The following is a 72,089-nucleotide window of genomic DNA, read 5'->3' as shown; positions in this document are numbered from 1 at the left end:
ACTTTGTGAAGTTCTCATAGATATGGAATTCATGTACAAGATTGCTGAAATGCAATGTATGTCACCTCATGCTTTGTTCCTTGGAGTGTGAATAAATGAACTGGCCAGTGTCCAAATTGAGTCCTGACTCTTTTGGATGAAACAATGTGACTTGTTAGCTCCTCGTCAATACATTGTTTCTAACTTATTCACAAGCGACAAAGGAGTTGAGGAAATAACAGCTAGAAGGGTAAAATAGTAATTTAGTAAATCCCGACTAGCTGATGACATTCATGAAGGGTAGCATAGATAATATTCAGTGGATCCGCTCATTATAATTAGGTGAATTCTTGAGTATAAAATAAATTCATTTGAACCGAGAGATTTTCAGTGTCAGCTCTTTAGTGGAGTCACTTGGCATTAAGCTAAACTTGGAAAAGGTTTGTGAACTTTTGAGTCCAAGTGTTTAGCTCAAGCTTTGTTCATTTGGATCCATGAGGTCACTGTCACGAATCACATCGATAGGAATAGTTAAACTGGAAGCTAAGTCAAAACGAGAACGAAAATTGTCAAAAGGGTATTCTTGTCTTTTGAGACATAGGATGAAATGGATGTCAATAAATTTTGACAAGTTCATTTGATGACTTAATGTCACTCGGCCATAATATGATTAATTGGGCCTTGTGGATTAATTTCATTTCATAAGAATTTTATGGAAAATTCTTAATGGGCCTTTCTCATGTTGTCATGAACAAATGAAGAAGCTTCTAGAAGCTCCTTCTAGAGATGAAATGGGCGCCCAACCCTAAGATAGAAAGATAGATTATTTTGTGCATAAATGTATCAAGATACTTGCCAAAAGAAAAAGAGGAAACAAATTTCCTATGCATGCCATAAGGAAATTCGGCCAACTAAGCCAAAGAGGGAGAAGATAAATGAGGAAACAAATCCATGTGGCATAGGTAATGCCTTGCACGCCCAAAGTGAAAAAGGGAAACAAGGGATTTGTTCACGAATATGTGATATTCAATATAGAAGAGGAAACTACCTTATTGAAGGTAAAGCCTCTCCTATAAATAGGAGCCTCATTCTTCTCATTTTTCTCATTCCACATAAGTTAGAGATTGAGAGCTTCTCTCTCTAGAACTTGTGGTTGCCGCCCCTCTTCTCTCTCTCTCTAGTTTATTTTCGATTTTTCTTGTTTTGGCACCTAGGTCCTCACTCGACCTAGTGTTTAGCTCTGCGACTTCAAGACTCATTCTTAAGTCGTAGTGTTTAAAAGTGCCCACTCACTAATTCCTTTATTTCGAGTGATTTAGTGATAGAAACTTTCGTGGTTGCTCGAGGTGCCGAGGAAAGAAAGAGAGACGTGCTGCGAGGGGAGACGAGCGTTGCAAACTTTCCAAAAGCTTCTTCAAAGTTCAAGCTTCAAGAAAGGTTAGTAAACTTCTAGCTCATATTAGTTTTTAATTACATGTACTTGCTCTTTGTCTAGGTTAGTAAAAACTGTTTTTACTTGTAAAGAAATTTTTTAAAATTCCGCCGCTTCTCGAAGCGTTTAATCTTTTTCTTAAACCCTAGATCAATTCCAACAAGTTGTGCATCCGCACAATGACGCGATCGTGCTCAAGGCCCAAGTGGCCAATAACTTGGTTAAAAGGGTTCTCATCGGTAACGGCAGCGCTGCCGACATAATTTTCAAGTCCACCCTAGAGCGCATGAAGCTTGGAGGGCTGCGCCCGACTCCGACCCAAACGCCATTGTTTGGGTTTATTGGGGAAAAGGTTATGACCGAGGGCATCATCGACCTGCCGGTCACCTTTGGGACCCCTGGAGGAATCGAAGCCGTTCACATGGTCCCATTCCTAGTGGTCGATCAGGAGTCGCCTTATAACTTAATCATCGGGCGACCCACGTTGAACCGGCTAAGGACAATCACTTCCACGTATCACCTACTGGTGAAGTTCCCCACCGAAGGGGGAATTGGCATTATGGCTGGAGACCAATCCCAAGCCAGGATATGCTACGTGCAAGGAGTTGATGGCAAATCCGCGGGAAAAGCGGTCAACACAATCTTCCAACTGGAAGACGATTTCCCATGCAACCCAAGGGATACAAGGAAGTTCGGAGAACTTGACCCCCGGGATGAAATCGAAAGACTCAAGGTGGAAACCTCCGATGATCTTGTGCCAATCGTCCTGGACGAATCTAAGCCTGATCAGGTTGTAAAAGTCGGCACCCGACTTCCACTCGCCATCAAATCGTCCTGGAGTTCAAGGATGTTTTTGCATGGACTCATGCGGACATGCCCGGAATCGATCCAGAGGTAATAGGTCACCGATTGAACGACGACCCAAAGGTCGCCGAAAAAGTGCAGGCTAGACGAACGTTCAACCCAGAACGATACCTGGCCATAAATGAAGAGGTCGAGAAACTCCTCACCGCAAACTTCATTCGAGAGGCTAAGTACCCCAAGTGGGTCGCCAACGTGGTAATGGTAAAAAAGCCCAACGGGAAGTGGCGAATTTGTATAGACTACAAAGATCTTAACAAAGCCTGCCCTAACGATTGCTTTCCACTCCCGCACATTGAACAACTGGTGGACGCCACGGCCGGCCATGAACTTCTAAGCTTCATGGACGCCTATTCAGGCTACAACCAAATTCGAATGCACGAGCCCGATCAAATTAAGACGACCTTTGTCACCGATCGAGGCCTCTACTATTACAAGGTCATGCCTTTCGGCCTTAACAACGCGGGAGCAACGTACCAACGCTTGGTAAATCGGATCTTCGCCGATCAAATCGGCAAGACGATGGAAGTATACGTGGACGACATGCTCGTTAAAAGCCTACTGGCAACCAATCACGTACGCGACCTAAGGGAGATGTTCACAATCCTCCGCCGATATAAAATGAAGCTCAACCCCAATAAATGCGTATTCGGGGTTGAATCCGGGAAGTTCCTCGGTTACATCGTCAGCCGACGAGGCATAGAGGCGAACCCGGAAAAAATCAAGGCACTCCTTGAAATGAAGTAGCCAAGACGAGTCAAAGAGGTACAAAGCCTGACCGGTCGGATTGCCGCTCTGACACGCTTCGTGTCTAAAGCCACCGACAAGTGTCAACCGTTCTTCAAAGCTCTGAAGAAGACGAACGGCTTTGAGTGGACGGACGAATGCGAAAGTGCCTTCCAAGAAATGAAGGCATACTTTGGGTCCCCACCATTCTTCTCTAAACCGAGGGAGGGCGAGACGCTATACGTGTATCTCGCCGTCTCTAAACCGAGAGAGGGTGCGGTGCGACTCTGCCCGGGCGCGGCGCGTGGAGTGGCGGGCGCGGCGCGCGCTGGGCAGCTCCTTCGTGGGCTTTTCGCGATCGTCTTGCCTCCGGGCATGTTAAGCTATTGTGGGCTTTGCATTTTGGGTTGGTGACACGAATGTAGCTATTTGACGGGTAGAACTTGAGTCGAGCCTCGACTCGAGGAGCGAAACTCGACTCGAGGAACCGACTCAAGGCTCGACTCGAGGAGCGAAGCTCGACTTGAGGAGACCGACTCAAGGCTCGACTCGAGGAGACTAACTGAAGGCTCGATTCGAGGAGACTGACTCGAGGCTCGACTCGAGCAGCGAATGCTCGACTCGAGGAACCGACTCAAGGGGCTAGGCTCGACTCAAGGAGTCAAGAGTTTGGGCAAGGTCTTGAAGGCTCGCCGCTCTTCAGGACCTCCGGCCGGACCACCAACATTAGCCCCCCAAGTTCGTCGCTCGGGAGGTTCCCGGCGATGAACTTTCTGTCTTTCCCGTTGGGTGTTTGAGGAAAATATTTTCCAAGTCCCATCGCCCTGGGGAAATTTCCCTTCTTTTTTTTTTTTTTTTGCGGCCGCTCGGCGCGCGGTTGGTGCAGCGCGACTCGTGCGGCGCGCGGGCTTGGGGCGCGGCGCGCCCCGTGCGCGGGGCTGGTTCGCTGCGTGCGGGGAAATCCGACTTTTTCCTCCGTTTTTCCCCTTGTGGGAGTAGGATTTTGACTCCTACCCCCCTAGGAGTCTATAAATAGACCCCACTCTCTCCTATTCCTCCACTTTATTTTTTCTCTCTTTCTCTACACTTGTTTCTTTTCTACGCTTGCATTATGGCTGTCCCTTCCCTTTTCTCAACTGAGAGTCCCGAGATTGATTTCTCTCTCTTGTTTCAGGATTCTGAACATGTAGAGGATGATCTCTTCATGGGATTAGGGGAAGTTCCTCTGCACGTGGAAGAGAATCCAAGCGGAGTAGAGCAGTGGCTCGAAGAAGGCGAGCTGGGCGCGACTGTGCCCGTTGCTCAGCCTCGAGAGCGGTGCGCGCCAACTGGGCGCGGAGCAGGTGGGGGGGTCGATCATCCCGCGTCCGGGGATTCCGCTCCTCACCTCGTGATCAACTTGGTCGGCGAGGGGGCTCACGAAAAGTCCTGCCCTGACATGCCAAAGTCCGGCTTGGGCTCTCATGGCACGTCGGAAGATGTCGTGGTCGCGGATGAAGTGACTCCGCTAGAGTCGGTCCTCGACGAGATTGACTGCGTGGACGATTTTTGTCCCGAGTCTGAAGATCCCGGAGGCAATTTAGAGACATGTCCGGGGACCGAAGACCTCGCACCGGAGCATCCCGAAGGGCCGTCGGCGGCTGCCGCGGCTGTGCCAGAGGGCGGAGGCCCTCCCGTGGAGCCAGGGGGTTCTCAGCCCGAGACCCCTGATGCAGAGGCGATAGTTGTTGTCGCACGAAAATGAACAACTATTCAAAACCTCGGGCGGTTCGATCCAAGGCCGGACCAAGTGATCGCACCCGGGCCAAGAATGTGAACTCGATAGTCTCGAGCTAGGGTTTCTCTGATCAACCCGCCTTTCGGGAGAGGTAGGGGGTGAGGAGGAGGAGTGACCGTGCCTTGGGTGTCGGCTGCCTACGTACCCGTGTGTGGGATCAGGTCAGAACGTAGTTCAAGCGTGTGTAACGCAGTATGAGGCGCGGAGCCTTGGTGGAGAGGCATGCTCAACGAAGGAGACGAGGCGCGGAGGAGTCCTCGGCCATGTCTCAGAACTTCGGAGATCGCGTATGCGAGAGAGAATGTGTGTTTTCTCTCTTTTGGAGACGTGGAAGACTCTAAGTCAAGAGTTCTTTGTTGTGGCGGAGATTCCGGACACGTAGGCGATTCCTTGTTGGAAATGCCGGACGCGTAGGCTATTTTCAGTCGAAAACTGTTAGAGCACGCGTGGGCTCAAGATTAATCGTTCGATCAAGAGAGGCGGAACTCGAAGTCCCCGGAAAGCGCTTCAGAATCTCCGAGAACGAGAAATCGAGGAGAATCTGCTTCTGGCCAAGGATGGCATCCAGTGAACCAGAGAGAAGTCTCAAGTTCCTTGAGAAAATAATGGGATGGCTTTCCCCTCAATGAGAGGGGGTATTTATAGGTGTTTGAGGGCCTTAGAAGGGTCCTTTGGCGTCCATGTGGGACTAGGAACGCGCGCGGCATCAATTGGAGGCGCACGGAGCGCGCGCGGCGCGCGGCGCAGGGGGCGCGACGCGCGATGTGCGGCGCAGGACGCGCGGCGCAGGATGCGCGGCGCAGGATGCGCGGCGCATGGAGCGCGCGGCACGGGCGCGTCTTGGCGCGGCGCGCGCCTGCCTGGCGCGGCGCGCTGCTTGCTGCACGGCTGGCTGGCGTAGCGTGCTGTGCGCGCGGTGAATGGCTCGTCTTGCCGGACTCTTGCGGGCCTTTAGGGGTCTTCGAATACCATTCTTGCCACGCAAAATATAGAGAAGACGAGAGTGGCTCGACTCGAGGAGCGAAGCTCGACTCGAGGAGACTGACTCATGGCTCGACTCGAGGAGCGAAGCTCGACTCGAGGAGACTGACTCAAGGCTCAACTCGAGGAGCGAAGCTCGACTCGGGGAGCCGGCTCAAGTCTCAACTCGAGGGGCTAGGCTCGACTCAAGGAGTCAAGAGTTTGGGCGAGGGCTTGAAGACTTGCCGCTCTTCAAGACCTCCGGCCTGACCATCGGTCCTTTGAGCGACGTGCCTTCTTGGTGTCTCCGATTTTCCAAAAACGACCGACAACATTAGCCCCCCAAGTTCATTGCTCGGGAGGCCCCGGGCGGTGAACTTTTAGTTGTTTCCGCCGGGTGTTTGACGAAAATAGACTTGCTAGAGCTTCACTGTCACGAAGCTTTTGTGGTTATGAAGGATATTCTCACAATTGCTAGTGCTCTCTCTCACTTTTCCGTCTCTCTCGACACGCGTGTGTGATCGACACCTGGAGGAGGATCCAAGCGGATAGGAGACGTAGCTTGACATGGGCGAGGCAGACGTGTTTGCGTCCATCGCTCTAGCCCCAGATCAAAGGGGACATGCGTGGGCAAGCAGGACACGCATTTTTGTAGAGGCGTACCGGCTTGTCGCAGCTCGTTGATATTTTGGCGAAGTCATGCCCAAGTCTTTCTTCGATGGCATTTTGCTTGATAATATCATCAATCCGGAGTCCATGGGACTCGACGGTGACTAGCAGGGCGACGATTGTGTAATCGTGACCTATTAGGGGAAGATCATGGCTTTCGTCTCGGCCAGCTTGGAAGGCGACTGCACTTTTGCATTTTGCAAAGGCGTGCTCATTCCGAGGTCTCGAAGATGGAGGTTGATGCTGCGGGCTGATGCTTCGAGAAGACGGAGTGGCACCTGGCGGACGGCTCTGCCGCACCGGAGGGCTTCGACTGCTCGGGGATAAATGCCAAAAGTTTGACCACGCATCAAGCATAAGTAGGTCTCACGGGGCATCCGCCATTCCCGCCTTGGTGACGCTTCTTCGTCTGCGTTAGGAAGATCGGCCCTTATTCCCCAGGCGCGAGCGCGGGTCTCTGCTTTGGCTAACCTGTTCTTCATGTCGCTCCAGGTGCTTGCTTGAGGAGCGGGACTCGACTCGAGGAGACTGACTCAAGGCTCGATTCGAGGAGCGAAGCTCGACTCGAGGAGACTGACTCAAGGCTCGATTCGAGGAGCGAAGCTCGACTCGAGGAAACTGACTCAAGGCTCGACTCGTGGAGCGAAACTCGACTCGAGGAGACTGAATCAAGTCTCAACTCGAGGAGCGAAGCTCAACTCGGGGAGCCGACTCAAGTCTCAACTCGAGGGGCTAGGCTCGACTCGGGGAGCCGACTCAAGTCTCAACTCGAGGGGCTAGGCTCGACTCGGGGAGCCGACTCAAGTCTCAACTCGAGGGGCTAGGCTCGACTCAAGGAGATTGGCTGGACTTTTAGGAATATGACTCTACTCGAGGAGCGATGCTCGACTCGAGGAGTATGACTCGATTCGAGGAGCAAGACTCGACTCGGAGAGAATGACTTGATGAGTGATGCTCGACTCAAGGGGGATGACTCGAGGAGAGTGACTCGACTCGAGGAGCATGGCTTGATTCGAGGAGCAAGACTCAACTCGGGGAGAATGACTTGACTCGAGGAGCAAGGCTCAACTCAAGGAGAGCGACTCGACTTAAGGAGCGATGCTCGACTCGGGGAGAATGATTTGACTCAAGGAGCAAGACTCGACTCAAGGAGAGCGACTCGACTTTGAGGAGCGATGCTCGACTTGAGGAGAATGACTCGACTCAAGGGGCAAGGCTCGACCCAAGGAGGGCGACTCGACTTAAGGGGCGATGCTCGACTTGAGGAGACTGGCTTGGTGAGGGTGACCCAACTTGAGGAGCAAGGCTCAGCTCGAGGATAATGACTTGACTCAAGCAGCAAGGCTTGACTTAAGGAGAGCGTGCCTCGACTCGAGGAGCGAAGCTTGACTTGAGGAGAATGACTCGACTCGAGGAGCGGGTCTCGACTCGAGGAAATTGACTCGTTTCAAGGAGCGAGATTCGACTCGGAGAGAATGACTCGACTTGAGGAGGTTCTACACGACCTCATTTGTTGCCTGAGACTCTTCCAGGAGGAGCTTGCTCGAGTGAAGTCTCAGCTAGCTCAGGCTGAGCGAGGTTCTCGCTCAGAGGCGGAATTTGCGAGTTTTTACGAGAAGCTTTGATTAGTTCGCACGGAATGGAGAGTCTCCCAAGGCGGGTGTGATCGTGCTCAGTCGGCGGTGGCGGAGATAGCATGAACTGTGCCTAGTGTGGCGGTTTAGGTGCGTTGTGGTTAGTCATCATATGCAATGCCTTGTGGTGACTTAGAGCGCGTCGTTAGAGATGGCTCTGTACATTGTTTTAGGCATCGTAGGCACGTCGTGAGGGATGGCCTAGATGCGGCATGTGTTGTCAATGGTGCCCACAAGAAGAGTAGTAGTGTCTATTTGTGTACATTTGATGTAATATAGTCTTACGAAGACTCTTGCTTGTAATTGCTTATTCATTAATAAAAAGTTGAAACGTTCATTCAATCTTCCTTGTCTGAAGCTTTATGATAAAACCTTAGTCTTTTAGTCCATAAACAAACTTAACAACTTACGAAGAGACAAATGTAGATTTGCATGAACAAACTCTTCGTAGTTTGCTTAAAACGATATATTCGCAATCTTAGGGTCAAAGGACTATTGACCTCAGTATGATTGTTAGAAGAATCTATGATGTCTGGTTATGAGGCATTGAGAGTTGGGGACTCTATAGTTCTTCTAGGTATCTTCCGAAGGTACTGAATTGACCAGTGCACTTCTAGAGACAATATAAGAACAAACCATTTAACCTCTTATGTCTCGAATGTTGGAATTGATCTAGGGTTTAAGAAGAAGATTAAACGCTTCGGGAAGCGGCGGAATTTTAAAAAATTTCTTTTCAAGTAAAAACAGTTTTTACTAACCTAGACAAAGAGCAAGTACATGTAATTAAAACCTATTATGAGTATAGAAGTTTACTAACCTTTCTTGAAGCTTGAACTTTGTAGAAGCTTTTGGAAAGTTTGCAACGCTCGTCTCCTCGCAGCACGTCTCTCTTTCTTTCCTCGGCACCTCGAGCAACCACGATAGTTTCTATCACTAAATCACTCGAAATAAAAGGAATCAGTGAGTGCGCACTTTTAAACACTACGACTTAAGAACGAGTCTTGAAGTCGCAGAGCTGAACTCTAGGTCAAATGAGGACCTAGGTGCCAAAACAAAATCGAAAATAAACTAGAGAGAGAGAGAGGAGTTCGGCCAAAGTTCTAGAGAGAGAGTCTCTCAAATCTCTTAAACTTGGATGAATGAAATGTGAGGAATGAGGCTCCTATTTATAGGAGGAGGATTACCTTCAAAAGGTAGTTTCCTCTTTTCCTATTGCCTTGCACGTCCAACATGACTCATGAAGGCTTAGGATTTGTTTCCTCATTTGATTTCCTCTTAGTTGGCCGAAAATGCACTTTCCTTCTTAAGGAAATTTGTTTCCCCTTTTTCTTTTGGCAAGTATCTTCATACATCAATGCACAAAATAAACTCTCTTTCCCACTATGGCATGAACGAAATTCAGCCTTATTTTCCTTGGGTTGGACGAAATTTGAGCTTCTAGAAGGAGCTTCTAGATGTTTCTTCATTTGTTCATGACAACATAAGAAAAGCCCATTAAGAATTTTCAAGTAAAATTCTATGAAATGAAATTAATCCTCAAGGCCCAATTACACTAATATGGCTGAGTAATATTTATTTCATTTGTCATCATATGACAATGTCAAAAAAAAAAAAAAAAATTTATTGACATTCTTTTCGTCCTATGTCCAAAAAGACAAAAATACCCTTTTGACAATTTTCGTAAAACTGTCTCGTTCTTGTTTTGACTTAGCTTCCAGTTTAACTATTCCTATCGATGTGATTCGTGACAGTGACCTCATGGACCCAAATGAACAAAGCTTGAGCTAAACACTTGGACTCAAAAGTTCACAAACCTTTTCCAAGTTTAGCTTAATGCCAACTGACTCCACTAAAGAGCTGACACTGAAAATCTCTCGGTTCAAATGAATTTATTTTCTACTTAAGAATTCGACTTAATTATGATGAGCGGATCCACTGAATATTATCTATGTTTACCCTTCATGAATGTCATCAGCTAGTCGGGATTTACTAAATTACCATTTTACCCTTCTAGCTGTTATTTCCTCAACTCCTTTGTCGCTTGTGAATAAGTTAGAAACAATGTATTGACGAGGAGCTAACAAGTCACATTGTTTCATCCAAAAGAGTCAGGACTCAATTTGGACACTGGCCAGTTCATTTATTCACACTCCAAGGAACAAAGCATGAGGTGACATACATTGCATTTCAGCAATCTTGTACATGAATTCCATATCTATGAGAACTTCACAAAGTTACTCATGACAGACTCACAACTTAGTACTTCACCAATAGGCCTTGTTCGGAATCAGATAGTGAGTCCGAACTTTGACTTTCTCAAATGAGAATACTAAGGTGTGAAATGGCATGTCTCATTTCAGGATTAAGGTAAGCATGATGCAATTCATACATAGTGACTTCGAGACATAAGAGGTTAAATGGTTTGTTCTTATATTGTCTCTAGAAGTGCACTGGTCAATTCAGTACCTTCGGAAGATACCTAGAAGAACTATAGAGTCCCCAACTCTCAATGCCTCATAACCAGACATCATAGATTCTTCTAACAATCATACTGAGGTCAATAGTCCTTTGACCCTAAGATTGCGAATATATCGTTTTAAGGAAACTACGAAGAGTTTGTTCATGCAAATCTACATTTGTCTCTTCGTAAGTTGTTAAGTTTGTTTATGGACTAAAAGACTAAGGTTTTATCATAAAGCTTCAAACAAAGAAAGAATGAATGAACGTTTCAACTTTATTAATGAATAGATAGGCAATTACAAGCAAGAGTCTTCATGAGACTTTATTACATCAAATGTACAAAATAAAGACTACAACTCTTCTTGTGGGCACCATTGACAACAAACTCCCACTTGACTCAAAGAAGGTGTGTGTAGTTCTTCATGCCTAATCCCTCACGATGTTGGTCTAAGACCTTGTTCGCTAGGGCCTTGGTGAATGGATCTGCGAGGTTGTCCACCGTTGAGATCTTCTTCACTTCCACGTCTCCGCGCTGCACGATCTCTCGAATCAAATGGTATTTCCTCTCAATATGCTTAGAGCGCTTATGGCTTCTAGGTTCCTTTGAGTTAGCGACAGCCCCACTATTATCACAATAAAGGGTCATGGGCTCGTCGACGTTTGGAACAACTTCCAAATACTTAAGGAACTTTTTAAGCCATACAGCCTCTTTGGATGCTTCACAAGAAGCCACATATTCTGCTTCCATTGTGGAGTCAGCAATGCAAGATTGCTTAATACTTCTCCACACAACAGCTCCACCATAAAGGATGAACACAGATCCCGAAGTGGATTTCCTGGAATCCTTATCCGCTTGAAAATCGGAGTCGGTATATCCCGTCATAGTCAGGTCAATACCTGAGTATGTAAGCATCAAGTTCCTAGTTCTTCGAAGATACTTAAGAACATGCTTAACAACAATCCAGTGCTCGGGTCCAGGGTTGGATTGGAAACGGCTAACTACGCCAACGACGAAACATATATCAGGTCTAGTGCAAAGCATAGCATACATGAGGCTTCCTACGGCAGAGGCGTAAGGAATCTTCCTCATGTCTTCAATCTCTTGTGCAGTCTTGGGAGACTGGTCCTTAGAGAGTGAAACTCCATGCCTAAAGGGTGTTTGACCCCTCTTGCAGTCTTGCATCGAGAAGCGATCCATCACCTTATCAATATAAGATGCTTGAGAGAGTGACAGGGTCTGGTTTTTCCTATCTCGAAAGATTTGGATTCCCAGAATGTATGCGGCTTCTCCTAGATCCTTCATATCGAATTGCTTTGCCAGCCAGACCTTAACCTCAGATAACTTACCCACGTCATTACCAATGAGTAGTATATCATCGACATATAGTACCAGAAACACAACTTTGCCTTCGTGTATTAACTTGTAAACACAAGGCTCATCTATTGACTGTTCAAAGCCGAAGCTCTTTACAGTTTCATCGAATCTAATATTCCATGACCTAGATGCTTGCTTTAGTCCATAAATGGATTTAAGCAACTCACAAACCTTGGTCTCTTGACCTTTATCCACGAAACCGTCTGGTTGAGCCATGTAAATGCGCTCGTCAAGATTTCCATTCAGAAAGGCTGTCTTGACATCCATTTGCCAGATCTCATAGTCGAGAGCTACAGCTATGGATAGGAGTATGCGGATGGATTTAAGCATCGCGACTGGCGAGAAGGTTTCTTCATAGTCAATCCCTTCTTGTTGGGTATAACCCTTCGTCACAAGTCGTGCTTTGAACGTCTCGACGTTCCCATCAGGACCCCTTTTCTTCTTGTATATCCACTTACACCCTACGGGTTTAATCCCTTCAGGAAGGTCTACAAGTTTCCAGACTTTGTTGACATACATCGAGTGCATTTCAACTTTCATGGCATCAAGCCAAAGGTTTGATTCAGAACAAGCCATCGCTTGGCTATAGGAAACAGGGACATCCATGTCGGAGACGGCTACAAGAGAGTCTCCATAAGACATGTACCTGTCAGGCTTTTGAGTAGCCCTCCCACTACGTCGAAGTACTACTTGACGAGATTCTGATGAGTTAGGTTGTGTTTTAGTTGGGGTAAGAACAGTTCTTACAGATGAGGTAGAAGCTTCCTCACCCAATTATTCTTCAAGCACAATTTTGCTTCTAGGTTTCGCATCCTTCATGAAGTCCTCCTCAAGGAAACGAGCATTCGTGCTAACGAAAGTCTTATCGTCCTCGGGACTATAGAAAATGAAACCTTTGGTTTCCTTTGGATATCCCACAAACAGGCACAATTCTGACCTACTAGCCAACTTTCTAGTCTTTTGCCTTAGCACATGTGCAGGGCAACCCCAAATTCGGATGTGGCCCAAACTTACTTTACGGCCAGTCCATCTTTCATAAGGAGTACCAGGAACCGTTTTAGACGGAACTTGGTTCAGAATGTAAGCGGCTGTTTCGAGGGCATATCCCCAAAAGGAAAGCGGGAGTGATGAGTAACTCATCATCGATCTAACCATCTCCATAAGAGTTCGGTTTCTTCTCTCTGACACTCCGTTTTGTTGAGGTGTGCCAGGTGCGGTAAGCTGAGAAGCGATACCTTCTTCTTTAAGAAAGTCATCGAACTCTCCAGACATATACTCACCACCTCGATCAGATCGAAGGGTTTTGATCACTTTGCCAGTTTGCTTTTCCACTAAAGCCCTAAAGACCTTAAATACGTTAAAGGTCTCGGATTTGTGTTTGAGCAAATAGACAAACCCATATCGTGAGTAATCATCAGTGAAGGTAACGAAGTATTCGTATCCTCCACGTGCCTGTTGGATGAGCGGACCACATACATCAGAATGTATTAGTTCCAGCAACTCAGTGGCTCTTCGACCTTTATCAGAGAAAGGTCGCTTAGTCATTTTTCCTTCTATGCAGGATTCACAAGTAGGTAGTGAACCTATTGCAGAGGCTTGGAGTGGACCTTCCCTCACAAGTCTCTTAATCCTTTCTAGACTGATATGACCAAGTCTTAAGTGCCATAGGTATGTTGATTTTGTTAGATCGGAGGATTCAGAAAGTTTGATCCTCTTTGGCTCCCTAATTAGATCATTATCTATTTCGGTGTCTAAAAGAGAAGGTTGGGTGGGATAGATGTAGAAAAGAGCATTCTTCATACATGCATCAGTGAAAAAAGAATTATCAGGAAACGAAATACGAATTCCATTCTTAATGAACTTTAAACAATAATCTTGCTCACGAAGACGAGCAACGGATATTAAGTTCTTCCCAAAGGTAGGAACAAAATATAAATTATTCAAGTTTAAAGTGCGGTCTTCAAAAGACAGCGTCACGGATCCCACAGCCTTTGCAGACACCAGGCTCCCATCACCCCATTTGAAACAGAACTCGCCTTCCTCTAAGCTTTTGGTTTTCTTGAAACCATTCAAGGAACAACAAATTTGGTTAGTAGCAGTGGAGTCAAGAATCCACGTTGATACATTATCAGCTACTAAGCATGCTTCGGTAACTAGTACAATACTATGTTCCTTTGCTTTGAGATTGGCATGACAGTTCTTTTTATCGGCCTTGTGAGGTCTCTTCTTAGTTCCAGAGGCGGAGGCTCTTTGCTCAGTAGCATGTGCCTCTCCTTGATTCCTCTTTCTCTTAGTGAGACCTTCAGCAGTGTGAAACTCCTTCATAAGCTTGGTAACAGTGTACTCTAGCTTGTTTATGGAGTAGTTCATCTTGGCGGTATCAAGAGATGCGGGGAGAGTTTCTAAGATCATATCTATGATATTCTTCCCATCAATCTCAGATCCTAGGATTTCCATTTTATTCAGAAAACTAATGATCAGTATCATGAAGTCTCCAACAGGAGTCCTAGCCTGCATATGACAGTTCATAAACTGTCGGACTGCTTGTAGCCTTGTTTGACGCCTTTGCCCTTCAAACATCTCAAGGAGATTGTAGAGCATGTCAGCGGCAGTCTCGAAGTCACGATGTTGCTCTTTCAGCATATTGTTCATAGATGCCAAGATATAGCACCTCACAATCTCATCGGATCGAAGCCAGGCCGCTAAGGCGTCATTGTCCTCTTGAGTTGAATCATCATTCGTCAGAGGAGGACACGGGGTGGTGAGTACCCATTTGTGCTTGTTAACGGTAGGTATTATGTCGAGGTTACGTTTCGAGTCTATGTAGTTTTCGTTTTCGAGTTTGTTCGAGGAAAGAATGAAAGAGAGAGAGAGTTGGGAGACATATTGCCTATAAAAGTTGAAACAAGTTTATGATTAGTCTTTGGTTTAGGATTTAAGTTTGTTTAAGACTTTATAAAATCCAAAGGTGTTATGAACGAAATGACACTCTACTCCTTCGAGGGAAGGCCGCAACGAGTCTCCTTTCATAAGTAAATGACTCATCATTAATGCATAGCCAAGATGTTAATACATCAATTTTGACTAGCCACCTTGTAAATTGGTTTGATCACTCACATCCTTTCGCAGGGCCTCGAGGGAGGATTACTAGGGATTGAGTCTAAGTGCGTAACCAACCACTTAGTCCAAAAGATTGACTTTGAAAAACAATCCGCCGAGGGGAGGTCTTGTCATCATCGTGTCACTCTCGGACGTAGCTCATTGAGCAATGATCAGAGCAAAGCGCCCTTGAGTACTCTCATTTAAGAGAGGGCCACGAGGGTGACTCTTAGTCTGACGACACTTGCACTTTTCATTAGTGTTGGGGATCGTGGGTTACAAACAACAAGTATAACCCTCCCACTTAGTTTTTGGAGTTGGTTCATCGACTCTTATAAGTTCGGAAACAAATTTCCTAGTTAGAGAGCGACAGAGCGGACAACTAGAAGAGAATCCTAGATCGACATGTTCAGAGCAGTATTAGTGCATAAAGGCACAAGGTACATACTCGATCTTTTCCTATTTTCTATTTCGGGAAAGTGCGTGAGGGAAGTGTGAACTTCAACTCACTCGAACACTTGAAAGTTTGAGATTACACATCTTTTTATTTTTCGGCTTGTCTACAAGGAGACCTCCCACTCAAATTTTCAAGAGTATATAGATTTTGAACATATGTGATATAGATATAGTTTTGAAAACATTTTGAAAATTTATTTGATTTGGATGACAAAATATTTTCAAGTTTGAAAGTGAAAACGGTTTTTCAAAATTCAAACTAGTTTTGTAAAAATTTGATTTCAATTAAACTTTCAAAAATCAAAACATTTTAATCTTACACATCATGTTTATAATCATATGAAAAACATTTTTGCTCAAGAAAATTTTCTCATTAGAGTTCTATAACTCATGGTAGTGGGGTTTGAAAATCCGGATTTCTAAAAAACTGGAGTTTCAGACAGCCGCGCACCTCGGAGTAAAATCGCCATATCTGGCGGCTCCGATGTCCTTTTGAGCCGAAACCAGTGGCATTGGATAGAGGACAGACAGAGCTTTAATTTGATTTAAGAATCATTAAATTTCGATTTCTGAGCAGAGAGTTATGCCACTTTTAATGCGGGTTTACTCCAGCTCGAAGAAAAAGAAATAAATTAAAGGTTGGTCCTTTTTAGGTGCGAAAAAGAATCGAGTGTAACGGAACGTTTTAAGATGTTGTTTAAAGCTTTTATTTGTGTTTTATTAGCAGGGTAATAACATAGAATAAAATAAATAACAACATGCATAAAACGATTCAAGTAAATAAACGAAACTAGCAAGACAATATAACTAGTCACAAAATTTTACTCGAAATTTCTCAAACCTTTAAAACACGTTTTTCAATATAAAAAATTAAAAACTTTTAGAACTGATTCTAATGTGTTTTAAAACCATCCCAAGCTCATAGAAAATCAACATGCTTTTTAATTTAAAGACAAGAGCATTAAATTAAAAAAAAATCTAAGATTACAATTCTAACTTGTCACAAAATTAGTAAACTTTCGAAAACGATTTTCAAGCTCATAAGTTTAAAAACATGTACATGCATCTCTTTGACCATAGCTCTGATACCATTTGTTGGAATTGATCTAGGGTTTAAGAAGAAGATTAAACGCTTCGGGAAGCGGCGGAATTTTAAAAAATTTCTTTTCAAGTAAAAACAGTTTTTACTAACCTAGACAAAGAGCAAGTACATGTAATTAAAACCTATTATGAGTATAGAAGTTTACTAACCTTTCTTGAAGCTTGAACTTTGTAGAAGCTTTTGGAAAGTTTGCAACGCTCGTCTCCTCGCAGCACGTCTCTCTTTCTTTCCTCGGCACCTCGAGCAACCACGATAGTTTCTATCACTAAATCACTCGAAATAAAAGGAATCAGTGAGTGAGCACTTTTAAACACTACGACTTAAGAACGAGTCTTGAAGTCGCAGAGCTGAACTCTAGGTCAAATGAGGACCTAGGTGCCAAAACAAAATCGAAAATAAACTAGAGAGAGAGAGAGGAGTTTGGCCAAAGTTCTAGAGAGAGAGTCTCTCAAATCTCTTAAACTTGGATGAATGAAATGTGAGGAATGAGGCTCCTATTTATAGGAGGAGGATTACCTTCAAAAGGTAGTTTCCTCTTTTCCTATTGCCTTGCACGTCCAACATGACTCATGAAGGCTTAGGATTTGTTTCCTCATTTGATTTCCTCTTAGTTGGCCGAAAATGCACTTTCCTTCTTAAGGAAATTTGTTTCCCCTTTTTCTTTTGGCAAGTATCTTCATACATCAATGCACAAAATAAACTCTCTTTCCCACTATGGCATGAACGAAATTCAGCCTTATTTTCCTTGGGTTGGACGAAATTTGAGCTTCTAGAAGGAGCTTCTAGATGTTTCTTCATTTGTTCATGACAACATAAGAAAAGCCCATTAAGAATTTTCAAGTAAAATTCTATGAAATGAAATTAATCCTCAAGGCCCAATTACACTAATATGGCTGAGTAATATTTATTTCATTTGTCATCATATGACAATGTCAAAAAAAAAAAAAAAAATTTATTGACATTCTTTTCGTCCTATGTCCAAAAAGACAAAAATACCCTTTTGACAATTTTCGTAAAACTGTCTCGTTCTTGTTTTGACTTAGCTTCCAGTTTAACTATTCCTATCGATGTGATTCGTGACAGTGACCTCATGGACCCAAATGAACAAAGCTTGAGCTAAACACTTGGACTCAAAAGTTCACAAACCTTTTCCAAGTTTAGCTTAATGCCAACTGACTCCACTAAAGAGCTGACACTGAAAATCTCTCGGTTCAAATGAATTTGTTTTCTACTCAAGAATTCGACCTAATTATGATGAGCGGATCCACTGAATATTATCTATGTTTACCCTTCATGAATGTCATCAGCTAGTCGGGATTTACTAAATTACCATTTTACCCTTCTAGCTGTTATTTCCTCAACTCCTTTGTCGCTTGTGAATAAGTTAGAAACAATGTATTGACGAGGAGCTAACAAGTCACATTGTTTCATCCAAAAGAGTCAGGACTCAATTTGGACACTGGCCAGTTCATTTATTCACACTCCAAGGAACAAAGCATGAGGTGACATACATTGCATTTCAGCAATCTTGTACATGAATTCCATATCTATGAGAACTTCACAAAGTTACTCATGACAGACTCACAACTTAGTACTTCACCAATAGGCCTTGTTCGGAATCAGATAGTGAGTCCGAACTTTGACTTTCTCAAATGAGAATACTAAGGTGTGAAATGGCATGTCTCATTTCAGGATTAAGGTAAGCATGATGCAATTCATACATAGTGACTTCGAGACATAAGAGGTTAAATGGTTTGTTCTTATATTGTCTCTAGAAGTGCACTGGTCAATTCAGTACCTTCGGAAGATACCTAGAAGAACTATAGAGTCCCCAACTCTCAATGCCTCATAACCAGACATCATAGATTCTTCTAACAATCATACTGAGGTCAATAGTCCTTTGACCCTAAGATTGCGAATATATCGTTTTAAGCAAACTACGAAGAGTTTGTTCATGCAAATCTACATTTGTCTCTTCGTAAGTTGTTAAGTTTGTTTATGGACTAAAAGACTAAGGTTTTATCATAAAGCTTCAAACAAAGAAAGAATGAATGAACGTTTCAACTTTATTAATGAATAGATAGGCAATTACAAGCAAGAGTCTTCATGAGACTTTATTACATCAAATGTACAAAATAAAGACTACAACTCTTCTTGTGGGCACCATTGACAACATCGAAGTCACTATGTATGAATTGCATCATGCTTACCTTAATCCTGAAATGAGACATGCCATTTCACACCTTAGTATTCTCATTTGAGAAAGTCAAAGTTCGGACTCACTATGTGATTCCGAACAAGGCCTATTGGTGAAGTACTAAGTTGTGAGTCTGTCATGAGTAACTTTGTGAAGTTCTCATAGATATGGAATTCGTGTACAAGATTGCTGAAATGCAATGTATGTCACCTCATGCTTTGTTCCTTGGAGTGTGAATAAATGAACTGGCCAGTGTCCAAATTGAGTCCTGACTCTTTTGGATGAAACAATGTGACTTGTTAGCTCCTCGTCAATACATTGTTTCTAACTTATTCACAAGCGACAAAGGAGTTGAGGAAATAACAGCTAGAAGGGTAAAATGGTAATTTAGTAAATCCCGACTAGCTGATGACATTCATGAAGGGTAAACATAGATAATATTCAGTGGATCCGCTCATCATAATTAAGTCGAATTCTTAAGTAGAAAATAAATTCATTTGAACCGAGAGATTTTCAGTGTCAGCTCTTTAGTGGAGTCAGTTGGCATTAAGCTAAACTTGGAAAAGGTTTGTGAACTTTTGAGTCCAAGTGTTTAGCTCAAGCTTTGTTCATTTGGGTCCATGAGGTCACTGTCACGAATCACATCGATAGGAATTGTTAGACTGGAAGCTAAGTCAAAACAAGAACGAAAATTGTCGAAAGGGTATTTTTGTCTTTTGAGACAAAGGATGAAATGAATGTCAATAAATTTTTGACAAGGTCATTTTATGACATGTTTCACTCGGCCATGACTTGATCATTGGGCCTTGTGAATTAATTTCATTTCATAAGAATTTTATTGAAAATTCTTAATGGGCCTTTTTCATGTTGTCATGAACAAAATGGAAAAGCTTCTAGAAGCCCTTTCTAGATGGTGTAGGCGCCAATATTACCCAAGAGGAAAGAGAGTTTATTTTGTGCATAAATGTATTTAGATACTTGCCAAAAGAAAAAAGAGGAAACAAATTTCCTATGCATGGCATAAGGGAATTTCGGCCATAAGGGTCAAGAGAGAAGCAAATAAAAGAGGAAACAAATCCAAGGACTTGCTTGTCAAGCTTTGGCCGTGTACCTCATTAAAGAAAAAGGGAAATTGGCTCATGAATATGTGATATTCTATAGAAGAGGAAACTACCTTATTGAAGGTAAGACCTCTCCTATAAATAGGAGCCTCATTCTTCTCATTTTTCTCATTCCACATAAGTTAGAGATTGAGAGCTTCTCTCTCTAGACCTTGTGGTGGCCGAAATCCTCTCTCTCTCTCTTTCTATTTTATTTTCGATTTTTCTTGTTTTGGCACCTAGGTCCTCACTCGACCTAGCGTTTAGCTCTGCGACTTCGAGACTCGTTCTTAAGTCGTAGTGTTTAAAAGTGCCCACTCACTGATTCCTTCTTTTCGAGTGATTTAGTGATAGAAACTTTCGTGGTTGCTCGAGGTGCCGAGGAAAGAAAGAGAGACGTGCTGCGAGGTGAGACGAGCGTTGCAAAATTTCCACAAGCTTCTTCAAAGTTCAAGCTTCAAGAAAGGTTAGTAAACTTCTAGCTCATATTGGTTTTTAATTACATGTACTTGCACTTGTCTAGGTTAGTAAAAACCGTTTTTACTTGTAAAAGAAAATTTTTAAAATTCCGCCGCTTACCGAAGCGTTAATTATTTTCTCAAACCCTAGATCGATTCCAACAAATGGTATCAGAGCTATGGTCAAAGATTAGCATGTACATGTTTTTAAAATTATGAGCTTGAAAATCGTTTTCGAAAGTTTACTAATTTTGTGACAAGTTAGAATTGTAATCTTAGATTTTTTTTAATTTAATGCTCTTGTCTTTAAATTAAAAAGCATGTTGATTTTCTATGAGTTTGGGATGTTTTTAAAACACATTAGAATCAGTTCTAAAAGTTTTTAATTTTTTATATTGAAAAACGTGTTTTAAAGGTTTGAGAAATTTCGGTAAATTTTGTGACTAGTTACTTTGTCTTTCTAGTTTCTTCTATTTACCGTATTCGTTTTATGCTTGTTGTTATTTCTTTTATTCTATGTTATTACCCTGCTAATAAAACACAAATAAAAGCTTTAAACAACATCTTAAACCGTTCCGTTACACTTGATTCTTTTTCGCACCTAAGTAGGACCAAGCTTTAATTTATTTCTTTTTCTTCGAGCTGGAGTAAACCGCATTAAAAGTGGCATAACTCTCTGCTCAGAAATCTAAATTTAATGATTTTTGAATCACATTAAAGCTCTGTCTGTCCTCTGTCCAATGCCACCGGTTTCGGCTTAAAAGGACATCGGAGCCGCCAGATATGGCTATTTTACTCCGAGGTGCGCGGCTGTCTGAAACTCCAGTTTTTTAGAAATCCGGATTTTCAAACCCCACTACCATGAGTTATAGAACTCTAATGAGAAAATTTTCTTGAGCAAAAATGTTTTTCATATGATTATAAACATGATGTGTAAGATTAAAATGTTTTGATTTTGTAAAGTTTAATTGAAATTGAATTTTTACAAAACTAGTTTGAATTTTGAAAAACCGTTTTCACTTTCAAACTTGAAAATATTTTGTCATCCAAATCAAATATATTTTCAAAATGTTTTCAAAACTATATCTATATCACATATGTTCAAAATCTATATGCTCTTGAAAATTTGAGTGGGAGGTCTCCTTGTAGACAAGCCGAAAAATAAAAAGATGTGTAATCTCAAACTTTCAAGTGTTCGAGTGAGTTGAAGTTCACACTTCCCTCACGCACTTTCCCGAAATAGAAAATAGGAAAAGATCGAGTATTTACCTTGTGCCTTTATGCACTAATACTGCTCTGAATATGTCGATCTAGGATTCTCTTCTAGTTGTCCGCTCTGTCGCTCTCTAACTAGGAAATTTGTTTCCGAACTTATAAGAGTCGATGAACCAACTCCAAAAACTAAGTGGGAGGGTTATATTCGTTGTTTGTAACCCGCGATCCCCAACACTAGTGAAAGATGCAATAACGTGGGACTAAGAGCCGCTCTTGCGACCCTCACTTAAATGTGAGTACTCCAAGGCGTTATTGCTTCGATCATTGCTCAATGAGCTACGTCCGAGAGTGATGCAATGATGACAAGGCCTCCCCTTGGGGGATTGTTTTTCAAAGCTGATCTTTTGGACTAAGTGGTTGGTTGCACACTTAGGCTCAATCCCTAGCATCCTCCCTTGAGGCTCTGCGAAAGGATGTGAGTGATCAAACCAATTTAAAAGGTGGCTAGTCAAAATAGATGTATTGACATCTTGGCTTAGCATTAATGATGTGTCATTTACTTATAAATGGAGATTTTTTGCGGCCTTCTCTTGAGGGAGTAAATTTTCGTTTGGTTTATAACACCTTTGGATTTTATAAAAGTCTTAATAAAACTTAAATCCTAAACCAAAGACTAATCATAAACTTGTTTCAACTTATATAGGCAATATGTCTCTCAACCATCTCTCTACCTTTCTTTCCTCGATCAAACTCGAAAACGAAAACTACGTAGATTCGAAACGTAACCTCGACATAATACCTACCGTTAACAAGCACAAATGGGTACTCACCACCCCGTGTCCTCCTCTGATGAATGATGATTCAATTCAAGAGGACAATGACGCCTTAGCGGCCTGGCTTCGATCCGATGAGATTGTGAGGTGCTATATCTTGGCATCTATGAACAATATGCTGAAAGAGCAACATCGTGACATTGAGACTGCCGCTGACATGCTCTACAATCTCCTTGAGATGTTTGGAGGGCAAAGGCGTCAAACAAGGCTACAAGCAGTCCGACGGTTTATGAACTGTCGCATGAAGGCTAGGACTCCTGTTAGGGACCATATGATGCTGATCATTAGTTACCTAAATGAAATGGAAATCCTAGGATCTGAGATTGATGGGAAGAATATCATAGATATGATCTTAAAAACTCTCCCCGCATCTCTTGATACCTCCAAGCTGAACTACTCCATTACAAAGCTAAACTACACTGTTACCGAGCTTATGAAGGAGCTTCACACTGTTGTAGGTCTCACTAAGAGAAAGAGGAATCAAGGAGAGGCACATGCTACTGAGCAAAGAGCCTCCGCCTCTGGAACTAAGAAGAGACCTCACAAGGCCGATAAAAAGAACTGTCCTGCCAATCTCAAAGCAAAGGAACATAGTATTGTACTAGTTACCGAAGCATGCTTAGTAGCTGATAATGTATCAACGTGGATTCTTGACTCCACTGCTACTAACCAAATTTGTTGTTCCTTGAATGGTTTCAAGAAAACCAAAAGCTTAGAGGAAGGCGAGTTCTGTTTCAAATGGGGTGATGGGAGCCTAGTGTCTGCGAAGGCTGTGGGATCCGTGACGCTGTCTTTTGAAGACCGCACTTTAAACTTGAATAATGTTTATTTTTTTCCTACCTTTGGGAAGAACTTAATATCCGTTGCTCGTCTTTGTGAGCAAGATTATTGTTTAAAGTTCATTAAGAATGGAATTCGTATTTCGTTTCCTGATAATTCTTTTGTCACTGATGCATGTATGAAGAATGCTCTTTTTACATCTATCCCACTAAACCTTCTCTTTTAGACACTGAAATAGATAACGATCTAATTAGGGAGCCAAAGAGGATCAAACTTTCTGAATCCTCCGATCTAACAAAATCAACATACCTCTGGCACTTAAGACTTGGTCATATCAGTCTAGATAGGATTAATAGACTTGTGAGGGATGGTCCACTCCAAGCCTCTGCAATAGGTTCACTACCTACTTGTGAATCCTGTATAGAAGGAAAAATGACTAAGCGACCTTTATCCGATAAGGGTCGAAGAGCCACTGAGTTGCTGGAACTAATACATTCTGATGTATGTGGTCCGCTCAACCAACAGGCACGTGGAGGATACGAATACTTCGTTACCTTCACTGATGATTACTCAAGATATGGGTTTGTCTATTTGCTCAAACACAAATCCGAGACCTTTAACGTATTTAAGGTCTTTAGGGCTTTAGTGGAAAAGCAAACTGGCAAAGTGATCAAAACCCTTCGATCTGATCGAGGTGGTGAGTATATGTCTGGAGAGTTCGATGACTTTCTTAAAGAAGAAGGTATCGCTTCTCAGCTTACCGCACCTGGCACACCTCAACAAAACGGAGTGTCAGAGAGAAGAAACCGAACTCTTATGGAGATGGTTAGATCAATGATGAGTTACTCATCACTCCCGCTTTCCTTTTGGGGATATGCCCTCGAAACAGCCGCCTACATTCTGAACCAAGTTCCGTCCAAAACGGTTCCTGGTACTCCTTGTGAACGATGGACTGGCCGTAAAGTGAATCTTGGCCGCATCCGAATTTGGGGTTGCCCTGCACACGTGCTGAGGCAAAAGACTAGCAAGTTGGCTAGTAGGTCAGAATTGTGCCTGTTTGTAGGATATCCGAAGGAAACCAAAGGTTTTACTTTCTATAGTCCCAAGGACGATAAGACTTTCGTTAGCACGAATGCTCGTTTCCTTGAGGAGGACTTTATGAAGGATGCGAAACCTAGAAGCAAAATTGTGCTTGAAGAAAAGTTGGGTGAGGAAGCTTCTACCTCATCTGTAAGAACTGTTCTTACCCCAACTGAAACACAACCTAACTCATCAGAATCTCGTCAAGTAGTACTTCGACGTAGTGGGAGGGCTGTTCAACAGCCTGACAGATACATGTCTTATGGAGACTCTCTTGTAGCCGTCTCCGACATGGATGACCCTGTTTCCTATAGCCAAGCGATGGCTTGTTCTGAATCAAACCTTTGGCTTGACGCCATGAAAGTTGAAATGCACTCGATGTATGTCAACAAAGTCTAGAAACTTGTAGACCTTCCTGAAGGGATTAAACCCGTAGGGTGTAAGTGGATATACAAGAAGAAAAGGGGTCCTGATGGGAACGTCGAGACGTTCAAAGCACGACTTGTGGCAAAGGGTTATACCCAACAAGAAGGGATTGACTATGAAGAAACCTTCTCGCCAGTCGCGATGCTTAAATCCATCCGCATACTCCTATCCATAGCTGCAGCTCTCGACTATGAGATCAGGCAAATGGATGTCAAGACAGCCTTTCAGAATGGCAATCTTGACGAGCGCATTTACATGGCTCAACCAGACGGTTTCGTGGATAAAGGTCAAGAGACCAAGGTTTGTGAGTTGCTTAAATCCATTTATGGACTAAAGAAAGCATCTAGGTCATGGAATATTAGATTCGATGAAACTGTAAACAGCTTCGACTTTGAACAGTCAATAGATGAGCCTTGTGTTTACAAGGTAATACACGAAGGCAAAGTTGTGTTTCTGGTACTATATGTCGATGATATACTACTCATTGTTAATGACGTGGGTAAGTTATCTAAGGTTAAGGTCTGGCTGGTAAAGCAATTCGATATGAAGGATCTAGGAGAAGCCGCGTACATTCTGGGGATCCAAATCTTTCGAGATAGGAAAAACCGGACCCTGTCGCTCTCTCAAGCATCTTATATTGATAAGGTGATGGATCGCTTCTCGATGCAAGACTGCAAGAGGGGTCAAACACCCTTTAGGCATGGAGTTTCACTCTCTAAGGACCAGTCTCCCAAGACTGCACAAGAGATTGAAGACATGAGGAAGATTCCTTACGCCTCTGCCGTAGGAAGCCTCATGTATGCTATGCTTTGCACTAGACCTTATATATGTTTCGCCGTTGGCGTAGTTAGCCGTTTCCAATCCAACCCTGGACCCGAGCACTGGATTGCTGTTAAGCATGTTCTTAAGTATCTTCGAAGAACTAGGAACTTGATGCTTACATACTCAGGTACTGACCTGACTATGACGGGATATACCGACTCCGATTTTCAAGCGGACAAGGATTCCAGGAAATCCACTTCGGGATCTGTGTTCATCCTTAATGGTGGAGCTGTTGTGTGGAGAAGTATTAAGCAATCTTGCATTGTTGACTCCTTAATTGAAGCAGAATATGTGGCTGCTTGTAAAGCATCCAAAGAGGCTGTATGGCTTAGAAAATTCCTTAAGTATTTGGAAATTGTTCCAAACGTCGACGAGCCCATGACCTTTTATTGTGATAATAGTGGGGCTGTCGCTAACTCAAAGGAATCTAGAAGCCATAAGCACTCTAAGCATATTGAGAGGAAAAAACATTTGATTCGAGAGATCGCGCAACGCGGAGACGTGGAGGTGAAGTAGATCTCTGGCAGATCCATTCACCAAGGCCCTAGCGAACATGGTCTTCGACCAATATCGAGAGGGATTAGGCATAAAGGACTACTCACATCTTCTTTGAGTCAAGTGGGAGTTTGTTGTCAATGGTGCCCACAAGAAGAGTAGTAGTGTCTATTTGTGTACATTTGATGTAATATAGTCTTACGAAGACTCTTGCTTGTAATTGCTTATTCATTAATAAAAAGTTGAAACGTTCATTCAATCTTCCTTGTCTGAAGCTTTATGATAAAACCTTAGTCTTTTAGTCCATAAACAAACTTAACAACTTACGAAGAGAAAAATGTAGATTTGCATGAACAAACTCTTCGTAGTTTGCTTAAAACGATATATTCGCAATCTTAGGGTCAAAGGACTATTGACCTCAGTATGATTGTTAGAAGAATCTATGATGTCTGGTTATGAGGCATTGAGAGTTGGGGACTCTATAGTTCTTCTAGGTATCTTCCGAAGGTACTAAATTGACCAGTGCACTTCTAGAGACAATATAAGAACAAACCATTTAACCTCTTATGTCTCGAAGTCACTATGTATGAATTGCATCATGCTTACCTTAATCCTGAAATGAGACATGCCATTTCACACCTTAGTATTCACATTTGAGAAAGTCAAAGTTCGGACTCACTATGTGATTCCGAACAAGGCCTATTGGTGAAGTACTAAGTTGTGAGTCTGTCATGAGTAACTTTGTGAAGTTCTCATAGATATGGAATTCATGTACAAGATTGCTGAAATGCAATGTATGTCACCTCATGCTTTGTTCCTTGGAGTGTGAATAAATGAACTGGCCAGTGTCCAAATTGAGTCCTGACTCTTTTGGATGAAACAATGTGACTTGTTAGCTCCTCGTCAATACATTGTTTCTAACTTATTCACAAGCGACAAAGGAGTTGAGGAAATAACAGCTAGAAGGGTAAAATGGTAATTTAGTAAATCCCGACTAGCTGATGACATTCATGAAGGGTAAACATAGATAATATTCAGTGGATCCGCTCATCATAATTAAGTCGAATTCTTGAGTAGAAAATAAATTGATTTGAACCGAGAGATTTTCAGTGTCAGCTCTTTAGTGGAGTCAGTTGGCATTAAGCTAAACTTGGAAAAGGTTTGTGAACTTTTGAGTTCATTTGGGTCCATGAGGTCACTGTCACGAATCACATCGATAGGAATTGTTAAACTGGAAGCTAAGTCAAAACAAGAACGAAAATTGTCGAAAGGGTATTTTTTGTCTTTTGAGACAAAGGATGAAATGAATGTCAATAAATTTTTGACAAGGTCATTTTATGACATATTTCACTCGGCCATGACTTGATCATTGGGCCTTGTGAATTAATTTCATTTCATAAGAATTTTATTGAAAATTCTTAATGGGCCTTTTTCATGTTGTCATGAACAAAATGGAAAAGCTTCTAGAAGCCCTTTCTAGATGGTGTAGGCGCCCATATTACCCAAGAGGAAAGAGAGTTTATTTTGTGCATAAATGTATTTAGATACTTGCCAAAAGAAAAAAGAGGAAACAAATTTCCTATGCATGGCATAAGGGAATTTCGGCCATAAGGGTCAAGAGAGAAGCAAATAAAAGAGGAAACAAATCCAAGGACTTGCTTGGCAAGCTTTGGCCGTGTACCTCATTAAAGAAAAAGGGAAATTGGCTCATGAATATGTGATATTCTATAGAAGAGGAAACTACCTTATTGAAGGTAAGACCTCTCCTATAAATAGGAGCCTCATTCTTCTCATTTTTCTCATTCCACATAAGTTAGAGATTGAGAGCTTCTCTCTCTAGACCTTGTGGTGGCCGAAATCCTCTCTCTCTCTCTCTTTCTATTTTATTTTCGATTTTTCTTGTTTTGGCACTTAGGTCCTCACTCGACCTAGCGTTTAGCTCTGCGACTTCGAGACTCGTTCTTAAGTCGTAGTGTTTAAAAGTGCCCACTCACTGATTCCTTCTTTTCGAGTGATTTAGTGATAGAAACTTTCGTGGTTGCTCGAGGTGCCGAGGAAAGAAAGAGAGACGTGCTGCGAGGTGAGACGAGCGTTGCAAACTTTCCACAAGCTTCTTCAAAGTTCAAGCTTCAAGAAAGGTTAGTAAACTTCTAGCTCATATTGGTTTTTAATTACATGTACTTGCACTTGTCTAGGTTAGTAAAAACCGTTTTTACTAACCTAGACAAGTGCAAGTACATGTAATTAAAAACCAATATGAGCTAGAAGTTTACTAACCTTTTACTTGTCTAGGTTAGTAAAAACCGTTTTTACTTGTAAAAGAAAATTTTTAAAATTCCGCCGCTTACCGAAGCGTTAATTATTTTCTCAAACCCTAGATCGATTCCAACAGCATGTAGGTTACTTAGGTGCGTCACGAGGGACGACTTGGTTGCGCCATGTGGGCGTCTTAAGTGCGCCATGTAGGCGCCTTAGGTGCGTCGCGAGGGACGACTTGGTTGCGCCATGTAGGCGTCTTACGTGCGCCATGTAGGCTTCTTAAGTGCGCCATGTAGGCGTCTTAGGTGCGTCGCGAGTGACGGCTTGGTTGCACCATGTGGGCCTCTTAAGTGCGCTATGTAGGCGTCTTAGGTGCGTCGTGAGGGATGACTTGGTTGCGCCATGTAGGCGTCTAACGTGCGCCATGTAGGCGTCTTAGGTGCGCCATGTAGGCCTCTTAGCCTGCATCTCTGGGATGGCTTATGGTGCGCCGTGGAGGCGTCTTAGCCTGCATCTCGGGGATGGCTTATGTAATGTATAAACTTTTGTAAACGCTCGACTTGTGAATTTGACTAAAATGGGCGAGTTTTATTTCAAATTCTTGTTGCATATGAGACGTCCTTGAATTTTAAATATCTTGGAAAATGATAATATTTAAGGTCGATGAAATTTCGGAATGAGAATATTCGAGTAATTCAATATTATTATTCGGAACATACTCGGAGATTTAAAAGTCTCGAGAGTAAAAATAAATTCCGGAATCCCTTAAATATATTCAAGATAACGGGAAATAATAATAATTTTCTCGGTTATTTTTCAAGATTATTTTTAATTAAGTAGGGACACGATTGAGAGATTTTATTTTAAAAGGACTGATGTGCAACATTTCGAAGGATGAGATTGAAAGAAAGAGAGGAAAAAGGGGTCGTTTTGAGAGAATCGTGTCAAAACATGAGTGGACCGCTTGTACCCGCGTGGCGTAACGTGAGAGTGCCACGTAGCCTTTTAATCCACTCACCCTCTCTCTTTTTCGGCCACCTCACCCTCCCTCACTCTCTCTCTTTCTCTCATTCTCGGTCTCTCTCTCTCATTACCCTCTTCTTCCTCACGTCACTCGGCCGGGAAAACCAGACAGAGAAAAAAAAAAACCACCCATCACCAAGCCCCATCGTCACCGCCATCCTCTCTCACTCTTCTCCTTCCTTTCCTCTTCGCGCGTCACCCAGCACCGAGCCACGTCGCCGCGCGCCTCGACCGAGCAGAGCAAATCCGCCGCGAGCCCGCTGTGACGCCGGAGCAAGGAAAAAAACACCGGGAAAGAAGAGAGGACCCTCCGAGAAAGCTAGAACCCGTGGGTTGAGCTCAGTCACAGATCGGAGGGAATCGAGCGAGAGCCGGCAGAACTGAACACGTCGAAGCCGGAAAAAAAAATAGAGAATTAAGAAAAGTTTTTAATGCTCGATCTCACTCATTTTAGTTTCTCGACGCTTCATGACGTGTTGACGCTTCAGGATGTGTAGAGTCTCGGGAAGCGTGAAATTGCAAGGAAACTTCGGAAGTCAACAAGTTTTCAGACGATCTTTTCCAGGTAAGTGTGGAGACATAAGTCAACTACTTACCAAGGGAATAACCCTGTTTGTTTGTGCATTTATTTGCTAGTAAACAAGAGTAGGTGAAAGCCCTAAAATGAATAAACATGAAAGTTAAGGCTTCGGCCACTCTTGCTTGAAAATTTAGTTCGGGTTTTTCCCGTAAGGTTCAAACGCTAACTTGAACCAACCACGGTGTTATCTTGTTTTGTTAAATCCCTCTGCTAACCATAGTGGATAGGTTAGATCAAGGGTGATGGGAGAGCATAAGTCAAACTCTTGGATTCGAACCAAGTGTGGAAGTACCGGGAGTCACATCCCGAATCTTCTTTCTAAATCACTTAACGAGCATGAAAGAGAAACATTAATTCCTTCGGGGTTTATCCCGAGATGCTCTCCTGTAGTAGTATGAGTATGTACTGTGCGTGCTGCAGAGTACCCGAACTTTAATTGAACGGTTGTCAGTGGTACCCACAAGTCAATGACTTGTGTTTGTGGCAGACCAAGGTGGTCTGTATGGCGCTGAGTACTCAAAACTGGGGAGAACCCAACGATAACGGGCAGTCGCCACGAGCGAACCCGATGATGAACGGGCAGTCGCCACGAGCGAACCCGATGATGAACGGCCAGTCGCCACGAGCGAACCCGATGATGAACGGCCAGTCGCCACGAGCGAACCCGATGATGAAAGGGCAGACGCCTCGAGCGAACCCAACGATAACGGGCAGTCGCCACGAGCGAACCCGATGATAAAAGGGAAGACGCCTCGAGCGAACCCAATGATGACGGGCAGTCGCCACGAGCGAACCCGATGGTAATGGGCAGTCGCCTAGAGTGAACCCATTCAGCAATGAGCAGTCGCCTCGAGTGAACTCATTGTCGTGCCAAGGGGGCACACATGCGCCGACGTCAGATGAAGATGGTACGACTAGTGGATCCCAGACAATCTTAAAACACCCAAGCCACCGTAAGACTGCTGCTCGAGGTCTGAGGCTGGCTTATTGTCGTTGTGGAGATCGTAGCAGAAGAGGATGTACGATCTTGCAGAACGACAAGTGAATAGATAGAGTGTGATATCACGCGTCAGTCATGCTATAATGTTATGTTCTAGTTATATCTAGCAATCATTCTGCATTCTTGTGTATTTGTTTGCACGTCACATGGCATTAGTCATTTTACTTTATAGATAGACTCCCACTTACTGAGTCAATCGACTCATAGTTTTATGACCCTTGGTAATGTAGATAAGGGAAAAGCTTGTAAGCGGGAAACGAGATTGAAGACCGAGATCGAGCGCGTATTGCCTTGACCTATGGACTATGGGGTTTCTTAATCGGGGGTTAGTGTCTTCTGTTAAAACGTTCCGGAACATATTTGTATAGGAGTCGCTATAAGACTCTAAGTTATAAAAGCGAAAAATTTCCCCGAATTTTCGCAAACTATTTTATTATGTTTAATTTATGTGTTTATATTATGAGTTATGTACAGATTTGAGTTGATCAGTCGCGGCTCGTGGGCGAGCTGTCGCTCGCGGGTCGTGACAGATTTTGTGGTATCAGAGCCCCAGGTTTAGCCGTTTCTGTAGACTTGGGATACGTGTTCTCGGTATAGGTCGCGAGTATGCCATGTGAAAGTATCGTGCTTAGAGTCGACATGTCTAGAGATAGGTTCGACATAATGCAGTATGAGTTGCTAGGAGTTAGATCTCTCCTCCCCGATGAGATTCGTTTGTACCGCGATGCGATCACGTGAATTCCTTTGACCGCAAGTACGTTCAGTGTTGTGAGAGGCACCATCACTTAGGGGCCGGGGGACCGGTCGGACTCGTGAGTTGATGAGTGCCATCTCGACGCTTCACTGCTCCCGTACGAGTATCACGATGACCCCTCCTTATTGACCAACATTGAGTCGATGGACTCGTTTCACCGCCGACACGTTCGGGGCCAGGGGAGAGGGACGAGTGATAGGAGTAAGCTTACGGATTCTACTAGCTCGGGTTGGAATCGGTTGTCCGATATGGAAATCGATTGTCCATGTTATTGTGGACCGGTGTCCAATGTGCTCGAGGATAGACTCCAGCGAGGTATCAAGTATTGGGAGCTGTGTGTAGAGCTCCAATATCTGACGCTGGAATCTGATTGTCCCTCGTTCGTTGTCTTGCGAATGCAGACTGAGTTCCTCGTCGTGACGCGATGTGGTATATGAATACCTTACCCCCGATGATTGCTTTTCCGGTGGTTGTTCCGCATGATGACGAGAAGGTTGATTGTGACGAGGGATATTCTAAGGAGGATCCCGCTGAGCCTTCGGACGACCCAGCTGCGTAGACATTTGCTTGTCAACCACGAGAGTGGTTGCTTTGTGTGTGTAACGAGAGAACTAGCATTTTGTGTTTTAATCTCGTTTGACTAGGCCTTGAGAGGCTAGTCTATGTTGGTTATGCATTCTCGAGATTGTGACCTGGATTTTAACCATGCCATCTTCCATGTGTAGAATTGAGCAGGCATGAGGCCTAGACAAGACATGTCTAATGCCGAGAATGTTATAGCGGCGGATCTCACGGAGATTAGAAGCGCGCTGGAGAGACAAGCTGCCGACGCAACCTAGAGAGATGAGATGAATAGGAGGTTTGCGCAGCAGCTAGAGGAGCAGAACCGCATGATCGCGGAACTCGACAAGGTTGAACGTGCCGTCTCAACAGAACCCAACGCCTCCAGTTCCAGGAGAACGACTAGAAAATCCACCGCCAGTGCTAGTGGATCCTTCTGAGGAGCTCAACTTCCAGATCCCTGACGTCGTTCCTCCTGTGAGCGAGCCAGTATACGAGAGGTTTCGTGAGCAGAAGCCTCAGACATTTGACAGCCATGTTGATCCAGATGCCCGCTGAGAACTGGGTCAAGAAGATGCATCAGATCATCAACTACATGCAGCTGTCCGATACCGAGAGAGTGGCTTGCGCTGTGAATCAACTGGAGAATGAGGCTAGGGGCTGGTGGGAAGTGATGGCATCGTCTGAGGATGTCCACTCGATGTTTTGGGTCCATTTCCTCAATCTGTTCCATGGGAAGTACCTGAGTGAAGCTAACTTGTCGGACAAGTTCGTTGTCATGTTTTTTTTTACAACATCCTGGTCTACTCGAAAGTCAAGGCAGAACACCAGAAACCAGCAGGAATGCTGCAACCACTTGAGATTCCACAGTGGAAGTGGGAGCAGATAACGATGGATTTCGTGTCAGGTCTGCCAAAAAAAACTACAGCTGGTCACGACTCAATCTGGGTCATTGTCGACAAATTGACCATATCAGCTCATTTCCTGCCCATCAAAACCACTCACACCGTGAATAAGCTCGCTGAACTCTACATAAAGGAGATTGTACGTCTTCATGGGGTTCCTAGCTCGATTGTTTCTGACCGTGATGCTCGTTTCATATCCAGGTTGTGGAAGAGATTACAAGAGAACCAAGGAACTCGCCTGAAGTTTAGTATTGTTTTTCACTCGCAAACCGATGGTCAAAGCGAACGAATGATCCAAGTATTGGAGGACATGCTCTGATCTTGTGTTTTAGACTTCCAGGGCTCGTGAAGTTGTTATCTTCCGCTAGTTGAGTTCTCATACAACAACAGTTATCAGGCGACAATTGGTATGACATCATATGAAACGTTGTATGGACGGAAGTGTCGCTCTCCAGTTCACTGGAATGAAGCTGGTAAGAGCAAGTTTATTGGATCTGAGATGCTTAAGCAGACAACAGAAGCAGTTAAGAAGATCTAAGCTCGAATGAAGACGTCCTAGAGTCATCAGAAAAACTACGCCGACAAGCGTAGGAGGCCTCTTGAGTTCGAAGCAGGAGAGAAAGTTTATCTGAAGATCTCACCCATGCGCGGAGTTATGAGGTTTGGGAAGAAAGGGAAGCTCAGTCCAAGATATGTTGGACCTTTTGAGATCCTTGAGCGTGTAGGCAAGACAGCTTATCGTTTGACGTTATCGCCGTCGATGCCCAACCTCCATGATGTATTCCACGTGTCCATGCTACGGAAGTACGTGTCTGACCCTTCGCATATCCTACAAGAGCAAGAGGTTGAGATCCGTGCTGAAATCAGATATGAAGAGCCAGCCGTTGCAATCCTAGATCGCAAGGAGAAAGTTTTAAGAAATAAGACTATACCTCTGGTCAAGGTACTTACGGAAGAAGCTACTTAGGAGCTTGAGAGCGAAATGCAAAAGAAATACCCTGCCTTGTTCTAAGTTTCGAGGACGAAACTCATTTAAGGGGGTAGAGATTGTAATGTATAAACTTTTGTAAACGCTCGACTTGTGAATTTGAATAAAATGGGCGAGTTTTATTTCAAATTCTTGTTGCATATGGGACGTCCTTAAATTTTAAATATCTTGGAAAATGATAATATTTAAGGTCGATGAAATTTCGGAATGAGAATATTCGAGTAATTCAATATTATTATTCGGAACATACTCGGAGATTTAAAAGTCTCGAGAGTAAAAATAAATTCCGGAATCCCTTAAATATATTCAAGATAACGGGAAATAATAATAATTTTCTCGGTTATTTTTCAAGATTATTTTTAATTAAGTAGGGACACGATTGAGAGATTTTATTTTAAAAGGACTGATGTGCAACATTTCGAAGGATGAGATTGAAAGAAAGAGAGGAAAAAGGGGTCGTTTTGAGAGAATCGTGTCAAAACTTGAGTGGACCGCTTGTACCCGCGTGGCGTAACGTGAGAGTGCCACGTAGCCTTTTAATCCACTCACCCTCTCGCTTTTTCGGCCACCTCACCCTCCCTCACTCTCTCTCTTTCTCTCATTCTCGGTTTCTCTCTCATTACCCTCTTCTTCCTCACGTCACTCGGCCGGGAAAACCAGACAGAGAAAAAAAAAAAACCACCCATCACCAAGCCCCATCGTCACCGCCATCCTCTCTCACTCTTCTCCTTCTTTCCTCTTCGCGCGTCACCCAGCACCGAGCCACGTCGCCGCGCGCCTCGACCGAGCAGAGCAAATCCGCCGCGAGCCCGCTGTGACGCCGGAGCAAGGAAAAAAACACCGGGAAAGAAGAGAGGACCCTCCGAGAAAGCTAGAACCCGTGGGTTGAGCTCAGTCACAGATCGGAGGGAATCGAGCGAGAGCCGGCAGAACTGAACACGTCGAAGCCGGAAAAAAAAATAGAGAATTAAGAAAAGTTTTTAATGCTCGATCTCACTCATTTTAGTTTCTCGACGCTTCATGACGTGTTGACGCTTCAGGATGTGTAGAGTCTCGGGAAGCGTGAAAAGCAAGGAAACTTCGGAAGTCAACAAGTTTTCAGACGATCTTTTCCAGGTAAGTGTGGAGACATAAGTCAACTACTTACCAAGGAAATAACCCTGTTTGTTTGTGCATTTATTTGCTAGTAAACAAGAGTAGGTGAAAGCCCTAAAATGAATAAACATGAAAGTTAAGGCTTCGGCCACTCTTGCTTGAAAATTTAGTTCGGGTTTTGCCCGTAAGGTTCAAACGCTAACTTGAACCAACCACGGTGTTATCTTGTTTTGTTAAATCCCTCTGCTAACCATAGTGGATAGGTTAGATCAAGGGTGATGGGAGAGCATAAGTCAAACTCTTGGATTCGAACCAAGTGTGGAAGTACCGGGAGTCACATCCCGAATCTTCTTTCTAAATCACTTAACGAGCATGAAAGAGAAACATTAATTCCTTCGGGGTTTATCCCGAGATGCTCTCCTGTAGTAGTATGAGTATGTACTCTACGTGCTGCAGAGTACCCGAACTTTAATTGAACGGTTGTCAGTGGTACCCACAAGTCATCGACTTGTGTTTGTGGCAGACCAAGGTGGTCTGTATGGCGCTGAGTACTCAAAACTGGGGAGAACCCAACGATAACGGGCAGTCGCCACGAGCGAACCCGATGATGAACGGGCAGTCGCCACGAGCGAACCCGATGATGAACGGGCAGTCGCCATGAGCGAACCCGATGATGAACGGGCAGTCGCCACGAGCGAACCCGATGATGAAAGGGCAGACGCCTCGAGCGAACCCAACGATAACGGGCAGTCGCCACGAGCGAACCCGATGATAAAAGGGAAGACGCCTCGAGCGAACCCAATGATGACGGGCAGTCGCCACGAGCGAACCTGATGGTAATGGGCAGTCGCCTAGAGTGAACCCATTCAGCAATGAGCAGTCGCCTCGAGTGAACTCATTGTCGTGCCAAGGGGGCACACATGCGCCGACGTCAGATGAAGATGGTACCACTAGGGGATCCCAGACAATCTTAAAACACCCAAGCCACCGTAAGACTGCTGCTCGAGGTCTGAGGCTGGCTTATTGTCGTTGTGGAGATCGTAGCAGAAGAGGATGTACGATCTTGCAGAACGACAAGTGAATAGATAGAGTGTGATATCACGCGTCAGTCATGCTCTAATGTTATGTTCTAGTTATATCTAGCAATCATTCTGCATTCTTGTGTATTTGTTTGCACGTCACATGGCATTAGTCATTTTACTTTATAGATAGACTCCCACTTACTGAGTCAATCGACTCATAGTTTTATGACCCTTGGTAATGTAGATAAGGGAAAAGCTTGTAAGCGGGAAACGAGATTGAAGACCGAGATCGAGCGCGTATTGCCTTGACCTATGGACTATGGGGTTTCTTAATCGGGGGTTAGTGTCTTCTGTTAAAACGTTCCGGAACATATTTATATAGGAGTCGCTATAAGACTCTAAGTTATAAAAGCGAAAAATTTCCCCGAATTTTCGCAAACTATTTTATTATGTTTAATTTATGTGTTTATATTATGAGTTATGTACAGATTTGAGTTGATCAGTCGCGGCTCGTGGGCGAGCTGTCGCTCGCGGGTCGTGACAGATTTTGTGGTATCATAGCCCCAGGTTTAGCCATTTCTGTAGACTTGGGATACGTGTTCTCGGTATAGGTCGCGAGTATGCCATGTGAAAGTATCGTGCTTAGAGTCGACATGTCTAGAGAGAGGTTCGACATAATGCAGTATGAGTTGCTAGGAGTTAGATCTCTCCTCCCCGATGAGATTCGTTTGTACCGCGATGCGATCACGTGAATTCCTTTGACCGCAAGTACGTTCAGTGTTGTGAGAGGCACCATCACTTAGGGGCCGGGGGACCGGTCGGACTCGTGAGTGGATGAGTGCCATCTCGACGCTTCATTGCTCCCGTACGAGTATCACGATGACCCCTCCTTATTGACCAACATTGAGTCGATGGACTCGTTTCACCGCCGACACGTTCGGGGCCAGGGGAGAGGGACGAGTGATAGGAGCAAGCTTACGGATTCTACTAGCTCTGGTTGGAATCGGTTGTCCGATATGGAAATCGATTGTCCATGTTATTGTGGACCGGTGTCCGATGTGCTCGAGGATAGACTCCAGCGAGGTATCAAGTATTGGGAGCTGTGTGTAGAGCTCCAATATCTGACGCAGGAATCTGATTGTCCCTCGTTCGTTGTCTTGCGAATGCAGACTGAGTTCCTCGTCGTGACGCGATGTGGTATATGAATACCTTACCCCCGATGATTGCTTTTCCGGTGGTTGTTCCGCATGATGACGAGAAGGTTGATTGTGACGAGGGATATTCTAAGGAGGATCCCGCTGAGCCTTCGGACGACCTAGCTGCGTAGACATTTGCTTGTCAACCACGAGAGTGGTTGCTTTGTGTGTGTAACGAGAGAACTAGCATTTTGTGTTTTAATCTCGTTTGACTAGGCCTTGAGAGGCTAGTCTATGTTGGTTATGCATTCTCGAGATTGTGACCTGGATTTTAACCATGCCATCTTCCATGTGTAGAATTGAGCAGGCATGAGGCCTAGACAAGACCTGTTTAATGCCGAGAATGTTATAGCGGCGGATCTCACGGAGATTAGAAGCGCGCTGGAGAGACAAGCTGCCGACGCAACCTAGAGAGATAAGATGAATAGGAGGTTTGCGCAGCAGCTAGAGGAGCAGAACCGCACGATCGCGGAACTCGACAAGGTTGAACGTGCCGTCTCAACAGAACCCAACGCCTCCAGTTCCAGGAGAACGACTAGAAAATCCACCGCCAGTGCTAGTGGATCCTCCTGAGGAGCTCAACTTCCAGATCCCTGACGTCGTTCCTCCTGTGAGCGAGCCAGTATACGAGAGGTTTCGTGAGCAGAAGCCTCAGACATTTGACAGCCATGTTGATCCAGATGCAGCTGAGAACTGGGTCAAGAAGATGCATCAGATCATCAACTACATGCAGCTGTCCGATACCGAGAGAGTGGCTTGCGCTGTGAATCAACTGGAGAATGAGGCTAGGGGCTGGTGGGAAGTGATGGCATCGTCTGAGGATGTCCACTCGATGTTTTGGGTCCATTTCCTCAATCTGTTCCATGGGAAGTACCTGAGTGAAGCTAACTTGTCGGACAAGTTCGTTGTCGTGTTTTTTTTTACAACATCCTGGTCTACTCGAAAGTCAAGGCAGAACACCAGAAACCAGCAGGAATGCTGCAACCACTTGAGATTCCACAGTGGAAGTGGGAGCAGATAACGATGGATTTCGTGTCAGGTCTGCCAAAAAAAACCACAGCTGGTCACATCTGGGTCATTGTCGACAAATTGACCATATCAGCTCATTTCCTGCCCATCAAAACCACTCACACCGTGAATAAGCTCGCTGAACTCTACATAAAGGAGATTGTACCTCTTCATGGGGTTCCTAGCTCGATTGTTTCTGACCGTGATGCTCGTTTCACATCCAGGTTGTGGAAGAGATTACAAGAGAACCAAGGAACTCGCCTGAAGTTTAGTATTGTTTTTCACTCGCAAACTGATGGTCAAAGCGAACGAATGATCCAAGTATTAGAGGACATGCTCTGATCTTGTGTTTTAGACTTCCAGGGCTCGTGAAGTTGTTATCTTCCGCTAGTTGAGTTCTCATACAACAACAGTTATCAGGCGACAATTGGTATGACGTCATATGAAACATTGTATGGACGGAAGTATCGCTCTCCAGTTCACTGGAATGAAGCTGGTAAGAGCAAGTTTATTGGATCTGAGATGCTTAAGCAGACAACAGAAGCAGTTAAGAAGATCTAAGCTCGAATGAAGACGTACTAGAGTCATCAGAAAAACTACGCCGACAAGCGTAGGAGGCCTCTTGAGTTCGAAGCAGGAGAGAAAGTTTATCTGAAGATCTCACCCATGCGCGGAGTTATGAGGTTTGGGAAGAAAGGGAAGCTCAGTCCAAGATATGTTGGACCTTTTGAGATCCTTGAGCGTGTAGGCAAGACAGCTTATCGTTTGACGTTATCGCCGTCGATGCCCAACCTCCATGATGTATTCCACGTGTCCATGCTACGGAAGTACGTGTCTGACCCTTCGCATATCCTACAAGAGCAAGAGGTTGAGATCCGTGCTGAAATCAGATATGAAGAGCCAGCCGTTGCAATCCTAGATCGCAAGGAGAAAGTTTTAAGAAATAAGACTATACCTCTGGTCAAGGTACTTACGGAAGAAGCTACTTAGGAGCTTGAGAGCGAAATGCAAAAGAAATACCCTGCCTTGTTCTAAGTTTCGAGGACGAAACTCATTTAAGGGGGTAGAGATTGTAATGTATAAACTTTTGTAAACGCTCGACTTGTGAATTTGAATAAAATGGGCGAGTTTTATTTCAAATTCTTGTTGCATATGAGACGTCCTTAAATTTTAAATATCTTGGAAAATGATAATATTTAAGGTCGATGAAATTTCGGAATGAGAATATTCGAGTAATTCAATATTATTATTCGGAACATACTCGGAGATTTAAAAGTCTCGAGAGTAAAAATAAATTCCGGAATCCCTTAAATATATTCAAGATAACGGGAAATAATAATAATTTTCTCGGTTATTTTTCAAGATTATTTTTAATTAAGTAGGGACAGGATTGAGAGATTTTATTTTAAAAGGACTGATGTGCAACATTTCGAAGGATGAGATTGAAAGAAAGAGAGGAAAAAGGGGTCGTTTTGAGAGAATCGTGTCAAAACTTGAGTGGACCGCTTGTACCCGCGTGGCGTAACGTGAGAGTGCCACGTAGCCTTTTAATCCACTCACCCTCTCGCTTTTTCGGCCACCTCACCCTCCCTCACTCTCTCTCTTTCTCTTATTCTCGGTCTCTCTCTCATTACCCTCTTCTTCCTCACGTCACTCGGCCGGGAAAACCAGACAGAGAAAAAAAAAACCACCCATCACCAAGCCACATCGTCACCGCCATCCTCTCTCACTCTTCTCCTTCTTTCCTCTTCGCGCGTCACCCAGCACCGAGCCACGTCGCCGCGCGCCTCGACCGAGCAGAGCAAATCCGCCGCGAGCCCGCTGTGACGCCGGAGCAAGGAAAAAAACACCGGGAAAAAAGAGAGGACCCTCCGAGAAAGCTAGAACCCGTGGGTTGAGCTCAGTCACAGATCGGAGGGAATCGAGCGACAGCCGGCAGAACTGAACACGTCGAAGCCGGAAAAAAAAATAGAGAATTAAGAAAAGTTTTTAAAGCTCGATCTCACTCGTTTTAGTTTCTCGACGCTTCATGACGTGTTGACGCTTCAGGATGTGTAGAGTCTCGGGAAGCGTGAAAAGCAAGGAAACTTCGGAAGTCAACAAGTTTTCAGACGATCTTTCCCAGGTAAGTGTGGAGACATAAGTCAACTACTTACCAAGGAAATAACCCTGTTTGTTTGTGCATTTATTTGCTAGTAAACAAGAGTAGGTGAAAGCCCTAAAATGAATAAACATGAAAGTTAAGGCTTCGGCCACTCTTGCTTGAAAATTTAGTTCGGGTTTTGCCCGTAAGGTTCAAACGCTAACTTGAACCAACCACGGTGTTATCTTGTTTTGTTAAATCCCTCTGCTAACCATAGTGGATAGGTTAGATCAAGGGTGATGGGAGAGCATAAGTCAAACTCTTGGATTCGAACCAAGTGTGGAAGTACCGGGAGTCACATCCCGAATCTTCTTTCTAAATCACTTAACGAGCATGAAAGAGAAACATTAATTCCTTCGGGGTTTATCCCGAGATGCTCTCCTGTAGTAGTATGAGTATGTACTGTGCGTGCTGCAGAGTACCCGAACTTTAATTGAACGGTTGTCAGTGGTATCCACAAGTCAACGACTTGTGTTTGTGGCAGACCAAGGTGGTCTGTATGGCGCTGAGTACTCAAAACTGGGGAGAACCCAACGATAACGGGCAGTCGCCACGAGCGAACCCGATGATGAACGGGCAGTCGCCACGAGCGAACCCGATGATGAACGGGCAGTCGCCACGAGCGAACCCGATGATGAAAGGGCAGACGCCTCGAGCGAACCCAACGATAACGGGCAGTCGCCACGAGCGAACCCGATTATAAAAGGGAAGACGCCTCGAGCGAACCCAATGATGACGGGCAGTCGCCACGAGCGAACCCGATGGTAATGGGCAGTCGCCTAGAGTGAACCCATTCAGCAATGAGCAGTCGCCTCGAGTGAACTCATTGTCGTGCCAAGGGGGCACACATGCGCCGACGTCAGATGAAGATGGTACCACTAGTGGATCCCAGACAATCTTAAAACCCCCAAGCCACCGTAAGACTGCTGCTCGAGGTCTGAGGCTGGCTTATTGTCGTTGTGAAGATCGTAGCAGAAGAGGATGTACGATCTTGCAGAACGACAAGTGAATAGATAGAGTGTGATATCACGCGTCAGTCATGCTCTAATGTTATGTTCTAGTTATATCTAGCAATCATTCTGCATTCTTGTGTATTTGTTTGCACGTCACATGGCATTAGTCGTTTTACTTTATAGATAGACTCCCACTTACTGAGTCAATCGACTCATAGTTTTATGACCCTTGGTAATGTAGATAAGGGAAAAGCTTGTAAGCGGGAAACGAGATTGAAGACCGAGATCGAGCGCGTATTGCCTTGACCTATGGGCTATGGGGTTTCTTAATCGGGGGTTAGTGTCTTCTGTTAAAACGTTCCGGAACATATTTGTATAGGAGTCGCTATAAGACTCTAAGTTATAAAAGCGAAAAATTTCCCCGAATTTTCGCAAACTATTTTATTATGTTTAATTTATGTGTTTATATTATGAGTTATGTACAGATTTGAGTTGATCAGTCGCGGCTCGTGGGCGAGCTGTCGCTCGCGGGTCGTGACAGCTTATTGCGCGCCGCGGAGGCGTCTTTAGCCTGCATCTCGGGGATGTCTTACGGCGCGCCACTGAGGCGTCTTACGTGCACGCTTGTTCCCGTTTTATGTTCGGGTGTTTTGTTTTGACGGAGCGTGCTTTCTTTTTGTGGAGCGTACTTTCTTGAGGATTTTGAGCGGACTTACCATTGCCTATGTCACTAGCCCCCCGAGTTTTGGGTTTACAAGTGTAATCTTTGATGATTGAAAATCTTTGATAAAGTGGATTTTGAAAGAAAAACATCGAACTTTATTAATATTGCAAAAATAGGAAATCTTAAAACATTGGCTCGTAGGCCTTATTGAATGTTGGAAAGCAAAGAAATAAAATGGGGGGAAGCGCTGGCTACTGGTATTACTTTCTCAAGTGTTCCGCATTCCACAGGCGACGGATCGGTGTCCGTGTATTTGATGTAGCGTGTCTCGTCATGTATGAGTTGGCAGACTTTGTGGGGTCCCTCCCTGTTTGGGATGAAGACGTCGGCGCCTTGCACTTGAGTGTCATGCAGAGGTCTTCGTGGATTTCGCGGAGGACCTTGGTCGACTCGACGCTATCTCTGATTCGGGAGATCGTGTTAGCCGTCTTTCTAGCGGTTTTTCCATCGATTCCTTGGATGTAGCATATTCTGACTTGGGATTGATCTCCAGCCATGATGCCGATTTCATCCTTGGTAGGGAACTTCACCAGTAGGTGGTATGTTGAAGTGATTGCCCTTAGCTGGTTCAACGTGGGTCGCCCAACGATTACGTTGTAGGGGGACTCTTGGTCGACCACTAGGAATGGGACCATGTGAACGACTTCAATGCCTCCGGGAGTTCCGAAGGTGACCGGCAAATCGATGATGCCTTCGGTCATGACTCTCTCCCCAGTGAACCCGAATAAAGGTGTTTGGGTCGGAGTTGGGCGTAGCCCCCCGAGCTTCATGCGCTCTAAGGTGGACTTGAATATTATGTCGGCAGCACTGCCGTTGTCCATGAGAACCCTTTTCACCAAGTTATTAGCCCCTTGAGCTTTGAGCACAATCGCGTCATTGTGCGGATGCACAACTCGCTTGGCCTCTTCGTTGGTGAAGTACATCGTCTCGTGAGGTACGGACGAAGGTTCCTCGTAGGTGAGGTTGACGTGCATAGCAGCGTCTCCTTGGGACGCGGCCCTCAGGAATTTCTTCCGCTGTCGGGCTGAGTCTCCATCTTGTGGACCGCCCAGTATGGTGGTCACAACGTGGAGTTGTGGATTGGCGTCGGCGGTAGCCGTGGTTCGATCGGCAGAAGCGGCTGTTCCTCCTCCCTTGCCAGACTGTGGTCTTTTTGTGGTGGGGCCCGCAGCGCTAATCATGCGTAACACGAACTCTTTTAGCTCACCCCGTTGGATCAATGCCTCGATCTGCCTTTTAAGACTGTGGCACTCGGAGGTCAGGTGACCGTATTCCTGATGGAACTCGCAATATCTAGACCGGTCGCGAGTCGCGGGGTCTTTGCTCATTGGAGCCGGGGGAGTGAACTTGTCACGCGCCAAAGCCAGGATTTGATCCGGCGTGGTGTTCAACGGTGTGAACGACGAGTAGCCCTTAGAGTCTTCCGCAAGTCGCGGCTTCTGGGGCATCGGAGGTCGGCTATTAAAAGTCTGACCTCCTCTGTTTTGCCTTTTACGGGAGCTTCCTTGCTCGTTGCTAGGCTCGTCTCGGTGGTGAGGGCTTTGATCATTGCCCTTGCGACCATCGAGGTAATCTTCGACTCCCATGAAGGTCTTGGCTCGAGTCATTAACTCGGCCATGGTAGAAGGGACACGGCCGACGATGGACTTAAGGAAGTCACTTGTGCGCAAGCCTTCGATGATGGCAGTGATTGCGTCTTTGTCGTCAAAGCGGTCGACCTTGTTCGATTCTTCAGTGAATCGGGCGAGGTATCGTCTAAGAGACTCGCCATTCTCTTGCCTGATTGACCACATGTACATCTTGGTCTTCTTTTGGACCATAGATGCAGCGAAGCGTGCTAGGAACATCTCCTTCAGGTCTTTGAACGATCGGATGCTTCCCGGCCTTAAGTTTTTGAACCACTCGAAGCCGGGTCCGGCGAGGGTAAGACTAAAAGCTTGGCACATGGCGCCGGGAGCGACACCCTGCATCGTCATCCAGGTTTCATAGTGCTGGATATGGTAAGTGGGATCCGCTTTTCCATCATATGGAGCAAGGTTCGGGAGTTTGAAATTTCCCGTGCATACCTCGGCCAATATCTGAGTCGTGAAAGGCGAGGACTTTTCCTCAAGGACCCCATAGCCACTTCCGCCTATTCCGTGTTCTCGGAGATCTCGTACTTCATTTGGAAGATTGTGGATCATTGTGATCACATCGAGACCGGTAGTCGGAGTAACTCCCTGTTCGGGAAGAGTCACCTGTCGTCTTTCATTTGACCCTTGACCCGTGCGGCGGTTCCCGTTAGTTGGGGCTGCTACGGGATGTTTGGCCGAGAGCTCAGTCGCTCTCTTAGGTCATCGCCACGCTCGATGCGTCGAGCAGTGAGATGGTCCCTAAGATCAGAGCTTGTTTTTACAGATGTGCAGGCTTCGTCTGCGACGGCGCGCTGTCCGCGTGCCCTGACTCTCCGTAACATTCTCCCTTTGACCTAGTCGGTCGAGGGCCAAACGTCGAGAATTTCCCTCTTGAGAAGCAGCCGGTGCGTCGCCTGTCCGGGGTAGGGGATTCGAAGAACCGGCTTCAAACACGGCGGGGTGTTCCCCGTCCTTCGTGAGAGAAGTCTCGATATCCTCCGAATTGCCAGTACCCTCATAATCAGGGTCGCGGTCGTGGCTTTCCTCGTTGAGGTTCTCAGGATCCCCGTTGGGGATCGCCGTGTTATGCGCGGGTTGCTCCACAGCGAGTCGGCTATGGTACCTCGTGTTCTTCGCCTTTAGTTGGCGGACATTCTCCTACAACTCCATGATGCGGTGGTCCCTGCTATCTGGAGATGGAGATGGTGAGCGGGTCGAGCTCTATTCATGGAGCGACTCTTCGTCACCATGCGCTCGGGAGCGCAAGAAGTATTTCTTGGTCCCAGTGACGTTTTCGGGGTTGTTCACGCCCTCAAGACGTACGGGTGGTTGGCTACTCATCGTTTCTCAAGTTCGAGAAGGTTGAGTTTGCAGAAGAAAAGAAGAAGATGAACAGAAGGGATTTCGGGCTGAATAGGTCGGGAAGCCCCCTCCTTCTAGCGCCAAAATGTTGTCGCACAAAAATGACCAACTAGTGAAAACCTCGGGCGGTTCGATCCAAGACCGGACCAAGTGATCGCACCCGGGCCAAGAATGTGAACTCGATAGTCTCGAGCAGGGGTTTCTCCAATCAACCCGCCTCTCGAGAGAGGTAGGGGGGTGAGGAGGAGGAGTGACCGTGCCTTGGGTGTCGGCTGCCTACGTACCCGTGTGTGGGATCAGGTCAGAACGTACTTCAAGCGTGTGTAACGCAGTATGAGGCGCGGAGCCTTGGTGGAGAGGCGTTCTCAACGAAGGAGACGAGGCGCGGAGGAGTCCTCGGCGATGTCTCAGAACTTCGGAGATCGCGTATGCGAGAGAGAATGTGTGTTTTCTCTCTTTTGGAGACGTGGAAGACTCTAAGTCAAGAGTTCCTTGTTGTGGCGGAGATTCTGGACACGTAGGCGATTCCTAGTTGGAAATGCCGGACGCGTAGGCGATTTCTTGCCAGAAATGGTGGACGCGTCTAGGGTGCTAGACGCGTAGGCGATTTTCAATCGAAAACCGTTAGAGCACTCGTGGGCTCAAGATTAATCGTTCGATCAAGAGAGGCGGCCCTCGGGAGTCCCCGAAAAGCGCTTCAGAATCTCTGAGAACGAGAAATCGAGGAGAATCTGCTTCAGGCCAAGGATGGCATCCAGAGAAGTAGAGAGAAGTCTCAAGTTCCTTGAGAAAATAATGGGATGGCTTTCCCCTCAATGAGAGGGGGTATTTATAGGTGTTTGAGGGCCTTAGAAGGGTCCTTTGGCGTCCATATGGGACTAGGAACACGCGCGGCATCAATTGGAGGCGCACGGAGCGCGCGGCGCGCGGCGCAGAACGCGCGGCGCAGGACGCGCGGCGCAGGATGCGCAGCGCATGGAGCACGCGGCGCGGGTGCTTCTTGGCTCGGTGCGCGCCTGCCTGGCGCGGCGCGCTGCCTTGCTGGCGCGGCACGCTGCTTTGCTGGCACGGCACGCTGCCTTGCTGGCGTGGCGCGCTGCTTGCTGCACGGCTGGCTGGCGCAACGTGCTGTGCGCACGGTGAATGGCTCGTCTTGCCGGACTCTTGCGGGCCTTTAGGGGTCTTCGAATACCATTCTTGCCACGCAAAATATAGAGAAGACGAGAGTGGCTCGACTCGAGGAGCGAAGCTCGACTCGAGGAGACTGACTCACGGCTTGACTCGAGGAGCGAAGCTCGACTCGAGGAGACTGACTCAAGGCTCAACTCGAGGAGCGAAGCTCGACTCAGGGAGCCGACTCAAGTCTCAACTCGAGGGGCTAGGCTCGACTCAAGGAGTCAAGAGTTTGGGCGAGGGCTTGAAGACTTGCCGCTCTTCATGACCTCCGGCCTGACCATCGGCCCTTTGAGCGACGTGCCTTCTTAGCGTCTCGGGTTTTCCAAAAATGACCGACAACAATAGTGTCGGCGAGGTCGCTTTCTAGGATGGAGTGGTATCCCGAAGAGGGCTTTGCGGCTCCCGATGGCTTCGATGGTTCGGGGGTCGATGCTTCGAGCTCGCTCACCTACCGAACATTCATCGGTCTCAGGGAGGCATTCGCATTTCCATTGTCCGTGGCGCTACTCCGTCCCTTACAAGGTGACCGTCCTTTCCGTCCTCGCCGTGGGTTTGCCGTAGTTTCGGTCGCGAGTCTCAACTGCGGGTTGCGGCTGCCGTTCCAACCCATTGTCCAGCAGCTCCTCGCCCGACTGGGGGTGCACGCTTGCCAGATGAACCCGGCGTTTTACCGCATCATGGCGATGTGTCACATGGAGTGGCATTGCCAAACTGAGCGGGTGATGACCGTGAGCGACTTTCGCAATCTCATCGCGCTCTTCCCTGCGCTCGGGCAACCTGGATTCTTCATGGCCCGCGATCGCCGGAACACTAAGCTGATCACGGACTCGGAGAATTGTAATCGAAGACCGTGGGTGTGGGTCTCGATGGAGGCCTTTGGTGACGCGCCGCTTCGGTTTGGCCCCTTGGCAGAATTTTCTGCTGACGCAGGGGCCGACGATCTCGACTTCGTGAAGGAGATCCGAGGAATGTCTGAGGCGTGCTTAGCGAAGGCTTCCCGAGACCCGAAGTCGTTGGCGGCAGTCCATTCTCGGATTGCCGCTATCCTGTAGGCGACGATCCCGCCGAGTGACACATTTTTATTTATTATTTTTCTTGCGCAAATGTTTAGCGCACGCTTTCTTTTAGGTTTTTCCATTCAGCGCACTTGTTTTAGCGCTTGCTTACTAGGATTTTTCCCTTTAGCGCACTTGTCTTAGCGCATGCTTTCTAGGGTTTTTGGGGCAGTTGCCCTTTTCTTTTGTGAGATATTATTTATTTTTTTGAACGTTTTCGCTCATTCTCTTTTTATGGTATGTTTAGATAGGCAAGTATTTGTGACAATGGTCTTGCCAGTTCTATTATCTCAGCGAGATCTCACTTCAGACGCGCGAGTCGCTTGGATGGTTTGCGTTCTGTAAGTTTTTCGACCGCGAATTAGCCATGCCGCGTAGGCACCTTATATGCGTCGGAATGCACCATGTAGGCGTCCGTGGTTGCGCCGTGTAGGCGTCTTAGGTGCGCCATGTAGGCGTCTTAAGTGCGCCATGTAGGCGTCTTAGGTGCGCCATGTAGGCGTCTTAGGTGCGTCTCAAGAGACGGCTTGGTTGCGCCATGTAGGCATCTTACGTGCGCATTTAAGCGTCTTAAGTGCGCCATGTAGGCGTCTTAGGTGTGTCTCGAGGGACGACTTGGTTGCGCCATGTAGGCGTCTTACGTCGCCATGTAGGCGTCTTATGTGCGCCATGTAGGCGTCTTAGGTGCGTCTCGAGGGACGACTTGGTTGCGCCATCTAGGCGTCTTAAGTGCGCCATGTAGGCGTCTTAGGTGCGTCTCGAGGGACGATTTGGTTGCGTCATGTAGGCGTCTTATGTGCGCTATGTAGGCGTCTTAAGTGCGTCATGTAGGCGTCTTAGGTGCGTCTCGAGGGACGACTTGGTTGCGCCATGTAGGCGTCTTACGTGCGCCATGTAGGCGTCTTAAGTGCGCCATGTAGGCGTCTTAGGTGCGCCATGTAGGCGTCTTAGGTGCGTCTCGAGAGACGGCTTGGTTGTGCCATGTAGGCGTCTTACGTGCGCCATGTAGGCGTCTTAAGTACGCCATGTAGGCGTCTTAGGTGCGTCTCGAGGGACGACTTGGTTGCTCCATGTAGGCGTCTTATGTGCACCATGTAGGCGTCTTAGGTGTTGGAATTGATCTAGGGTTTAAGAAAAAGTTTAACGCTTCGCAAAGCGGCGGAATTTTAAAAATTTTCTTTTCAATTAAAAACTGTTTTTACTAACCTAGACAAAGAGCAAGTACATATAAATAAAAACTATTATGAGCATAGAAGTTTACTAACCTTTCTTGAAGCTTGATCTTTGAGAAGCTTTTGGAAAGTTTGCAATGCTCGTCTCTTTTTCTTTCCTCGGCGGCTCGAGCAACCACGAAAGTTTCTATCACTAAATCACTCGAAATAAAAGGAATCAGTGAGTGGGCACTTTTAAACACTACAACTTAAGAACGAGTCTTGAAGTCGCAGAGCTAAACTCTAGGTCAAATGAGGACCTAGGTGCAAAAACAATAAAACGAAATTGACTAGAGAGAGAGAGGAGAGGGGCGGCCACAAGTTCTAGAGAGAGAGACTCTCAATCTCTAACTTATGTGGAATGAGAAAAATGAGAAGAATGAGGCTCCTATTTATAGGAGAGGTCTTACCTTCAATAAGGTAGTTTCCTCTTCTATAGAATATCACATATTCATGAGCGAATTTCCTATTTTCCTCTATGACATACTCGGCCAAGGTAGGCTTCACTAAGCCTTGGATTTGTTTCCTATTTTGTTCCATGCCTTGCCTTTTGTCTCTCTCTTGGGCGCCTACCTCATTTCCTCTTAGGGGAAATTTGTTTCCTCTTTTTCTTTTGGCAAGTATCTTGATACATTTATGCACAAAATATTCTCTCTTCCTATGGGTATGTTGGGCGCCCACTATGTCTCTAGAAGGAGCTTCTAAAAGCTTCTTCATTTGATCATGACAAGGCCCAATGATCAAGTCATGGCCCAATGATCAAGTCATGGCCGAGTGATATTAATTCATCAAATGAACTTGTCAAAAAAAATTATTGACATTCATTTCATCCTTTGTCTCAAAAGACAAAAATACCCTTTTGACTATTTTCGTTCTTGTTTTGACTTAGCTTCCAGTTTAACTATTCCTAATCGATGTGATTCGTGACAGTGACCTCATGGACCCAAATGAACAAAGCTTGAGCTAAACACTTGGACTCAAAAGTTCACAAACCTTTTCCAAGTTTAGCTTAATGCCAACTGACTCCACTAAAGAGTTGACACTGAAAATCTCTCGGTTCAAATGAATTTATTTTCTACTCAAGAATTCAACCTAATTATGATGAGCGGATCCACTAAATATTATCTATGTTTACCCTTCATGAATGTCATCAGCTAGTCGGGATTTACTAAATTACCATTTTACCCTTCTAGCTATTATTTCCTCAACTCCTTTGTCACTTGTTAATAAGTTAGAAACAATGTATTGACGAGGAGCTAACAAGTCACATTGTTTCATCCAAAAGAGTCAGGACTCAATTTGGACACTGGCCAGTTCATTTATTCACACTCCAAGGAACAAAGCATGAGGTGACATACATTGCATTTCAGCAATCTTGTACATGAATTCCATATCTATGAGAACTTCACAAAGTTACTCATGACATTCTCACAACTTAGTACTTCACCAATAGGCTCTGTTCGGAATCACATAGTGAGTCCGAACTCTGACTTTCTCAAATGAGAATACGTAAGCTGTGAAGTGGCATGTCTCATTTAAGGATTAAGGTAAGCATGATGCAATTCATATATAGTGACTTCGAGACATAAGAGGTTAAATGGTCTGTTCTTATCTTGTCTCTAGAAGTGCACTGGTCAATTCAGTACCTTCGGAAGATACCTAGAAGAACTATAGAGTCTCCAACTCTCAGTGCCTCATAACCAGACATCATAGATTCTTCTAACAATCATACTGAGGTCAATATTCCTTTGACCCTTAGATTGCGAATATATCATTTTAAGCAAACTACGAAGAGTTTGTTCATGCAAATCTACATTTGTCTCTTCGTAAGTTGTTAAGTTTGTTTATGGACTAAAGACTAATGTTTTATCATAAAGCTTCAGACAAGGAAGATTGAATGAACGTTTCAACTTTTTATTAATGAATAAGACATTACAGGCACGAGTCTTCATGAGACTTTATTACATCAAATGTAGAATATAAAGATTACAAATCTTCTTGTGGGCACCATTGACAACAAACTCCTACTTGACTCAAAGAAGATGTGTGTAGTCTTTCATGCCTAATCCCTCTCGATGTTGGTCGAAGACCTTGTTCGCTAGGGCCTTTGTGAATGGATATGCTAGGTTGTCCACCGTTGAGATCTTCTTCACTTCCACGTCTCCGCGCTGCACGATCTCTCGAATCAAATGGTATTTCATCTCAATATGCTTAGAGCGCTTATGGCTTCGAGGTTCCTTCGAGTTAGCGACAGCCCCACTATTATAATAATAAAGAGTCATGGGCTCGTCGACGTTTGGAATAACTTCCAAATACTTAAGGAATTTTCTAAGCCATACAGCCTCTTTGGATGCTTCACAAGCAGCCACATATTCTGCTTCCATTGTGGAGTCAGCAATGCAAGATTTCTTAATACTCCTCCACACAACAGCTCCACCATTAAGGATGAACACAGATCCCGAAGTGGATTTCCTGGAATCCTTATCCGCTTGAAAATCGGAGTCGGTATATCCCGTCATAGTCAGGTCAGTACCTGAGTATGTAAGCATCAAGTTCCTAGTTCTTCGAAGATACTTAAGAACATGCTTAACAACAATCCAGTGCTCGGTTCCAGGGTTGGATTGGAAACGGCTAACTACGCCAACGGCGAAACATATGTCAAGTCTAGTGCAAAGCATAGCATACATAAGGCTTCCTACGGCAGAGGCGTAAGGAATTTTCCTCATGTCTTCAATCTCTTGTGCAGTCTTGGGAGACTGGTTCTTAGAGAGTGAAACTCCATGCCTAAAGGGTGTTTGACCCTTCTTGGAGTCTTGCATCGAGAAGCGATCCATCACCTTATCAATATAAGATGCTTGAGAGAGCGACAGGGTCCGGTTTTTCCTATCTCGAAAGATTTGGATCCCCAGAATGTACGCGGCTTCTCCTAGATCCTTCATATCGAATTGCTTTGCCCGCCAGACCTTAACCTCAGATAACTTACCCACGTCATTACCAATGAGTAGTATATTATCGACATATAGCACCAGAAACACAACTTTGCCTTCGTGTATTAACTTGTAAACACAAGGCTCATCTATTGACTGTTCAAAGACGAAGCTCTTTACAGTTTCATCGAATCTAATATTCCACGACCTAGATGCTTGCTTTAATCCATAAATGGGCTTAACCAACTCACAAACCTTGGTCTCTTTGTTGTCAATGGTGCCCACAAGAAGAGTTGTAGTCTTTATTTTGTACATTTGATGTAATAAAGTCTCATGAAACCTCTTGCTTGTAATTGCCTATCTACTCATTAATAAAGTTGAAACGTTCATTCATTCTTTCTTTGTTTGAAGCTTTATGATAAAACCTTAGTCTTTTAGTCCATAAACAAACTTAACAACTTACGAAGAGACAAATGTAGATTTGCATAAACAAACTCTTCGTCGTTTGCTTAAAACGATATATTCGCAATCTTAGGGTCAAAGGACTATTGACCTCAGTATGATTGTTAGAAGAATCTATGATGTCTGGTTATGAGGCATTGAGAGTTGGGGACTCTATAGTTCTTCTAGGTATCTTCCGAAGGTACTGAATTGACCAGTGCACTTCTAGAGACAATATAAGAACAAACCATTTAACCTCTTATGTCTCGAAGTCACTATGTATGAATTGCATCATGCTTACCTTAATCCTGAAATGAGACATGCCATTTCACACCTTAGTATTCTCATTTGAGAGAGTCAAAGTTCGAACTCACTATGTGATTCCGAACAAGGCCTATTGGTGAAGTACTAAGTTGTGAGTCTGTCATGAGTAACTTTGTGAAGTTCTCATAGATATGGAATTCATGTACAAGATTGCTGAAATGCAATGTATGTCACCTCATGCTTTGTTCCTTGGAGTGTGAATAAATGAACTGGCCAGTGTCCAAATTGAGTCCTGACTGTTTTGGATGAAACAATGTGACTTGTTAGCTCCTCGTCAATACATTGTTTCTAACTTATTCACAAGCGACAAAGGAGTTGAGGAAATAACAGCTAGAAGGGTAAAATGGTAATTTAGTAAATCCCGACTAGCTGATGACATTCATGAAGGGTAAACATAGATAATATTCAGTGGATCCGCTCATCATAATTAGGTCGAATTCTTGAGTAGAAAATAAATTCATTTGAACCGAGAGATTTTCAGTGTCAGCTCTTTAGTCGAGTCAGTTGGCATTAAGCTAAACATGGAAAAGGTTTGTGAACTTTTGAGTCCAAGTGTTTAGCTCAAGCTTTGTTCATTTGGGTCCATGAGGTCACTGTCACGAATCACATCGATAGGAATAGTTAAACTGGAAGCTAAGTCAAAACAAGAACGAAAATAGTCAAAAGGGTATTTTTGTCTTTTGAGACAAAGGATGAAATGAATGCCAATAAATTTTTTGACAAGTTCATTTTATGACTTAATGTCTCTCGGCCATGACTTGATCATTGGGCCTCGTGAATTAATTTCATTTCATAAGAATTTTATTGAAAATTCTTAATGGCCTTTTTCATGTTGTCATGAACAAATGGAAAGTTTCTAGAAGCCTTTTCTAAAAGGCTATAGGCGCCCAACATACCCAAGAGATAGAGAGAATATTTTGTGCATAAATGTATGAAGATACTTGCCAAAAGAAAAAGAGGAAACAAATTTCCTCTAAGGAAAATAAGAGGTAGGCGCCCAAGTTGAGAAAGAAGAGGAAACTACATTATTGGAGGTGAGACCTCTCCTATAAATAGGAGCCTCATTCTTCTCATTTTTCTGATTCCACATACGTTAGAGGTTGAGAGCTTCTCTCTCTAGACCTTGTGGTGGCCGAAACTCCTCTCTCTCTCTCTATAGTTCATTTTCGATTATTCTTGTTTTGGCACCTAGGTCCTCACTCGACCTAGTGTTTAGCTCTGCGACTTCAAGACTTGTTCTTAAGTCGTAGTGTTTAAAAGTGCCCACTCACTGATTCCTTTTATTTCGAGTGATTTAGTGATAGAAACTATCGTGGTTGCTCGAGGTGCCGAGGAAAGAAAGAGAGACGTGGTGCGAGGAGACGAGCGATGCAAACTTTCCAAAAGCTTCTTCAAAGTTCAAGCTTCAAGAAAGGTTAGTAACCTCTTAGCTATTATTGATTTTTAATTACATGTACTTGCTTCTTTGTCTAGGTTAGTAAAAACTGTTTTTACTTGAAAATAAATTTTTTAAAATTCAGCCGCTTCCCGAAGCGTTTTATCTTTTTCTTAAACCCTAGATCAATTCCAACACCCATGACCCTTTATTGTGATAATAGTGGGGCTGTCGCTAACTCAAAGGAACCTAGAAGCCATAAGCGCTCTAAGCGTATTGAGAGGAAATACCATTTGATTCGATAGATCGTGCAGCGCGGAGACGTGGAAGTGAAGAAGATCTCAACGGTGGACAACCTCGCAGATCCATTCACCAAGGCCCTAGCGAACAAGGTCTTCGACCAACATCGTGAGGGATTAGGCATGAAAGACTACACACATCTTCTTTGAGTCAAGTGGGAGTTTGTTGTCAATGGTGCCCACAAGAAGAGTTGTAATCTTTATTTTGTACATTCGATGTAATAAAGTCTCATGAAGACTCTTACTTGTAATTTCCTATTCATTCATTAATAAAGTTGAAACGTTCATTCAATCTTCCTTGTTTGAAGCTTTTTGATAAGACCTTAGTCTTTTAGTCCATAAACAAACTTAACAACTTACGAAGAGACAAATGTAGATTTGCATGAACAAACTCTTCGTAGTTTGCTTAAAACGATATATTCGCAATCTTAGGGTCAAAGGACTATTGACCTCTGTACGATAGTTAGAAGAATCTATGATGTCTGGTTATGAGGCATTGAGAGTTGGAGACTCTATAGTTCTTCTAGGTATCTTCCGAAGGTACTGAATTGACCAGTGCACTTCTAGAGACAAGATAAGAACAAACCATTTAACCTCTTATGTCTCGAAGTCACTATGTATGAATTGCATCATGCTTAACCTTAATCCTGAAATGAGACATGCCATTTCACACCTTAGTATTCTCATTTGAGAAAGTCAGAGTTCGGACTCACTATGTGATTCCGAACAGGGCCTATTGGTGAAGTACTAAGTTGTGAGAATGTCATGAGTAACTTTGTGAAGTTCTCATAGATATGGAATTCATGTACAAGATTGCTGAAATGCAATGTATGTCACCTCATGCTTTGTTCCTTGGAGTGTGAATAAATGAACTCGCCAGTGTCCAAATTGAGTCCTGACTCTTTTGGATGAAACAATGTGACTTGTTAGCTCCTCGTCAATACATTGTTTCTAACTTATTCACAAGCGACAAAGGAGTTGAGGAAATAACAACTAGAAGGGTAAAATGGTAATTTAGTAAATCTCGACTAGCTGATGACATTCATGAAGGGTAAACATAGATAATATTCAGTGGATCCGCTCATCATAATTAGGTCGAATTCTTGAGTAGAAAATAAATTCATTTGAACCGAGAGATTTTCAGTGTCAGCTCTTTAGTGGAGTCAGTTGGCATTAAGCTAAACTTGGAAAAGGTTTGTGAACTTTTGAGTCCAAGTGTTTAGCTCAAGCTTTGTTCATTTGGGTCCATGAGGTCACTGTCACGAATCACATCGATAGGAATAGTTAAACTGGAAGCTAAGTCAAAACAAGAACGAAAATTGTCAAAAGGGTATTTTTGTCTTTTGAGACATAGGATGAAATGAATGTCAATAAATTTTTTTGACAAGTTCATTTGATAGCTTAGTGTCACTCGGCCATAACTTGATTATTGGGCCTTGCGGATTAATTTCATTTCATAAGAATTTTATTGAAAATTCTAAATGGGCCTTTTCTTATGATTGTCATGAACAAGTGAAGAAAATTCTAGAAGCCTTTCTAGAAGATTTGGGCGCCTACTACCCAAGAGGAAAGAGAGTTTATTTTGTGCATAAATGTATTTAGATACTTGCCAAAAGAAAAAAGAGGAAACAAATTTCCTATGCATGGCATAAGGGAATTTCGGCCATAAGGGTCAAGAGAGAAGCAAATAAAAGAGGAAACAAATCCAAGGACTTGCTTGGCAAGTCTTGGCCGTGTGCCTCATAGAAGAAAAGGGGAAATTGGCTCATTAATATGTGATATTCTATAGAAGAGGAAACTACCTTATTGAAGGTAAGACCTCTCCTATAAATAGGAGCCCCATTCCACACTTTTCATTCATCCAAGTTTAAGAGATTTGAGAGACTCTCTCTCTAGAACTTGGCCGAACTCCTCTCTCTCTCTCTCTCTTTCTAGTTTATTTTCGATTTTTCTTGTTTTGGCACCTAGGTCCTCATTCGACCTAGTGTTTAGCTCTGCGACTTCAAGACTCGTTCTTAAGTCGTAGTGTTTAAAAGTGCCCACTCACTAATTACTTTATTTCGAGTGATTTAGTGATAGAAACTTTTGTGGTTGCTCGAGGTGCCGAGGAAAGGAAGAGAGACGTGCTGCGAGGGGAGACGAGCGTTGCAACTTTCTAAGAGCTTCTCAAAGATCAAGCTTCAAGAAAGGTTAGTAAACTTCTTAGCTCATATTAGTTTTTTAATTACATATACTTGCACATGTCTAGGTTAGCAAAAACCGTTTTTACTTGTAAAAGAAAATTTTTAAAATTCCGCCGCTTCTCGAAGCGTTAATTATTTTCTTAAACCCTAGATCGATTCCAACAAAAGTGAGTGTGTGTGGGAAAGAGTCCGACATGGGACAAATACCAAGTGAATGAGAAAGTGACGAGCTCGACTGGACGAAATGACGAAGTCATTTCAGCTCGACTTGGCGAGATCAACCTACAGGCGAGCTCGACCTCCAGGCGAGCTCGACCTCCTGGCGAGCTCGACCTCCAGATGAGCTCGGCCTCCTGGCGAGCTTGACCTCCAGGTGAGCTCGACCGCCTTTACGCGGAAATTCTCGCCAACGGTAGAGCCTCCTCATTTAGCAGTTATTTGTGGTTACCGATCGAACTAACGGTCACGTCGCTTTGAAACGAGCTATCGTTTGGCCAACAGTCGTGTCGTTTGTGACTATAACTGTAGTTCGACTGAAACAGTGCGTCTCTTCGTAGTTCGATCGAAACAGTGCGTCTGTTCGTCGAACCTCTTCGCGAACAGGTACGATTGCTTATATAATCCGACTTCGAATTCATTAATCGACACAGGTTTTTCAAACCAACTTTCTCTCTACCCGAAACACTTATCCAGAAACACAGTTCTTGCTTATTTTCGGATTTTCACTCTGTCTTGGTGCAGTCCGAACTAGGCTTGTCGTATCCTGCGGTATTCTTGTATACAAACCTTAAGACACTTTGGGGGTACTCGAAATACTATAAGGAAAGCGTTCCTATGCGTGATTCAAGCCTCGAAGTCTTCAATTTCGAAGAATAATCTAACAATCTTATAGTATCTGTTGGAAAATGAGTAACATTAAATAGGTGTTTTAATTAGCTCAATTTAATTTGTTCACTAAAACACAAAATAGTGTGTTGTTAATTGAGAAAGTGAGTTTGTGTGTCGGAAAGTGTCCCACATGGGACAAATACCAAGTGAATGAGAAAGTGACGAGCTCGACTGGGCGAGGTCGACTGGACGAAATGACGAAGTCATTTCAGCTCGACTGGGCGAGGTCGACTGGACGAAGTGACGAAGTCATTTCAGTTCGACTAGGCGACCTCGACCTCCAGGCGAGCTCGACCTCCAGGTGAGCTCGGCCTCCTGGCGAGCTCGACCTCCTGGCGAGCTCGACCTCCTAGTGAGCTCGATCGCATTTTCGCGGAAATTCTCGCCAACGGTCGAGCCTCCTCATTTAGCAGTTATTTGTGGTTACCGATTGAACTAACGGTCACGTCGCTTTGAAACAAGCTATCGTTTTGCCAACGGTCGTGTCGTTTGTGACTATAACTGTAGTTCGACCGAAATAGTGCATCTGTTCATAGTTCGACCGAAACAGTGCGTCTGTTCGTCGAACCTCTTCGCGAACAGGTACGATTGCTTATATAATCCGACTTCGGATTCAGTAATCGACACAGGTTTTTTAAACCAACTTTCTCTCTACCCGAAACACTTATCCAGAAACACAGTTCTTGCTTATTTTCGGATTTTCATTCTGTCTTGGTGCAGTCTGAACTAGGCTTGTCGTATCCTGCGGTATTCTTGTACAGAAACCTTAAGACACTTTGGGGGTACTCGAAATACTATAAGGAAAGCGTTCCTATGCGTGATTCAAGCCTCGAAGTCTTCAATTTCGAAGAATTATCTAACAATCTTATTTATCTATGTTTACCCTTCATGAATGTCATCAGCTAGTCGGGATTTACTAAATTACCATTTTACCCTTCTAGCTGTTATTTCCTCAACTCCTTTGTCGCTTGTGAATAAGTTAGAAACAATGTATTGACGAGGAGCTAACAAGTCACATTGTTTCATCCAAAAGAGTCAGGACTCAATTTGGACACTGGCCAGTTCAATTATTCACACTCCAAGGAACAAAGCATGAGGTGACATACATTGCATTTCAGCAATCTTGTACATGAATTCCATATCTATGAGAACTTCACAAAGTTACTCATGACAGACTCACAACTTAGTACTTCACCAATAGGCCCTGTTCGGAATGACATAGTGAGTCCGAACTCTGACTTTCTCAAATGAGAATACTAAGGTGTGAAATGGCATGTCTCATTTAAGGATTAAGGTAAGCATGATGCAATTCATACATAGTGACTTCGAGACATAAGAGGTTAAATGGTTTGTTCTTATCTTGTCTCTAGAAGTGCACTGGTCAATTCAGTACCTTCGGAAGATACCTAGAAGAACTATAGAGTCCCCAACTCTCAATGCCTCATAACCAGACATCATAGATTCTTCTAACAATCATACTGAGGTCAATAGTCCTTTGACCCTAAGATTGCGAATATATCGTTTTAAGCAAACTACGAAGAGTTTGTTCATGCAAATCTACATTTGTCTCTTCGTAAGTTGTTAAGTTTGTTTATGGACTAAAAGACTAAGGTTTTATCATAAAGCTTCAAACAAAGAAAGAATGAATGAACGTTTCAACTTTATTAATGAATGAATAGGCAATTACAAGCAAGAGTCTTCGTAAGACTATATGACATCAAATGTACATAAATAGACACTACTACTCTTCTTGTGGGCACCATTGACAACAAACTCCCACTTGACTCAAAGAGGATGTGAGTAGTCCTACATGCCTAATCCCTCTCGAAGTTGGTCGAAGACCATGTTTGCTAGGGCCTTGGTGAATGGATCTTCCAGAGATCTACTTCACCTCCACGTCTCCGCGTTGCGCGATCTCTCGAATCAAATGGAATTTCCTCTCAATATGCTTAGAGCGCTTATGGCTTCGAGGTTCCTTTGTGTTAGCGACAGCCCCACTATTATCACAATAAAGGGTCATGGGCTCGTCGATGTTTGGAACAACTTCCAAATACTTAAGGAATTTTCTAAGCCATACAGCCTCTTTGGATGCTTCACAAGCAGCCACATATTCTGCTTCCATTGTGGAGTCAGCAATGCAAGATTGCTTAATACTTCTCCACACAACATCTCCACCATTAAGGATGAACACAGATCCCGAAGTGGATTTCCTGGAATCCTTATCCGCTTGAAAATCGGAGTCGGTATATCCCGTCATAGTCAGGTCAGTACCTGAGTATGTAAGCATCAAGTTCCTAGTTCTTCGAAGATACTTAAGAACATGCTTAATAGCAATCCAGTGCTCGGGTCCAGGGTTGGATTGGAAACGACTAACTACGCCAACGGCGAAACAGATGTCAGGTCTAGTGCAAAGCATGGCATACATAAGGCTTCCTACGGCAGAGGCGTAAGGAATCTTCCTCATGTCTTCAATCTCTTGTGCAGTCTTGGGAGACTGGTCCTTAGAGAGTGACACTCCATGCCTAAAGGGTGTTTGACCCCTCTTGCAGTCTTGCATCGAGAAGCGATTCATCACCTTATCAATATAAGATGCTTGAGAGAGCGACAGGGTCCGGTTTTTCCTATCTCGAAAGATTTGGATCCCCAGAATGTACGCGGCTTCTCCTAGATCCTTCATATCGAATTACTTTGCCATCCAGACCTTAACCTCAGATAACATACCCACGTCATTACCAATGAGTAGTATATCATCGACATATAGTACCAGAAACACAACTTTGCCTTCGTGTATTAACTTGTAAACACAAGGCTCATCTATTGACTGTTCAAAGCCAAAGCTCTTTACAGTTTCATCGAATCTAATATTCCATGACCTAGATGCTTGCTTTAGTCCATAAATGGATTTAAGCAACTCACAAACCTTGGTCTCTTGACCATTATCCACGAAACCTTCTGGTTGAGCCATGTAAATGCGCTCGTCAATATTGCCATTCAGAAAGGCTGTCTTAACATCCATTTGCCAGATCTCATAGTCGAGAGCTGCAGCTATGGATAGGAGTATGCGGATGGATTTAAGCATCGCGATTGCCGAGAAGGTTTCTTCATAGTCAATCCCTTCTTGTTGGGTATAACCCTTCGCAACAAGTCGTGCTTTGAACGTCTCGACGTTCCCATCAGGACCCATTTTCTTCTTGTATATCCACTTACACCCTACGGGTTTAATCCCTTCAGGAAGGTCTACAAGTTTCCAGACATTGTTGACATACATCGAGTGCATTTCAACTTTCATGGCGTCAAGCCAAAGGTTTGATTCAGAACAAGCCATCGCTTGGCTATAGGAAACACGGTCATCCATGTCGGAGACGGCTACAAGAGAGTCTCCATAAGACATGTACCTATCAGGCTTTTGAACAGCCCTCCCACTACGTCGAAGTACTACTTGACGAGATTCTGATGAGTTAGGTTGTGGTTCAGTTGGGGTAAGAACAGTTCTTACAGATGAGGTAGAAGCTTCCTCACCCAACTTTTCTTCAAGCACAATATTGCTTCTAGGTTTCGCATCCTTCATAAAGTCCTCCTCAAGGAAACGAGCATTCGTGCTAACGAAAGTCTTATCGTCCTCGGGACTATAGAAAGTAAAACCTTTGGTTTCCTTCGGATATCCCACAAACAGGCACAATTCTGACCTACTAGCCAACTTGCTAGTCTTTTGCCTCAGCACGTGTGCAGGGCAACCCCAAATTCGGATGCGGCCAAAATTCACTTTACGGCCAGTCCATCGTTCATAAGGAGTACCAGGAACCGTTTTGGATGGAACTTGGTTCAGAATGTAGGCGGCTGTTTCGAGGGCATATCCCCAAAAGGAAAGTGGGAGCGATGAGTAACTCATCATCGATCTAACCATCTCCATTAGAGTTCGGTTCCTTCTCTCTGACAATCCGTTTTGTTGAGGTGTGCCAGGTGCGGTAAGCTGAGAAGCGATACCTTCTTCTTTAAGAAAGTCATCGAACTCTCCAGACATATACTCACCACCTTGATCCGATCGAAGGGTTTTGATCACTTTGCCAGTTTGCTTTTCCACTAAAGCCCTAAAGACCTTAAATACGTTAAAGGTCTCGGATTTGTGTTTGAGCAAATAGACAAACCCATATCTTGAGTAATCATCAGTGAAGGTAACGAAGTATTCGTATCCTCCACGTGCCTGTTGGTTGAGCGGACCACATACATCAGAATGTATTAGTTCCAGCAACTCAGTGGCTCTTCGACCCTTATCGGAGAAAGGTCGCTTAGTCATTTTTCCTTCTATACAGGATTCACAAGTAGGTAGTGAACCTATTGCAGAGGCTTGGAGTGGACCATCCCTCACAAGTCTCTTAATCCTATCTAGACTGATATGACCAAGTCTTAAGTGCCAGAGGTATGTTTATTTTGTTAGATCGGAGGATTCAGAAAGTTTGATCCTCTTTGGCTCCCTAATTAGATCGTTATCTATTTCGGTGTCTAAAAGAGAAGGTTGAGTGGGATAGATGTAGAAAAGAGCATTCTTCATACATGCATCAGTGACAAAAGAATTATCAGGAAACGAAATACGAATTCCATTAATAAACTTTAAACAATAATCTTGCTCACGAAGACGAGCAACGGATATTAAGTTCTTCCCAAAGGTAGGAACAAAATAAACATTATTCAAGTTTAAAGTGCGGTCTTCAAAAGACAATGTCATGGATCCCACAGCCTTCGCAGACACCAGGCTCCCATCACCCCATTTGAAACAGAACTCGCCTTCCTCTAAGCTTTTGGTTTTCTTGAAACCATTCAAGGAACAACAAATATGGTTAGTAGCAGCGGAGTCAAGAATCCACGTTGATACATTATCAGCTACTAAGCATGCTTCGGTAACTAGTACAATACTATGTTCCTTTGCTTTGAGATAGGCAGGACAGTTCGTTTTATCGGCCTTGTGAGGTCTCTTCTTAGTTCCAGAGGCGGAGGCTTTTTGCTCAGTAGCATGTGCCTCTCCTTGATTCCTCTTTCTCTTATTGAGACCTACAGCAGTGTGAAGCTCCTTCATAAGCTCGATAACAGTGTACTTTAGCTTTGTAATGGAGTAGTTCAGCATGAAGGTATCAAGAGACTCGGGGAGAGTTTCTAAGATCATATCTATGATATTCTTCCCATTAATCTCAGATCCTAGGAATTCCATTTCATTTAGGTAACTAATGATCAGCATCATTTGGTCCCTAACAGGAGTCCTAGCCTTCACGCGACAGTTCATAAACTGTCGGACTGCTTGTAGCCTTGTCTGACGCCTTTGCCCTCCAAACATCTCAAGGAGATTGTAGAGCATGTCAGCGGCAGTCTCGAAGTCACGATGTTGCTCTTTCAGCATATTGTTCATAGATGCCAAGATATAGCACCTCACAATCTCATCGGATCGAAGCCAGGCCGCTAAGTCGTCATTGTCCTCTTGAGTTGAATCATCATTCCTCAGAGGAGGACACGGGATGGTGAGTACCCATTTGTGCTTGTTAACGGTAGGTTTTATGTCGAGGTTACGTTTCGAATCTACGTAGTTTTCGTTTTCGAGTTTGTTCGAGGAAAGAATGAAAGAGAGAGAGTTGGGAGACATATTGCCTATAAAAGTTGAAACAAGTTTATGATTAGTCTTTGGTTTAGGATTTAAGTTTTATTAAGACTTTTGTAAAATCCAAAGGTGTTATAAACCAAACGATAATTTACTCCCTCAAGAGAAGGCCGCAAAAAATTTCCATTTATAAGTAAATGACACATCATTAATGCTAAGCCAAGATGTCAATACATCTATTTAGACTAGCCACCTTTTAAATTGGTTTGATCACTCAAATCCTTTCGCAGAGCCTCTAGGGAGGATACTAGGGATTGAGCCTAAGTGTGCAACCAACCACTTAGTCCAAAAGATCAGCTTTGAAAAACAATCCCCCAAGGGGAGGCCTTGCCATCATTGCATCACTCTCGGACGTAGCTCATTGAGCAATGATCGAAGCAATAACGCCTTGGAGTACTCACATTTAAGTGAGGGTCGCAAGAGCGGCTCTTAGTCCCACGTTATTGCATCTTTCATTAGTGTTGGGGATCGTGGGTTACAAACAACGAATATAACCCTCCCACTTAGTTTTTGGAGATGGTTCATCGACTCTTATAAGTTCGGAAACAAATTTCCTAGTTAGAGAGCGACAGAGCGGACAACTAGAAGAGAATCCTAGATCGACATGTTCAGAGTAGTATTAGTGCATAAAGGCACAAGGTACATACTCGATCTTTTCCTATTTTCTATTTCGGAAAAGTGCGTGAGGGAAGTGTGAACTTCAACTCACTCGAACACTTGAAAGTCAAAGATTACACATCTTTTTATTTTTCGGCTTGTCTACAAGGAGACCTCCCACTCAAATTTTCAAGAGCATATAGATTTTGAACATATGTGATATAGATATAGTTTTGAAAACATTTTGAAAATTTATTTGATTTGGATGACAAAATATTTTCAAGTTTGAAAGTGAAAACGGTTTTTCAAAATTCAAACTAGTTTTGTAAAAATTCAATTTCAATTAAACTTTCAAAAATCAAAACATTTTAATCTTACACATCATGTTTATAATCATACGAAAAACAATTTTGCTCAAGAAAATTTTCTCATTAGAGTTCTTTAACTCATGGTAGTGGGGTTTGAAAATCCGGATTTCAAAAAAACTGGAGTTTCAGACAGCCGCGCACCTCGGAGTAAAATCGCCATATCTGGCGGCTCCGATGTCTTTTTCAGCCGAAACCGGTGGCATTGGAGAGAGGACAGACAGAGCTTTAATTTGAGTCAAGAATCATTAAATTTAGATTTCTGAACAGAGAGTTATGCCACTTTTAATGCGGGTTTACTCCAGCTCGAAGAAAAAGAAATAAATTAAAGCTTGGTCCTACTTAGGTGCGAAAGAGAATCAAGTGTAACGGAACGTTTTAAGATGTTGTTTAAAGCTTTTATTTGTGTTTTATTAGCAGGGTAATAACATAGAATAAAAGAAATAACAACATGCATAAAACGATTCAAGTAAAAATAAGAAACTAGCAAGATATCAAAACTAGTCACAAAATTTACCGAAATTTCTCAAACCTTTAAAACACGTTTTTCAGTATAAAAAATTAAAAACTTTTAGAACTGATTCTAATGTGTTTTAAAACCATCCCAAACTCATAGAAAAACAACATGCTTTTTAATTTAAAGACAAGAGCATTAAATTAAAAAAAAATCTAAGATTACAATTCTAACTTGTCACAAAATTAGTAAACTTTCGAAAACGATTTTCAAGCTCATAATTTTAAAAACATGTACATGCTAATCTTTGACCATAGCTCTGATACCATTTGTTGGAATCGATCTAGGGTTTGAGAAAATAATTAACGCTTCGGTAAGCGGCGGAATTTTAAAAACTCACTATGTGATTCCGAACAAGGCCTATTGGTGAAGTACTAAGTTGTGAGTCTGTCATGAGTAACTTTGTGAAGTTCTCATAGATATGGAATTCATGTACAAGATTGCTGAAATGCAATGTATGTCACCTCATGCTTTGTTCCTTGGAGTGTGAATAAATGAACTGGCCAGTGTCCAAATTGAGTCCTGACTCTTTTGGATGAAACAATGTGACTTGTTAGCTCCTCGTCAATACATTGTTTTTAACTTATTCACAAGCGACAAAGGAGTTGAGGAAATAACAGCTAGAAGGGTAAAATGGTAATTTAGTAAATCCCGACTAGCTGATGACATTCATGAAGGGTAAACATAGATAATATTCAGTGGATCCGCTCATCATAATTAGGTCGAATTCTTGAGTAGAAAACAAATTCATTTGAACCGAGAGATTTTCAATGCCAGCTCTTTAGTGGAGTCAGTTGGCATTAAGCTAAACTTGGAAAAGGTTTGTGAACTTTTGAGTCCAAGTGTTTAGCTCAAGCTTTGTTCATTTGGGTCCATAAGGTCACTGTCACGAATCAAATCGATAGGAATAGTTAAACTGGAAGCTAAGTCAAAACAAGAACGAGACAGTTTTACGAAAATTGTCAAAAGGGTATTTTTGTCTTTTTGGACATAGGACGAAAAGAATGTCAATAAATTTTTTTGACATTGTCATATGATGACAAATGAAATAAATATTACTCAGCCATATTAGTGTAATTGGGCCTTGAGGATTAATTTCATTTCATAGAATTTTACTTGAAAATTCTTAATGGGCTTTTCTTATGTTGTCATGAACAAATGAAGAAACATCTAGAAGCTCCTTCTAGAAGCTCAAATTTCGTCCAACCCAAGGAAAATAAGGCTGAATTTCGTTCATGCCATAGTGGGAAAGAGAGTTTATTTTGTGCATTGATGTATGAAGATACTTGCCAAAAGAAAAAGGGGAAACAAATTTCCTTAAGAAGGAAAGTGCATTTTCGGCCAACTAAGAGGAAATCAAATGAGGAAACAAATCCTAAGCCTTCATGAGGCATGTTGGACGTGCAAGGCAATAGGAAAAGAGGAAACTACCTTTTGAAGGTAATCCTCCTCCTATAAATAGGAGCCTCATTCCTCACATTTCATTCATTCCACATAAGTTAGAGATTGAGAGCTTCTCTCTCTAGAACTTGTGGTTGCCGCCCCTCTTCTCTCTCTCTCTAAGTTTATTTTCGATTTTTCTTGTTTTGGCACCTAGGTCCTCACTCGACCTAGTGTTTAGCTCTGCGACTTCAAGACTCGTTCTTAAGTCGTAGTGTTTAAAAGTGCCCACTCACTAATTCCTTTATTTCGAGTGATTTAGTGATAGAAACTTTCGTGGTTGCTCGACGTGCCGAGGAAAGGAAGAGAGACGTGCTGCGAGGGGAGACGAGCGTTGCAAACTTTCCAAAAGCTTCTTCAAAGTTCAAGCTTCAAGAAAGGTTAGTAAACTCTTAGCTCATATTGATTTTTAATTACATGTACTTGCTTCTTTGTCTAGGTTAGTAAAAACTGTTTTTACTTGAAAAGAAATTTTTTAAAATTCCGCCGCTTCCCGAAGCGTTTAATCTTTTTCTTAAACCCTAGATCAATTCCAACAAATGGTATCAGAGCTATGGTCAAAGAGATGCATGTACATGTTTTTAAAATTATGAGCTTGAAAATCGTTTTCGAAAGTTTACTAATTTTGTGACAAGTTAGAATTGTAATCTTAGATTTTTTTTAATTTATTGCTCATGCCTTTAAATTAAAAACCATGTTGTTTTTCTATGATTTTGGGATGTTTTTAAAACACATTAGAATCAGTTCTAAAAGTTTTTAATTTTTTATATTGAAAAACGTGTTTTAAAGGTTTGAGAAATTTCGAGTAAAATTTTGTGACTAGTTTTGTTATCTTGCTAGTTTCTTATTTTTACTTGAATCGTTTTATGCTTGTTGTTATTTCTTTTATGCCTTGTTATTACCTTGCTAATAAAACACAAATAAAAGCTTTAACAACCTTCATAAAACGTTCCGTTACACTCGATTCTTTTTCGCACCTAAAAAGGACCAAGCTTTAATCTATTTCTTTTTCTTCGAGCTGGAGTAAACCCGCATTAAAAGTGGCATAACTCTCTGCTCAGAAATCTAAATTTAATTATTCTTGAATCAAATTAAAGCTCTATCTGTCCTCTGTCCAATGCCACCGGTTTCGGCTCAAAAGGAGATCGGAGCCGCCAGATATGGCAATTTTACTCCGAGGTGCGCGGCTGTCTGAAACTCCAGTTTTTTAGAAATCCGGATTTTCAAACCCCACTACCATGAGTTATAGAACTCTAATGAGAAAATTTTCTTGAGCAAAAATGTTTTTCATATGATTATAAACATGATGTGTAAAGATTAAAAGTTTTTATGTTTGAAAGATTAATTGAAATTGAGTTTTTACAAAACTAGTTTGAATTTTGAAAAACCGTTTTCACTTTCAAACTTGAAAAATATTTTGTCACCCATATCAAATAAGTTTTCAAAATGTTTTCAAAACTATATCTATATCACATATGTTCAAAATCTATATGCTCTTGAAAATTTGAGTGGGAGGTCTCCTTGTAGACAAGCCGAAAAATAAAAGGATGTGTAATCTCAAACTTTCAAGTGTTCGAGTGAGTTGAAGTTCACACTTCCCTCACGCACTTTCCCGAAATAGAAAATAGGAAAAGATCGAGTATGTACCTTGTGCCTTTATGCACTAATACTGCTCTGAACATGTTGATCTAGGATTCTCTTCTAGTTGTCCGCTCTGTCGCTCTCTAACTAGGAAATTTGTTTCTGAAGTTAAAAGAGTCGATGAACCAACTCCAAAAACTAAGTGGGAGGGTTATACTTGTTGTTTGTAACCCACGATCCCCAACACTAATGAAAAGTGCAAGTGTCGCCGGACTAAGAGTCACCCTCGTGGCCCTCTCTTAAATGAGAGTACTCAAGGGCGCTTTGCTCTGATCATTGCTCAATGAGCTACGTCCGAGAGTGAGACGATGATGACAAGACCTCCCCTCGGCGGATTGTTTTTCAAAGTCAATCTTTTGGACTAAGTGGTTGGTTACACACTTAGACTCAATCCCTAGTAATCCTCCCTCGAGGCCCTGCGAAAGGATGTGAGTGATCAAACCAATTTACAAGGTGGCTAGTCAAAATTGATGTATTGACATCTTGGCTATGCATTAATGATGAGTCATTTACTTATGAAAGGAGACTCGTTGCGGCCTTCCCTCGAAGGAGTAAAGTGTCATTTCGTTCATAACACCTTTGGATTTTATAAAGTCTTCAACAAACTTAAATCCTAAACCAAAGACTAATCATAAACTTGTTTCAACTTTTATAGGCAATATGTCTCCCAACTCTCTCTCTTTCATTCTTTCCTCGAACAAACTCGAAAACGAAAACTACATAGACTCGAAACGTAACCTCGACATAATACCTACCGTTAACAAGCACAAATGGGTACTCACCACCCCGTGTCCTTCTCTGACGAATGATGATTCAACTCAAGAGGACAATGACGCCTTAGCGGCCTGGCTTCGATCCGATGAGATTGTGAGGTGCTATATCTTGGCATCTATGAACAATATGCTGAAAGAGCAACATCGTGACTTCGAGACTGCCGCTGACATGCTCTACAATCTCCTTGAGATGTTTGGAGGGCAAAGGCGTCAAACAAGGCTAAAAGCAGTCCGACAGTTTATGAACTGTCATATGCAGGCTAGGACTCCTGTTGGAGACTTCATGATACTGATCATTAGTTTTCTGAATAAAATGGAAATCCTAGGATCTGAGATTGATGGGAAGAATATCATAGATATGATCTTAGAAACTCTCCCCGCATCTCTTGATACCGCCAAGATGAACTACTCCATAAACAAGCTAGAGTACACTGTTACCAAGCTTATGAAGGAGTTTCACACTGCTGAAGGTCTCACTAAGAGAAAGAGGAATCAAGGAGAGGCACATGCTACTGAGCACAAAGCCTCCGCCTCTAGAACTGAGAATGGACCTCACAAGGCCGATAAAAAGAACTGTCCTGCCAATCTCAAAGCAAAGGAACATAGTATTGTACTTGTTACCGAAGCATGCTTAGTAGCTGATAATGTATCAACGTGGATTCTTGACTCCGCTGCTACTAACCATATTTGTTGTTCCTTGAATGGTTTCAAGAAAACCAAAAGCTTAGAGGAAGGCGAGTTCTGTTTCAAATGGGGTGATGGGAGCCTGGTGTCTGCAAAGGCTGTGGGATCCGTGACGCTGTCTTTTGAAGACCGCACTTTAAACTTGAATAATGTATATTTTGTTCCTACCTTTGGGAAGAACTTAATATCCGTTGCTCGTCTTCGTGAGCAAGATTATTGTTTAAAGTTCATTAAGAATGGAATTCGTATTTCGTTTCCTGATAATTCTTTTGTCACTGATGCATGTATGAAGAATGCTCTTTTCTACATCTATCCCACCCAACCATCTCTTTTAGACACCGAAATAGATAATGATCTAATTAGGGAGCCAAAGAGGATCAAACTTTCTGAATCCTCCGATCTAACAAAATCAACACACCTAAGGCACTTAAGACTTGGTCATATCAGTCTAGAAAGGATTAAGAGACTTGTGAGGGATGGTCCACTCCAAGCCTCTGCAATAGGTTCACTACCTACTTGTGAATCCTGCATAGAAGGAAAAATGACTAAGCGACCTTTCTCTGATAAAGGTCGAAGAGCCACTGAGTTGCTGGAACTAATACATTCTGATGTATGTGGTCCGCTCATCCAACAGGCACGTGGAGGATACGAATACTTCGTTACCTTCACTGATGATTACTCACGATATGGGTTTGTCTATTTGCTCAAACACAAATCCGAGACTTTTAACGTATTTAAGGTCTTTAGGGCTTTAGTGGAAAAGCAAATTGGCAAAGTGATCAAAACCCTTCGATCTGATCGAGGTGGTGAGTATATGTCTGGAGAGTTCGATGACTTTCTTAAAGAAGAAGGTATCGCTTCTCAGCTTACCGCACCTGGCACACCTCAACAAAACGGAGTGTCAGAGAGAAGAAACCGAACTCTTATGGAGATGGTTAGATCGATGATGAGTTACTCATCTCTCCCGCTTTCCTTTTGGGGATATGCCCTCGAAACAGCCGCTTACATTCTGAACCAAGTTCCATCTAAAACGGTTCCTGGTACTCCTTATGAAAGATGGACTGGCCGTAAAGTAAGTTTGGGCCACATCCGAATTTGGGGTTGCCCTGCACATGTGCTAAGGCAAAAGACTAGCAAGTTGGCTAGTAGGTCAGAATTGTGCCTGTTTGTGGGATATCCAAAGGAAACCAAAGGTTTCATTTTCTATAGTCCCGAGGACGATAAGACTTTCGTTAGCACGAATGCTCGTTTCCTTGAGGAGGACTTCATGAAGGATGCGAAACCTAGAAGCAAAATTGTGCTTGAAGAAAAGTTGGGTGAGGAAGCTTCTACCTCATCTGTAAGAACTGTTCTTATCCCAACTGAAACACAACCTAACTCATCAGAATCTCGTCAAGTAGTACTTCGACGTAGTGGGAGGGCTACTCAAAAGCCTGACAGGTACATGTCTTATGGAGACTCTCTTGTAGCCGTCACCGACATGGATGACCCTGTTTCCTATAGCCAGGCGATGGCTTGTTCTGAATCAAACCTTTGGCTTGACGCCATGAAAGTTGAAATGCACTCAATGTATGTCAACAAAGTCTGGAAACTTGTAGACCTTCCTGAAGGGATTAAACCCGTAGGGTGTAAGTGGATATACAAGAAGAAAAGGGGTCCTGATGGGAACGTCGAGACGTTCAAAGCACGACTTGTGGCGAAGGGTTATACCCAACAAGAAGGGATTGACTATGAAGAAACCTTCTCGCCAGTCGCGATGCTTAAATCCATCCGCATACTCCTATCCATAGCTGCAGCTCTCGACTATGAGATCTGGCAAATAGATGTCAAGACAACCTTTCTGAATGGCAATCTTGACGAGCGCATTTACATGGCTCAACCAGACGGTTTCGTGGATAAAGGTCAAGAGACCAAGGTTTGTGAGTTGCTTAAATCCATTTATGGACTAAAGCAAGCATCTAGGTCATGGAATATTAGATTCGATGAAACTGTAAAGAGCTTTGGCTTTGAACAGTCAATAGATGAGCCTTGTGTTTACAAGTTAATACACGAAGGCAAAGTTGTGTTTCTGGTACTATATGTCGATGATATACTACTCATTGGTAATGACGTGGGTAAGTTATCTGAGGTTAAGGTCTGGCTGACAAAGCAATTCGATATGAAGGATCTAGGAGAAGCCGCATACATTCTGGGAATCCAAATATTTCGAGATAGGAAAAACCGGACCCTGTCGCTCTCTCAAGCATCTTATATTGATAAGGTGATGGATCGCTTCTCGATGCAAGACTGCAAGGGGGTTAAACACCCTTTAGGCATGGAGTTTCACTCTCTATGGAGCAGTCTCCCAAGACTGCACAAGAGATTGAAGACATGAGGAAGATTCCTTACGCCTCTGCCGTAGGAAGCCTCATGTATGCTATGCTTTGCACTAGACCTGATATATGTTTCGCCGTTGGCGTAGTTAGCCGTTTCCAATCCAACCCTGGACCCGAGCACTGGATTGCTGTTAAGCATGTTCTTAAGTATCTTCGAAGAACTAGGAACTTGATGCTTACATACTCAGGTATTGACCTGACTATGACGGGATATACCGACTCCGATTTTCAAGCGGATAAGGATTCCAGGAAATCCACTTCGGGATCTGTGTTCATCCTTAATGGTGGAGCTGTTGTGTGGAGAAGTATTAAGCAATCATGCATTGCTGACTCCACAATGGAAGCAGAATATGTGGCTGCTTGTGAAGCATCCAAAGAGGGTGTATGGCTTAAAAAGTTCCTTAAGTATTTGGAAGTTGTTCCAAACGTCGACGAGCCCATGACCCTTTATTGTGATAATAGTGGGGCTGTCGCTAACTCAAAGGAACCTAGAAGCCATAAGCGCTCTAAGCATATTGAGAGGAAATACCATTTGATTCGAGAGATCGTGCAGCGCGGAGACGTGGAAGTGAAGAAGATCTCAACGGTGGACAACCTCGCAGATCCATTCACCAAGGCCCTAGCGAACAAGGTCTTCGACCAACATCGTGAGGGATTAGGCATGAAGGACTACACACACCTTCTTTGAGTCAAGTGGGAGTTTGTTGTCAATGGTGCCCACAAGAAGAGTTGTAGTCTTTATTTTGTACATTTGATGTAATAAAGTCTCATGAAGACTCTTGCTTGTAATTGCCTATCTATTCATTAATAAAGTTGAAACGTTCATTCATTCTTTCTTTGTTTGAAGCTTTATGATAAAACCTTAGTCTTTTAGTCCATAAACAAACTTAACAACTTACGAAGAGACAAATGTAGATTTGCATGAACAAACTCTTCGTAGTTTGCTTAAAACGATATATTCGCAATCTTAGGGTCAAAGGACTATTGACCTCAGTATGATTGTTAGAAGAATCTATGATGTCTGGTTATGAGGCATTGAGAGTTGGGGACTCTAT

The 72,089-nt window shown here is 43.6% G+C and overlaps 2 protein-coding genes across 2 annotated transcripts; both read left to right on the top strand.

Annotated features, from left to right (window-relative positions):
• The first annotated feature begins 33,661 nt into the window (after positions 1-33,661).
• Positions 33,662-34,520, top strand: LOC149378607 (uncharacterized). The gene is made up of 2 exons (XM_089602782.1): positions 33,662-33,961; positions 34,431-34,520. Exons 1-2 carry the CDS (start codon positions 33,662-33,664, stop codon positions 34,518-34,520), a joined length of 390 nt encoding a protein of 129 aa, XP_089458908.1.
• Positions 34,521-38,993: 4,473 nt separating this feature from the next.
• On the top strand, positions 38,994-39,852 carry LOC149378606 (uncharacterized). Its single transcript, XM_089602781.1, has 2 exons — positions 38,994-39,293; positions 39,763-39,852. Exons 1-2 carry the CDS (start codon positions 38,994-38,996, stop codon positions 39,850-39,852), a joined length of 390 nt encoding a protein of 129 aa, XP_089458907.1.
• Positions 39,853-72,089: the final 32,237 nt, after the last annotated feature.

The sequence above is a fragment of the Urtica dioica genome, chromosome 12 (assembly GCF_054948205.1).
Source record: "Urtica dioica subsp. dioica isolate 48M chromosome 12, U.dioica_male_clone48M_v1_H2, whole genome shotgun sequence".
Classification (NCBI taxonomy): domain Eukaryota; kingdom Viridiplantae; phylum Streptophyta; class Magnoliopsida; order Rosales; family Urticaceae; genus Urtica; species Urtica dioica.
This window is presented reverse-complemented; position numbering and strand designations above follow the sequence as displayed.

Coding starts and splice junctions, on each gene's coding strand:
- LOC149378606 (XM_089602781.1), top strand. CDS start 38,994: ATGCGCGGAGTTATGAGGTTTGGGAAGAAAGGGAAGCTCAGTCCAAGA. Junction 39,294..39,762: donor AGACTATACCTCTGGTCAAG/GTACTTACGGAA, acceptor AACATTTCGAAG/GATGAGATTGAAAGAAAGAG.
- LOC149378607 (XM_089602782.1), top strand. CDS start 33,662: ATGCGCGGAGTTATGAGGTTTGGGAAGAAAGGGAAGCTCAGTCCAAGA. Junction 33,962..34,430: donor AGACTATACCTCTGGTCAAG/GTACTTACGGAA, acceptor AACATTTCGAAG/GATGAGATTGAAAGAAAGAG.